Source organism: Pyrgilauda ruficollis, unplaced genomic scaffold (genome assembly GCF_017590135.1).
Source record: "Pyrgilauda ruficollis isolate IOZ18807 unplaced genomic scaffold, ASM1759013v1 scaffold1, whole genome shotgun sequence".
NCBI classification, from domain to species: domain Eukaryota; kingdom Metazoa; phylum Chordata; class Aves; order Passeriformes; family Passeridae; genus Pyrgilauda; species Pyrgilauda ruficollis.
In genome coordinates, this window is record NW_024508100.1 from 3,355,166 (window position 1) to 3,424,640 (window position 69,475).

A 69,475-nucleotide genomic window follows, 5' to 3' on the forward strand; every position below is an offset into this window, starting at 1 on the left:
CTGTACATCTGACTGTTTTTCTGTTTTTTTTCCTTGCAGCCAAAGGGCAAATAAGCACAAACATGCATTTTAGGCTTTATTAATGGCATGTGTGTTCAACTGAGACAACCCATCAATGCTAAAATTGGGAGGTAAAGATCTTCATGTTATCCCTGAGATGTCCTGCCTGGGACAGTGCTTCCTGTGGCTCAAGAAAGAGCTTTTTGTTCTCTCCTGAGGGCACATATCCCACACACTTTGTTCAGATCCCTTCTGATCCCTCTGCAGCTCTGGTGATACCCCAACCTGAGGCAGCTCACTGCTAGCTACAGCCCAAACAGAAGACAGTCATGGCAGGAGGGAATGCACAGGAGGAATTCCCACCAACAACCTAGAGATTTTCATACCAAGATTATTGAGGAAACCACTCATGAAAGACGTGTTTCTCACAGCAGAGCCTTTTGCAGAACCTCTTCAGCCAGTCACTGACCCTTGTTGCCCTCTGCATCCCCAGCAGCTGCTCCTCACCCACTACCCAGCTCTGCCACCAAAAACTTCCACATTAAACTTCCCACATCACTGTCACAACTCCTGTGCTTACAAGAACCTGGCAGTGCCAGCCCACGCTGTGCCTGGCCGGGTGCCTCAAGCAACCTCCCAAATGCTCAAGTAACCTCCCAAATGCTTTTGATCTATGTTTGCAGCTGCTTTAGAGCATTTGCCTGTAAGGGCTGCTCTGCAGAAGCAGCCCTGACTGCGCCCCTGGGGCTCTGGGGTTTGGAGCAGAGCTTTCTCCAGGTGAACCCACTGGGGATTGCTGGATGGATGAGACATTTCAGCTGGGTAGAGCCCTACTCTCTCTTCTGCAGGGAGCTGCAGCTCTGGTGAACACTTCCTGAGACTTGTGGCTATTGCTCTGGGCTTTTCTTCAGCTTCACAGCAGGAATCAGACCCTTGGGGTCACTCTTTCCCCCTAACCCTGGCGCTGGACCGTCAGATATAAGCCGTGGACTCTGCAGTCTTTGTTCTGGCTCCCTTCATGAGGTCTCAAAAATAATCAGCTGCACCAAGTTATGCAAAAATCTCACTAATTGATGAGCTACTGCAAGTGGTGACTTCCAGGTAAGACAGAGCTGAGAGGGGGCTGTAGTGAGATGGGTGTTGGTCTCTTCCCTCAGGTAACAAGTGACAGGATGAGAGAAAATGGCCTCAGGTTGTGCCAGGGGAGATTTAGATCAGAGATTAAGAAAAATTTCTTCACGGAAAGACCTGTCAAACATTGGAACAGGCTGTCCAGGGAGTACTGGAGTCACTGTCCCTAGAAGCATTCAAAAGGCATTTGATGTGGTACCTGGGAGCCTGTGTGCTCAGCCAGCTGCAGATGGACTGAAACTACAATGGGAATAAGGAGAAACCTCCCTCCATCACACAGATTTTGTCCCCTGCTGATGGTATCACCAGCAGCCTGTTTCATGGGCTATGGGTAAAATCTTTAAATCAGACAAGGAGCCAACTAAGTTTGATTTAATAGCAAGCAATTTGCTTAATGAAACAGAGTGCCAAAGCAGGAAATATTCATTCTTCTTACCAGAAACACAATACTAATTAAAACAAGGGTAGTGAAAGAGGAAAACATATTTAATGTTTCTCCATCAGTCTGAAAATAATTTATTGTTTGAATGCTTTTAGAAATATTTGCTCCCTTCAGACCATGCTGGGTTTTGAATGAAAATGGACTGAGATAATCAGTATTTAAACCTTTTCATAGAAGATTTCATTCCAAACCTACACAAATACACTTAAATATCACCTCTCCAGTTATGCACTACATAAAAATTTTGCTTTCTTAAAAATGGAATTATTTATTTCTGTACTGAGTGGCAGCTGCTTGGACAGTTGATTCTACTGAGAATTTATGCCTGGTGCAGGCAGAGGAAAGGAGCCTGGAATTAACCTCTTGCTCTCTGCTACTGGTAATTACCTTTGCCACAGAGTAGAGAGCACCAGGAGCAGAGAATCCAGGCAGGTCCCTGCCATCAGCAGCAATGGAATAAATCAAGATGTGACAGCATGAAGGGACAAATAAATCACCAGGAGAGAGGTGACATGGGGAAGAACAAGAGCTATAAGCAATACAGGCAGATGAGTTTGTGGCCAACACCAGCTGTGCAGGAGCTGCTTTGGTTGGCATCAGTAGAACATCTGGAGTTGGGCTGGGTTTGAGGTACAACCTGTGCTTTGAGGACAGGAAAAATGACACACAGAGAAATAAGTCTGAGTTCCCAGGACCTCTGAGGGAGCAAGACACCCTGTTCTTGTGCGGGGTCTTGTCAAACAAGGTTCCCACAGAGAGTTAGCATCAGAGCTAGAGACAGTTCAAAGGCGTCCCAGGTCTTCCTCTTCTGACAGAGGAATTTACTTCATCCTTTACCTTTCACATATATCAGAAACGTTTATGAAAAAACCTTATTTTTGAGCTTCTGCTGTACTTTTTGAAGAGAAAAAGAAGTCTGTATTAAGATGCATTACAGATATTAATAAGGAAATGTCCTAAGAGAAACTACTTGCTTGGAGAGTAACATAGAGAAGGGCTCCTCCACCTTAAAACAATACATTGGGTGTGGGGGAAATAAAGAGAAATCTGGTTTTTTGATGTTTTTTTTTTTGATTGGTTGGTGGGTTTGTTTGGCTTGGTTTAATTTAATTTTTTTTGTTGTTGTTTTATTATTTTATTTTGTTTTGAGGAAGAGAGAAGGAAAAGCAGAGAGGGACTTGGCTGTTGAGGATATCTCATAGCAGTAGGTGGTAAAGATGACTCAGTGCTCCCTTGTGACATTTTGGTGAGATGTGTTTGGAAGGAAAGTGAAATGAATGAAGCTGCTTCCCAGAAACAATCTCCCAAGGTTTTATCTTTAATCTCTTTCTGTCCATATTGCAATATGAACTATATGGAGAAAATCCTGAGGTCAGCACAGCAGCCTTTTGGTGATGCCACAGTGTGTAACCACATCCCAGCCCCACTCAGCAGAAGCATCTCATTCCTGCAGGATCTGGAGCAGGCTCTGCCTTTACTCATGTTCTCCTTGCTGCCAAGCCGCGATGGAAACACTCACACTGGGCTGCAGGTTTCTCCAGCAGGGAGGACACAAGCACAAGGCTGGGATATTTTAGCAGGAAGAGGCAACTGCCAGGCAGCTTGGTAGTTAGGGAAGAGAAATCTCTTCTTTGCTGGAAAAAATGAACATGCAGAAATGGGCTTGCTCAGCTCCTCTCCCCTTATCCCACCAAGGCAATAACTGGCTAGTTTTTGTACCACCAAGATGTTTGTTTCTGGTTTGGTTTCTTGTCAAGCACTTGAAGACCAGGACACACTTACATGTGGTGAATAGCAAATGCCAATGATCATTGCAAGGATGGAAGCCACATAAAACAGGGGAAGAAGAAACATGGCAATGACTGAGTGAAGAAAAACCATTCAACACCTGGAGGACAACAGGGCCAGGATCTGTTAAGAGGCCAATAGGGGGCCAACATCATGTAAAATAAAAAACAAAAACAAAAACAAACCACCAACAAAAAAACAACAAAACCAAACATTGAGTATTTTGGGCAAGATTCTCACTTTGGTTTGTGTGCCACAGCATTATTGAGATCAACAGCTTTTAAAGTCCTAAGCAGCATCCAATGATTTTGTCAGTATTAGGCCTTGAGAAGATTTTGTTAATGAGGAATGGCAGGAGAGGGTGTTTTAAATTATTATTAGTTTTTTGTTGTAACTACTTTGAAGAACCCATCTCTAAGTCACAGAAATCCCCCTGGAAGCTGGTATGAGCTAAGAGCCTCAGAGCCAAAATCACAAGATGCTTCAGAAATCTGCCTATGAGGGACACACACTTCCACACTGGAGAATACACCAACTATTAATTATGGATAAAAGAGCAGAGGTAAAGAAATCCATCTAACTGACCTGCTGCCCTACTCCAAGAGAATATTTCTTACACTTCCTCCAGCTTGCATTTTGATTTTGTGGAATCAAAATCCTTCCAGACTCCAGCTTTCTATGCCCTTCCCCCTGGTTCTTTTGGACAGAATTACAAAATGATGGGGTTAATAGAGCACAGAGCAGCTGCAGTCTGTTTGGATTTCACTGAAGGACTCAATACTGTCTCCTGAAATCTTATGCTCCAAATCAATTCAAGTTGGCTCAAGCAGGAAAACACTGTCATGCTGACCAGAAGCTGCCTGAGAGGACTGTAAATAAGGGGCAGTGACAGGCAGCAATGCTCTCACTGCAGCACCAAGGGGCTGAGAGCTGCCTGCTGCACTTCAGCCTCATCAGACATACAGCAAAAGAAAAGGGAACTCCAGGAGCACTGACAGAATCCCAGACACGGTTAAAACAAGAGGAGGTTGCATCCAATTGAGCAGAGGTCAAAGGAGTTAAGAAATGATGGGAAAATAAGTCAACTTTTCCATGGGAAGGGAAGAGGAGGGAGGAGGGTTGCATACCTATGCTAGGATAGAAGAGTTCGTAGGTGTAACACAGGGGAAGAACCCAGCAGGCAGCAGTGTCAATACCATTGCAGCCACCCTTCTGCCTGTCTTCCACAGCAAACAGTCATTTTAGGGTAGAATAATTACTGCTCTCTTCCAGAGTGAAATAATGGGTCTGGAATACACTCCCTCAGTGGGGTTTAGAGGAGCAACAGCCCCAGAGCAGCTCTCACAAAATAGAATATTCTAGGCAATTTTTCTTGGTAGACAAGACCCAAAATTCAAATAGTCCTGATCCATAGGCAGAAAAATCCATGTGGGAGCAAGGAAAAGGAGTTTTGTAGCTGATGCAATAAGTAGTCTGCTCTTCTTGTTGGTGTCAAAATCTACTGACCCATTCCACTGCTCCTAAAATCTAGGGAATTTTGCTGCTTTGATAGGAGAGGATTTGATTATGGCCAGTTCCCTTTCCTGCAAGGGAAAGGAGGGTTTTTTATGTGTTCTTATATGTTTTGTATGTGTTCATCACACACAGTTTCCAAATTCTCCAGCAGAAAATAAAACTACAAGAACTTCCCAGGCATGTCCTGCCCGCTGTTTCCCAGGCCATGAACAACAATCTCACCCTTGGACTTTGTGGTTTCAATTTTACAGTATCCCATGCAAAGTTCTTCACCCTCCTTCTCCCTGTCTTTTAGGAGAAAATCGCTGCTGCTCTGGAGGAGCTGGAAACCTTTCCTGATCCTGATTTGAAATATTCACACAATGCAGTGACAGGCACTTCCCAAAGCACCCAGGTGCTTCCACTAAGTTGTTAATTAATAAATTCTCAGCTCCATCACCTCCCTGGATTGAGCTGTGTGTCCTGGAGGAGTTTTGGTCACCTCTTACAGGAGACTGCTCCCATTGTTACTTCAGTGACTGAGCTTAAGCCTGTTTGAATTTACTGTAGGAGTAATTCTAGTTTCTCCTTGCCAATCCAGAAGCCTGCTATCCATTCCCTTTGATACCAAGGTAGGAAATTTGGATGAGGCAGAGCTGGGATGCAGGGTAGGGTGGATAGCCCCTGGTGGAAAAAAAGCTACCTTAAAAAGGGTCTGATTTTGAGTTAATTCCAGCTCATAACCAGCCAGTCACTGGGAATGTGAGACTCAGCCTTCATCTCTTCCCGCCTAATATGAAGCAGATGTCTTCTGTTAATGAACCATTTGCTAATTAGTAACCACTTCATTTTCCTTCCATCAGTTTTTTTCTCTAGCTCAGACACAGAGAGGGCAGGCTGTGTAAATAAGACAGTTCCCATAGAAATTGCATGTAGAGCAATTCAAAGGCACTGAGGTAGGAAGTGAGCAGGACAGTTGCTCTTAAAAGATGGGACACTTGACAGGGATATGGGATATGTCATTCACCCCTTTGCATATCTTTTGACTCACCAAGTTGCTTTAGCCTCTGTATTTTGAACTCAAATCCTTGATCATGCCTTGTCTGTTCACATCATAAATGCCAAACAAGGGTCATGTCTCCAGTTTCAGTGTTTAGCAGAAGAAAACAGTGATATTTTCTACCACCAGTGGGACTGTAATAGGGCAAAGCTTCACAGCAGTGACTTTACAACCTCTGTGACTGTGGATATAGGTGGTAAAATTCAGGCTCCAGAGATGAAAAATTATTCACAGTAAATGTCCTTTTTCCTGGTGAGGGTTGCAGTGCATCTGGGACAACCCTCAAAGGGACAGGCTGCAGCCCCTGATGTGTTCTGGCACAGGACCCTCATCCCTTTGCTCCCAAGATGCTCCAGTGGGAGTGAGAGCACCCAGCAGCTGGGACACACCACCCAGAACCCCTGAACTTGGGACCTCTAAATTCCAGTCCAAAATGTTGCATCCCAGCATCCCAATTCAATCAAGAGAGATTACTTTCCTCTGCTCTCTGCATTAATAACATAATGATAGTTATTAATTATTTACAGGAAAGGGATGACATTTAAATTCTGTCTGGGTCCCAGCCATCACATTGCATCTTTCTAATAGTTTCCCAATAGAAACAGATTCCTGTTCTGGCTGCCTTACTCTCCTTTCCCCTTTCCCCTTGATACTAAGGGGTCTTAAAAGCTTAGAAAGCTATAACCATGCTGATTTTGTAATACACTGGAACTCTCCTTTTGCATCATCCTAAGGGGGACTTACACTAATGTGATTCTTGGAAATAACTTCTCCCCTCATAAAACACCCCAAACTGTAAACCTTCCAACAAACTCCTTACATTAAGGCATTTTGAAGTTTTATTTCAGTAATCATCATAATAAACAACTCCAGTCTTTATAGAGCTTTTCATCCCAAGGATCCCAGAGTGCTTCCAGGCACTGCACATCAACTGCAGGCAGGGATGGATCTGCTGCCCTGTGAAAAGGTGGCTGTTCCCAGGGCTCCAGCTAGCTGTGCCGTGCTGTGAGAGAGAGCTTTGATGCATCTCTGCAGCTCAGCTGGGGCAGAAGTCCTGTTTGGATGCTCAAACCTTGCCAAAGCAGGAACGGTACATGTCCTCCAACTCTGCAGCATGAAATGGAACCAGAGTCCAGTAGCTGGTTACCAGGAAACAAGCTATTAATTGGGGGATGTAATAAGAAACAGCTGACAGTATTGACCACCCCCTGATAGGAGAGAGAAAATGGACACAAGTTGCAATGTGTGACACTAAATTAAATATTTTTATTTTTTAAATTTTTTAAAAGTCTCTATAAAGCTGGTTAACCGAGTTGTCCAGAGGCCTTGTGGCATCTTCATCCTGGAGCTGAGTCCTTGAGTTCAACTGCATGAAGCCTTGAGCAACCTGGTCTTGCTGGAACCTGCTTTGTGCAGGGCACTGGATGAGAGAGGTCCCCTGGCCTCATCCCAAATTCTTCAGTACTGTAGTCTGGCACAATAACTTAAAGCATGAGTGGTGTTGGTTTAAATTAACACATCAACTGCTGAGTTGCAGCAGCTGTCACAGCTGTGAGCTACAGGCCCAGCAACCTCCAGCCGGCACCAGAAACGGCAATGCCTCAAGTTGTGCTAGTGAGAGCCTGTGGAAGCCCTGCTGTTCTGGCAATTTCACTGAAAATTAAGATGATTGCTCTTGTCTCATCCCAGCAGTTGTTGAGGAGAACGGAGCACCGGGCTCTGTGCAGCAAACATTTCCAAATGTGGGTGTTCCCTGCCTCCAGTCCCGTATTTTCCAGATTAAAGCCATTCCATGCTGCTCACTCTTCCTCACAGCAGCCAACGGCTTGTGATCCTCTTCAATCCAGACCCGCCCCAGTTCACTGGGACTAGGGGTGAGGAGCAATGCCCAAACCTGGCTTCAACACTGTACTTCAGACCTCATCAACACCCAGTGTAGCCACCCCCCTATCTCATACCCAGCTTTCCCAGGATATGGCCCCAAAGGCTCTTTTGGGGCAGACAAACGGCGTCACGCCGTCCCACTTGGATTAGAATCTCCCACAGCTTCCAGATGTTTCCCCATCACGCTGCAGCCTCACCAGCTGCTGCTTCCTCTAGGAATTTGTGTACTGGATCATACCTTCTTGCTCACATCTTGCTGATGGCAGGTTTGTGGTTAACTCCTGAACAGAAGCTTTTCCTCCCCAGGGATATTGTACCCCATGCAAGGAATGACAACTGGACAGGTTGGAAGACAGCAAGGCAGGGAGACTCCACCACCGCCTGGGGGGTTATTTCAATAGTTAACTTCCAGCTAAGCACTTTTCAGCTCACACTGATACCCAGGAGGTTACAGCATGATGTAAAGACTTGGTAGCTCGACAGCAGCTATAGGCAAAATCATTGCATAAACTGAGTCTTCCGGGGCTGGGAGCCAGGGAGTGTGGAACTCAGTATGGAAGATATCACTGTATTTTTTGTTGATATCATTATGTTTTATATTCTGTTTCATTACAGTCTGAAAATACTTTTTAACCCACTGCTCTCACTGTGATCTGCAGCCACCCAATTGCCTTGTGATTCTTATCCCAAAGAAATCCTCACTAGCATCCAGGCTTGTACTGGACTTAGTTCAAGGGTTTAGTAATTTTTTTATAACCTTTAGGTATCACTGGGAAGCAAACAACCCAACAGTCCCTATGGCTGTGAGCCCTTTTTTAGCAAACTGCTGCTCTAAACTATTGAGGCAGCATTTAAATCTCTTCTGTAGGGCAGGTAAACCTGAGGCAAACAGTGTAAATATCTACAGATCAGACAAAAACCTTGGAACCCATTGACTTTGGACAAGGATCTGGCAAGTTCCAGCTCTTCTGCACAGCATTTTCTAAACTCAGAAGTTATCAGCTCTGTAAAATAAACTGAAAAATCTTGTTATAGTACACATCTAGAAAACAAGTAGGACAGAAAGCAAAAGCGGAGAATGAATTGAAGAACAACTCTTTTTTAAAGTTTCATTCCATGTAGCATAAATAGGGAACAGGTCATTTTTAACTTGTAAGATCAGTATGTACAAAAATCACATAAACTTTTAAACTTAAAACATTTCATGGTGATAGGAATGTCATTGCTATTATCATCATAGCAACTGAGCACACACTATTGCTTAACAGAAAGGGGGGGGGGGGGGATGGGGGGAAGAAATTTCCCACCAAAAAGTAACAAAAAGAAAGTTAATACAGAACTTCCAAAAAAAAAAAGTTTTGGACTTCAGCCAGAAAGCTTTTTGCTTGGACCTGGTTAAGTCTTCCTAAGGGAAGCATTATTTTCTGACGCAGAGGCTCAAGTCTCTATTTTTAGAGCACATCATAGTCGATGAGTTTAGCACTTTCACATTTGAACCAACAGTTTATTAATATTTTTTTCAGGCCTTCTGTAACAACACATGGTAGTTTATTCACTTAATAATAATTTTGTAAATTGTCGTGCCTGTCATTAAACGGGGTTTACCCCAAATAACCTATTGCATTTGGCAAGTAAGTCTCAGTTATTCCACACTGTGCATTAACTGTGTGACCTCCTTGTTTCCTTTCTACCCTTCCTGTGCAGTGGAGGGTTCAGCACTGTGATCAGAGGGTCCTTGAGTGGGAGGGGAGGGAGAGCTGGGTGTGGAGGAGCCCAACAGGCTGGAGAACCGGCTAATGGGAACATCATGAAGTGCCAGAAAGGTGAAGGCAAAGCCCGTCAGATGGGAGGAATAACCCCATGCACCAGCACATGGTGGTCATTGAGCAGCCAGGCAGAATCTCTGCAGAAAAGGCCCTGGTGGAGATGGCCATGAGCTGGCAGTGAGCTCTGGCAGCAAGGAAGGCCCGCAGATCCTTTCCCTCTGCTCAGCACTGGTAAGGCACACCTGGAGCGTCGGGTCCAGCCCTGGGCTCCTCAGCCGGAGAAGATGTGAACACACCAGGGTGGGCCCAGCAGAGGCCACCAGAATGGCTGGAGCACAGAGCACATGGAGAGAGGCTGAGCCACATGGGTCTGCCAGCCTGGAGAGGGGAAGGATTCAAGGGGACAGCCTGGAGAAGGGAAGGATTCGAGGGGACAGCCTGGAGAAGGGAAGGATTCGAGGGGACAGCCTGGAGAAGGGAAGGGAAGGCTTCAGTGGGATCCTGCTGCAATCTGCAATGAGAAGTTATAGAGAAGATAGAGCCAAACTCTTCCTTGGGTTGCACAGAAATAGGAAAAGAGGCAGCAGACATAAGGTGCAGCATAAAACACAGCCACCAGATTTCAGGGAAAAATTATCACCCTGAAGGTGGTCAGACACAGGGTCCAGGAATCTGTGTCATTGTCATCCCCAAAGACAAACAAAACATGACTGAACAAGGCAGGAGAAACCTGATCAAAATTTGGTCCTGCTCTGAGCAGAAATTTAGGTGGCCCCAGGGATCTCTTCCATCCTGGATTATTCTGATTCTCTGATTCACACCTCTTCACCAAGCAATGGTTTTCTATAACATACCCAAGTCACTTGAAGCATCACATCCAAGCCCTTGAATAATATCTGTGTAACCTACTCTAACTTGACTTATCATTTGATCCTAAAAGTGCCTCAAAGCAAAGAGTGTGGATGTTCAGTTTATGGTAACAAAGTGTTCATAGCACTGAGTATTTAATTTATTAAGAGAAGAGCTGAATCTGCCTTTGCACAGGAGTGCTCAGCAGCACAGCTGCTTTTACAGCAATGGGAAGGTGCTGGGCTCTGTGGGGAGATGCAAATCCAGATGAACACTTTAATCCATCACAAATGGGATGGATATCTTCCTGGGGGTTTAGATGCCACCTCTTGACATGGAGTCACATTGCTCTGCAGTCAGGGCAGACCAAACCCCACCAGGTACAACTGAACCCCTTGCTCTCAGGACTGCAGAGTTAATAAGCAAATGCTACACACCACCAGCACAGAGGGAAGGGCTCTGGGGAGGGCAGGACACAGGTCACTGATGACAGAGTCTGGAAAGTTTTGGAAGAGCTTAGCAGCTCTGGTAATGCAGCCCATAGCAGCCCCACAAAGAAAACATTGTCAGGGGCTTTTCCACCAGCCAGCTGAAGCCAATATAGAAATATTGAATAAGAAACCAGTGTTAGACAAATTCACTAGAGACAGTTTGGCTTTTTGTTGTTTGATTTTCCAAGGGTGGGGAGTTAATTTATTTTTCTATTTTTAAAGACTTTTTCCCCTCTGCAAGAAAACCTCCAAAACCACAAAGTGATAGCAATAGCAATACACAAGCACAAGAGCTCACCAAGGGTTTGTGGTGGATTCATTTTCACTGTCAGATTTTAAACTGAGATTGGAGAATTTAGACCTGATGCTGTGTTTTAAAGAGGGATTAATTCTGGGAAGTCCAGTGTCGGATTATACCAGGTCATTTGACCAGATAGCAAAGATTTATTCTGGTTCACAAGAAAAGGTTAGCTTGTTGACAGAGAGATGAAACATGGGAAGAGGGAGTATGGGGGCACCAAGCACTGAGGCAGAAACAGCCACACATCCCCTTGAGAAAACAGAATCCTCAGGGGGAGGAATGAAAAGTTTGAGAAACAAGACCCGGTATTTACAGCCCAGAGAGCAAATCATGTGCTGGGCTGCATCGAAAGCGGTGCAGCCAGCAGAGCACGGGAGCTGGTTCTGCCCCCTGCTCCTCTCTCATGAGCCCCCCGCTGCAGTGCTGTGTCCAGCTCCGGGGTCCTTGCCACAGGAAAGACAGGGACCTGTTGGAGTGGGTCCACAGAGATGCTCCAAGTGCTGGAGCACCTCTGCTCTGGAGACAGACTAGAGAGCTGGGCGTGTTCAGCCTGGAAAAGAGAAGGCTCCTGGGAGACCTTGGAGCACCTTGCAGTACCCAAATGAAGCTTATAAGAAAGATTGGGACAGAATTTTCAGCAGGGCCTGCAGTGATGAGAGAAGGTGTAATAATTTTCAATTAAAAGAGAGTAGATTTCGATTAGACATACAGTAGGTTTTTAGCACTTTGTGCTATGGTATCGTTGAGAAGGTGATGACTGGTTAAAGGTTGGACTTGATGATCCTGTAAGTCTTTTCCTACATGAATGACTCTGATTCTGTGATATCAGGAGCGTGGTGAGGCACTGGAACGGGTTATCCAGGATGCCCCATCCCTGGAAGCGTTCAGGGCCAGGCTGGACGGGGTAACCTGATGTGGTGACAGTGATCCCGCCCATGCCGGGGAGTTGGAAGGAGGTCCAGCCTCAAGGTCCCTTCCAACCAAACCATCCCGAGAGTGCGAGGCAGGGCCCGTGAGCGTCGGACAGGCTCCCGGGGACGAAGGAGATGCGGCATCCGGGCGAGATTCGGGCGGGATTCGACGGACGAGATTTGGGCGGGATCAGACGGGATGCGGGCAGGGATGCGGGTGGGATCAGACGGGATCAGGGCCGGGATCCGGGAGGGAGCCGGGCAGGATGCGGGCGGGATCCAGGCTGAATCAGACGGGCGGGATCCGGATGGGATCAGGCGTGATCTGGGCAGGGACCCGGGTGGGATCAGACGGGATCCAGACGGGATCAGACGGGATCCGTTCGGGATCGGGCGGGGACGCGCGGGGCGCTCCCGGCGGGCGGCGGGCGCCCCCCAGCGGCGCTACGGTGCCGGTGCGCAGCGGGATCCCGGCGGGACGCTGTTCCCGGGGCTGGGACCGGGATCCCAGCGGGACGCTGCTCCCGGGGCTGGGACCGGGATCCCGGCGGGACGCTGCTCCCGGGGCTGGGACCGGGATCCCGGCGGGACGCTGTTCCCGGGGCTGAGATCGGGATCCCGGCGGGATGCTCGTCCCGGGGCTGGGACACGCGAATTTATTCTCCCTCTGCTCTCCTGAAAACGCAGGAGTCGTGTCTGCTTCCCCCGCCACCGTGGCATCCCGTATTCAAAGCTGAAATGGGTTCCCAAGCCTTTCCCTCGCTTTCTCAAGCGTCCAGGTACCAGCAACAGCTTCAGGGAGAGTATCACAGCGGATAGTAAACACATAAGTACATCAATGATTTTCTATTTCTCTATATCCTTGTTTTATACTGCATTTCTCTTGATGGAGGGTGTGTTTATATACACAAAATTAAAACAAAATAATATTGTAGCCTCCCACTCACTCCAAGGAAAATTATACAGAAGAATGAGCAACGAAAATGCTGCTATCAGCTCTCCCTGCCTATTTCCATTCACTGTTACAAATCCTCCTTGAGCCTGGCTAGGTGAGCTATTTTCCATGTCAGACTTCTCTTGAGCACAAAGCTACAAATTATGTACCAAAAGGCAGGGATAAGGTATAAATAAGGGGTTTTCTGTTAATGCTTTTTCCTGTGTCATTACTTGAAAAAGGGGCTTTTGGGTTGACACCAGTCAAGTCTTGAATTTGAAAGTCCAAAACCTAGATAGCCAAAAGGGTCTCATCTTCAGAGTACAAAGGATTTTCTGGGGAGAAGATCCTAAGTGACTTAGGTAAAATTCAAATTAAATCACACTTAGGGACAGCAGTGTTATTTTAATCACAGAATTTGATGGCTGCAGAAGGTAGGTCTAAAAATAGTCATGTGCATGGCTTCCTCTCAGTGTCACTCTTCATCTTCACTCTTGAAGACTCATCCTACGAACGTATTTTCCACTGAAGTGTTGTGGGCTATACATCTCCTGATGATTAGAGCATGCAGGATTGGAAGGGAAGGATAAAAACATCCTGCTCTTAGATGCCTTAGTCTCTTAGCAGAGACTGCACAGGGCCCACAGAGGAGCTGGGGCAGTTGTGACTGAGGAAGGTGAGAGCAGAGCTTGGTGAAGGCTGCTGATTACGGGAGATTGCACAGAACAAGCACTGAACACCACCCAGTTCATTGGAAACATGAATATTTTAACTCCACTTCCACCAGGGCAAAGCCAGGTTCTGAGGAACTGATGTGCAACAGGGACTCTGTGTATCTTTTCAAACTGGTTCTGCATATTAAAGGATAGAGAAAAGGGAAAGGTTGGGGGATGGCAAGGATGGAGGAGAAATACCTGCTCCTTTTCTCACTACTTTGGGATTACATCTGTGGAAGAAAACACTTTTACAAGTCTAGAGTAGGCTGCTAAGATCCCCAGGTTTTCTGCACAAGAGGTTTTTATTTCCCATCTTTAGTAAGACTATTAAGCCTTTTTTTTTTTTGTAATTATTTTTCTGTTGCTCATCTCCCAGCTGCCCTTCAGCTCCTTGCTGAAGCTCTCCTTACAGCAGTCTGAAAATCTTGCTTAATCAAGGACCTGAAATGCAGTTAGAAAACACTATGAAAAAGCTTGGATGGCTTTGTGCTGGAGCTAAGAGAAAAGGAGGGACAGAGAATCCAACGTGCACGGGAGAGCTGACATCTCAAATTGCTGGCTGCAGCACTCCCTGAGACATAAATCAGGCTGCTCACGAAGGGGCTGCTCTGCCAATATACATAGAGAGAAATACTAGACGGGAAGCAGCAAATCTGCATTAGATCCATCTCTAGCATAGCAGAAATCCTTTACGCCAGTTAGATGAGAGAAACTGATGTTTGCAAACCACAGAAGGTTTGGCAAGGGTAAAATTGTACATGCTAATGAGCCCCCAAAGAATTTTGACCTGTGAAGGCTATTTCACTACTGAGAAAGATTTATATCCAATAATACACAAAAGTGGAAGTGAACACAGAGTATGGGGAATTAGAAACATACTGCAAACATCCTCCTGCTCACATCAGCATTGAGAAATAATTCAAGAAAATACCAAATATATAAGCAGTGAGAAAAGTGAGAACCTTTAGCCAGAGAAACTCCTTGGTATGATCTGTCACTGTCTGCATTTGGTATTTAAAAACCTTATTGCTACAAAATGCTGTTCTAGGTCCTTGCACAGACTCTGCTCTGGAGAACTTCTTGTCTGCCCAGTCACTGTCAAGGAGGTTTTATGTTACAGTGGCACAAGAGCCAAGTGATGTATTATTGATAGACTGGGCATTAACTGAACACAGATTTCTCAAGCCTCAGGTCGATGAAACAACCACAAGGCCATCAATCTCTCACCACCACTATGCAGATGTGTTCACCCTCTAAATGACGTTTCACCAAAACAGTTTGCAATAAAACTTCCCTATTAATCCTTTTCAGACCACAATGTAATGAATTGTGAGGTTTTCCCAACCAGTTTTCTGCCTGCCTGCAACACTAGCCTGATGCAAAAGAAGATTCCATCCAGTAAAGTCACAGCAATATGTTCATTATCTGCTATTAGAGCAGGCAGTTGCCATTCCCCCCGTACATATTTGCAGACAATGCACAAATCCATGTCTGTAATTGTGTTGAGTCTGGCTGAGCTGGAGGTCATTTCCCCACAGCAGCCCTCACAGTGCTGTGCTTTGCCCTGGGAGCTGCAAAGGTGTTGATAACCCACCCATGATTTGGCTGCTGCTGAGCAGGGCTGGCACAGCATCAGTGCTGCCTCAACATTCCCCCATCAATGGGCTGGGAGTGGGCAAGATCCTGGGAGGGGACACAATTTAATTTACTGAAGGTATATTCTAGACCCTATGGTGTCAGCTCAGATACAAAGCCAAGGAGAGGAGAAGGGAGGAAGGACATTTGTTATTTATAATGTTTGCCCTCCAGAGCAACTTCCTCACCTGCTGAAGCCCTGCTTCCCAGGAAGTGGCTGAACATCACTTGATGATGGGGAGTAGAGAATAAATCCTATTTTTTCCTCTTTGCTCGTGCATGCACAAACTTTTGCTGTTGCCCTAGTAAACTGCCTTATCTCAATCTACAAGCTGTCCCCATTTTTCCCTTAGATTTTAACAGTTACACACCATTGTTATAAACACGTCACAAAGATCCATTAAAGAGTGTAATAAGCATTATATCTCAGCAAAGAGAACAGTGGATCCAGAAGTCAGTCTCTTTCTTGGGGGCTCAGTAAATATGATCAAGGACACTTGCCAATGTCCACATTTAATTCACAAACTCAATCTCCAATTCCTCTGCAAGTCAGTTTGACCACTGCTGCACACCACACCTCTTCACCCTAATTAAAAGGTCATTAAAGGAAATTCTTAAAGCAAAAGCTTAAAAGGAACAAGTTCTGCCACTTTTAAAGCCTTTTATTTGGTATTTGGCTTTAAGCAGAAAAAGGAAAAATTTGCAACACAACCTTGCTTATTTATTATTATTTTAAAAGCCCGTCAAGGCAGAGGGTTGTCTTCAGCCACCTGTTGAAACACTTGACACTAGAGAGCAGATTCAGCATTTGCATGTTCCCAAATCCTGTTCTAAAGCAGACAGATTACTTTCATAGACACAGCTCATCAGCATCCAGCCCTGTGCCTGGCATCTCACCGGAAGAGCAATAAAGTAACACTAAATAATCAAAACCAACAGAAAAATAATGGAGAGATTAGGTTTCAAAATGATACTTTTATTGTAACTAAACAAAGGACACAAGCTCCAATTAACATAAAAGTTTTATACTGAGTTATGGCAAACACAGGACAGTATGCTCAGAGCACAGACAAATGATTTTCAACTTAAATTTATAACGCAGCTGAAATTCATCAACTGAAAAGCAAACTTTGGAATACATACAAAGAACAGAATATGGGATTATTCTTTCAATTAAGTGTACCCAATTATTTGATATTAACAATTTAAAAGTATTTAAATACATGCTGAAGTAGATAAAGTTAAAATTATTAGCAAGGTATGCAGATATAAAGTTACAAGAAGTATTTTGGAGTTGTATAAAAGATGCAACTTTTTCCCCCTGGACAAAGCCTAAGCGTAAGGTACTATCCTGGCAAGAGATCCTCTCTACCTGCATGCAGTCCTGCTGACAAACTCTGACTGAACAGCTTTCTGGCACTTAACCTGCAGGCAGACTGACTCTCACAGTATGTAGTCAGTGAAGAAAATATCTGTGAAAACCATCTTTTGGGCTAAGATGAAAAAGAAATAAGTTTTTCCATAAAATAGCTCCTATAACACGCTTGTTTTGAAGGGGGGAAAGAAATCACATCCTACTCTACTTCTCTTCCCGGTTCCTAAATGGATTTTTAAAAAAGTTTGTTGCATGTTTTACATTTTCCCCCTGAATAGTTTATAGTCAAAATTTATTTAAATCTGCAACAACCCCATCAATAGTCTTACCAATCACCTAAGTCTGAGCTCAGAGGCTTTGCCTGTGTAAGTCACAAAGTCATCAAAATCTCGCATATCCTTTAAATTATTTAAAGAAATATTTACATCTCCTGATTAAATATTCACTCAGGAATAAGTTCTGACCAGTTAATGTACACTTGTACACTCATCCTTCTCTGAATGTACTGCAGCTTCTGGTTTTTTGGTCAACACCAAAGGCAACCAAGCACATTAGCTGGAGCTACTCCACACTGCTGCCTGTATCACCAGGACAGAGCTGCTCGGGAGGTTCAAAGTTGGGTAAAAGTGGATCACCGAGGGCTTCCCTAATCTTTTAAAGCTTGCAAAACATGTGTTGTTCAAGTCCAGCTGTAATGGGTTTGCCTGCTTTTGACAGAAGGAAGGCATTCCCTGTGAAAGTCCTTTCTGTGGTTGGTGTGCATGTCCTGTCATCACTTTAGGGCACAGCAGAAAGCTGCCATTTCTGACTGGCATTTAAAACAATTTTACGTTATCTGTAAAGATTTCACAATATGCCAAATTTCATGCAAATCCAAATGTATTCCAATTACTTTAATCAGAATATTCTTCATCAAATTAAAAAAAAAATTAAACAACAGCTATTTTTGGCTCCCTTCTTATTTAATTCACAGAAAATTTAAGTGAACAGTAAACACAGAACAGCAGCAAAGTGTTTTAAACTCCCAAATACTGCAATCAGTCAATTTACTTTCAGGACAGTTAAAGCTCTGTAAAACTTTAATCAATAAATATTTGAAGACAGCCTTTTCTGCTACTTCCCTGGTTTAAATCTGCATGCATTCAAGTGAATACAATTCTTAGGTTTTTGATATTCCATGAAAGGTAGCAGGCAATTTTAGAGTATCTTTACCACATTTCAGGAATGTCAAGTAATATTCTTATACATTGTTTTAAAATTGAAAATATGCCACTGTAAAAATTTAGCCTACTTCAAAGTCCATAAATTCTAGCTGTAAATTATAAAATGGAAAATTAGTTTCTAGATCGTATTTTTGTGAAATCAGTTTTATTCTTGAATTTTCATCTACAAGCGTTGGCCTAAAAAAAAAAAAAAACAAAACAAAACAAAACAAAAAAAAACACATAGTGAAGTCAGATTTTCAAAAATCTACAAAGTGACTTCCTTGCTGAAATCTACAAGGTAATCTTGATTTATGAGGAAGAGAACAGCCCCCTTGTTTTGGGATACATAAACCATAAAGATTGTACTGATTTGAAATTTCAGCTTCACCACAGCAATTTCACACTTCAGATACAATTACAGTAATTCTCAGGAGAATCTTGCTGTAAGCAGCTTTCTTTGCAAACTGTACAGAATATGAACTCAACAGTTGAACTAGACACTGACTTTTTCTAGAACTGTACATCTCACTGTACATATTGCTTTGGTAACAACTAAATACAATGGTCCATATCATGCAAGCCATGAGACTGTCAAAACTTCTTTTGTTCCACTAACTTCAAATAAGTTTGTACAAATAATTTAGCCAATCTAGATAAATACTGCACATGGAATTATGCTGAAATATACTTGGGAGTTGGTATTTTCTACAAAAATATGCTACTATGACTAAAAGCATTAAGTACTAACTGCCCACCTCAATATCATCATGTACAGTGCCACTGTCAGATGTGCTCTCTATAATGTACACAAAATCAAGAATGGTTGTACATTTTATAATACTGAGTGCAAAATAAAAACAGAATAAAACCCCAAACCACAACCCTGCTGGTTCAAGCCACACTACATGTATTTCATAATAGATTTTAAGAAAAGTGTAAAATTTAGGCTACCGTTAATTATGGAACATCCCAGAGTTAGTATTTTAGTTTAAAACTTTAAAATTTACTGCTAAGAAGAAATATTAATGAGAAAACCTTGACCTACTGCCAGTATGTAGTCACACATTTAAAGACAGTGACTATAAACCAATGATGTAATCAAAGCACTGGCAATACCAGAAATGACTTGTTGACTGCACAGAAAGCAAAGCCATGAGATGAACATATTTATGTACTCTGACTATACTTGGTTAATGACTTTATACCTGAGATGAAAATTGAGAGGTAAGAGAACTAGTTATGGTGTAAATAATTATCAGATGAGAAACAAGCACACAAAGATAGCTACATTTTTAAAAATATATGCAAAAAGATCACAACTGACATTTCCCCCTTTTGATTACTTTCATCCTGCTATTCAGACAAACACTTTAACTCACTTCACCATGTGACAGATTGTGTTCTGAAACTATTTTAAAGGCTCCTGTGATTCCAATGCTTTAATAATTCATGGAGTTTTGAGTAGAAGCAACATACTCTACTCTCTAGTCCTATGAAATTTAAGGCACCCATAAGTAGCAAACTTCATGCCAAGTTTCCATTCTAGGGAAAAATAAATCTGATTTTTCCCTTCAACAGAAAATAATAATAACCATGAATTCATAAAAGTGATCAGAATGCCACATTCTCTGTCAGTGAGGCAACAGCTTAGTGATATTTAGCTTAAAAACCCCTAAATCTATAGAGCTACTACTGAAGCCACGGAATCTTCACTAGCAGATTAGAAAATGTATAATATTGTGATGGAACAGAAAGTTTGTATTAAATTTTGAAAAAGCTAAAAGGTAGAAGCAGAGCAAGGTTGGGCCCCGTGTAATGATGGAAGAAAATAAATGGGAAACATTTCTCCATGATAGATACACTGAATTTATACAGCAAACTTGCGAGTTTAATGGATCACTGTACCACAACAATGAGTGCAAATACATGTTTTTGTGGGCAGGAGCACTGCTAAGAAGCCTATTCTGTTTTCATCAGTATGGAATGACACTAAATCACTTCTTTGACGAACGGAAATTTCATTCCATATGTCAGAAAACTTATCTACGATTTATTACCAGAATCAGCTCAAAACACTTCCCATAATCACAAAGCTCAAGTAATATGTAGCCATTAGACACAGAAAGATATACAAGATTTTGGTTACAACTGCGATTAGCTTCAGATTCTGAAGCTTAATTCTTTGCTTCTGCAGCTTCCTTATCATGCTTTTCCTTTGCTTTCTCTTTTTCTTCCAGTTTTTCTTCTTTTTGAAGCAGTGACATAATCTCAGCAACCTGGCTGGTGCCAATATCAATATCTTCTTTGTCAATCAATTCTACAACCTACATGAACACAAAATGAAATTGAGAGCACATTTAGGTTTTACATGATGGAGGCGTTTTCCTACAATAAATTTTGTTAAGACAACAAAAGTATTCAGTTCTTGTGTTCGAGAAAAACAGCATTTTCTTTCTTACATGGAAGACAAATTCAAACCACAACCAGTACCTCAAACACATCCAGAGTACTGAAAAAAAGCTCAAATGTAAACTAAAAGACTTAGAACTTTTGACCTTTGTGTGTGCAGCACACAAAGACATTTTAAAGCATTAGTAAAACAGACCCATTTATTTTATCTGTTTCAATGGAAAGCTGAAATTCAGTACCTGTTGAAAAAGTACTTAAGACAGTAATTTACAGACTTAATTTTATTTTAATTTTATTTAAGAACACCTACTTTACCAGACAGGCACAAATTTAGAAAAACTTAAAAGTAAAGGGGGTGGGACTTTCAGAAAAGAAATGAAAAAAATAATCTAGTAAATTATTCCAAATTCCTTTAAATAGCTTTTCGTACAAATGTATTCTTGGCATCCCTCCTCAAGTTCCTAGACTTATTGTGCAACATATGCAGAATTTACAAGTACATTTTATCTGTGTTGCTAAATGTGCAACGGCTGTTTAGAGCAACAGGGAAGATAATCACCACTGGGGCAGCAGAGAGGAAAAATGTGTTTCAAAAGGCTGATACTGTATTTTCTAGCTGGCCATATTTTAAATGCTATTTCTGTATCCAGTAGCAGAATTACTCGAGGGAAGTAAGTTTCAGGACAAATCTAAATTTACCAAGTGGAAAAGAAACAAGAAAACAAAGGTGAAAGGGAGATAAACCCTGAGAATGTTCAGCAAAATGAGAGAACAGGACAAATCAGGCAACAAACACAACTTGCTGCCTTTCAAGCACAGGAAATACAGATCTCAATGAAACACCTGAAGTATACAAACAGGCAAGCAAAGCTACTATTTTGTATTGATATGAAATATATCTATGGATGTTATGTCAACACCTTCCCTAACAGTGGTAGTTCTACTCCCTCCCATTTGTAAGTAATAGCAAAATTACCGTATTTTACAGAACTTGACAGAGACATAAAAACCCACAGCTTTAAAGGTAATGGGGTAATGGACATGGAGTTTTCCCCCCTCTAAAAAAACCAGCCATAGATATTCTCAAGATGCTGTTATATAAGATTTGTTTACAATACACACCAAAAACCTCACTGGCATCAAGTGAAGACCCTTGCAAAAGATTGCACTATGAATTTATGCCCAACAGGTGCAATATTTGAAGGATGGTTAGCCTTATTTTCTTTAAGAATTTCCCAAACTTACCTTAACAACATTATCTATATCAACTTGGCCATCCTTGTTTTCATCTAGTGCCTCTGCAATCCTTGTTAGCTTCTCCTCTGGAATCTTCTGAATTTGTTTCATTGCATTAATTAGCTCAGCAATGCTGATGAGATTCTTCCTGAAGAGAAAGCACAAACTCTACATGACAAGCAGTTACTCCAAAGGAATAAGGTTGACAAAAGGCAGTACTGGAAGCTACTACACTGCAGGATGCTTGTAAAATCATTAATTAATATTTATAATCCTGAACATGCAAAAGAACGTAAAAAACCAAAAAGGAGTTACTGATCAGAAAGCAGATTTTCATCGTACCATCGAATCTCATGTTTTCAGTTTCCACATATTTTACTGAACAAATATAAGTACCCAGAAGCATTTGAAATAAAGTTTTCTGTGGTTCCCAGACTGTGTATCTAATGCCCATTGTCCCTTCACTCCCCATTTACCAAAGATATAGTGCCATGTTTCTGGCATCCTTTTACATATAGAGGAGGGCTGACAGAAAATCAATGAGTCACAGGAAAACAAAAGCTGAGAACTAATCACTTGAGCAATTGAGCTGTTTTGTTAAATCAGCTTCACTTGCTCCTGTCAAGGACCAGACTCTGGGGAAGGAAGGACCAGCAGGTTTCAGATGTTACTCTCTGCTCACTGATCTCATGATGTTCAAATTGTTTGCTGCAACCTAAAGCCCTTCCTTGCCTCTGTATTTTGCTAGTTTGAAGAAACATCTTCCAGCACAGATCCAGAAGAAATGCAGGAGACAGTGAAGCCAATAAATACTAAACAGAAGGGCTTTATCAGTGTTGTCCCAGCTCTTCTGGGCAGAGACACACTTTTATGCAAGGAGCATTTTTCCTGCTGCTACTAAATGTCCTGGACATAGCTTGATAATGACTGCACCATCCTGAAGGTTAGAAGACAAGCCTTTGACAACTAAGCAATATTTAAACAAGTAATTCTCAATCGTCCACAATCACCTACAAAATTATCCAGAAAACTATCTATTACAAAGTATAATTACATTCAGTACAAGCAGATTCTGCATTGTATTGTTAGTTTACAAATTCAGATGGTTTTGATCAACAACTTCTCTGTAGCACCATTCACATGGCTGCCTTATTACACAAAATCTGCAACAAATGACTGTTTGCCCTGGGGACTGGAAAACACAGAGCTCAGAAGCAACAAAAGCAGAATCCATATTTCTGTTTAGTTATGCTCTTTGGGAGCAGCCATACTCTCTTAATGAATCACACAAAATGGTGCAAGCATAAGCCAGACTAATACAGCATTTATGATCACAAACCATGAGAGTTTGTGTCACAGTTTTCAGGTATTTCAGCATGTGTAACAAGCAGTGTATGACCATTTAACATAGGATTGCCTGAAAGACTCTCCAATAATATTAAGATCTGGATAAGTGTTGATAAATTAATTTTGTAATGAAACTATCAGGAAAAATCTTTCATTGAAAATCTGTGTATTAAAAAATTGAAATGAAGTAAATCTCTTGGAAAGGGAGTATGTAAAATTATCTCCTCACTTCCACTGGACACATTTTCTCACTTGTCTCAAGACACCACAGACCCTTGCAATTTTTTTCCTCACTAACATCTTTGTTACCAAATAACAACAAATATGGACATACTCACACTGTTGTGCATCTTTTCAGTCAATGGCACAGGGCAAAAATTACTGTGTGAGGAGCATGAATACGGGGATGATTTCACCTGTAATCCTGTTAGTGCCAGAGGCATGGACAATATGGTAAGATTCTAATCAACACTTAGACTTTCAGAACACCCTCAGGATCTGGGGAATTATACATCCTTTTTTCCTTGATCAGTTCAACCATATTTAGCCTTAGCAGAGAGAAAATCTGCAGCACAGTTTTGTTAATTTTGTTTTTTTCAAAATCAATTATCTCAATATTCCAAACAAGTTATTCACCAATTATTTTTTAACCACACATCAGATAAAAGCAAGAGTAAAGGTGAACAGAGACACATCCAGTGCTCCCAGGTCACTTACCCAGCAGGAGTATCCTCACCATCCAGCTTTGCATCTGCTGTCTTTTGACTTGTTTCTAATTCCACAATAATTTTGTCTATCTGACCAATCATTCGGTTCACTCTCTTTGTCAGTCTCTTGCTTGCCTTTGACTCTTCCACTGCCTCTTCCTCACCAGTTTTAGAAAGCTCCTTTATCTCTTGCAAGTCCTAGAAGAAATGGTCAAGAGAGAGAAGAGCTTTTGCTGGTGTGAGTTCACAACAGACAATACTGACTTCAACCAGCACTTCAAGACAGGAGCCATTTGTAGATGAAATACAAGTGTAGAAACATACAAAGCCAAACAGAATTAGAACAACAAATTTTAACACTGCTGCCTTTTTCATGCACCTCTTAAATGTTATTTTCCACACCTTTCATAAGACTGGATAAGGTTCATTTTACTTATCGTGGAAATTTCTGTAATACTGACATTTACACTTGCTAAGAAAGAACTGCAGCATGCAGCAGTCAGCTCCTGTTACCCCAGCCCCCTGGGAACAAGAGCAGGAGCAGGAATCTCATCTGCTGGGAATTACTCTAGTGATAACAATTAGGCTTTGAACGTGTTACACAAACGAGGTTCTGCATTGTCACACACGAAGTTCATTCACTCAGCTTCCAACTTCAGACTAACAGAAAACCAAGAAAGAGAATCTTAAATTTGTGGATCATTTCTGGTAAAACTAAACATGAACAGAAAAAGAACTTCCACTCCCCATTCTTCACCTCATTATACTCCTGGATATCATCCTTCAATTCCTCAAGCTCCTCCTTTTCCTTTGTTAGTGATTTTTTCTGTTCCTGTAGCTTGGTGCAAGCATCACTCAGCACATCAATCTCCTCCTTGGTAATTTCCTCACCCTGCAACAGAAAACATAGACAAATTAGTGACAGGCACATTTGTGATCTTCCTGCAAGATTTTCAGTCTTCTAGCAGAAAAGAGAAAATACAGGATTTTTTTTTACATGTTTGGAATCACTACTATCACATTGTGATTTTGAGGCTAATACAAAGATTTTAAATGGTAAGGCAGTTAATTTGCTATGGTACTGTTTTTTGAAGTGCACCAGTAGTAAGTTCAGCTAATGTGATTATATGTGAGTTTCTGAAATTCTATACCTGATAAGAGTTAAGTTTGGAAAATTGAGCTGTAGAAAAGTTATCTTCAGTAACCTTTGTGAGAATGAGGATGAACATCCATAGTAAGTACACCTGTCTCTTGAAAAGCTGATAAAATATGCACAGGCCCATTCCATCTACAGATAGTGCAACTGCCCCCCCAAACAGGTATATTAATTTCAATAATGCAGACAGATAAAGGAGATGTTTTGTTCTGATTTCAGCTTCTGCACTGGTGAATTTTCAATCCACAAAGTAGTTGTTTTTAACTAACAGAATGTGGTGAGAGCATTAAAAGTGAAGGGCAGACAAGCAATTTATCATGGTCCTCACATGAATGCTCTGAATCTTTACATTCAAAAGCATGAAAACGTGTGGTTATCCAGATTACCTTAATGCCTTCCAGCACTGGTGCTGTATCTATCAGTGCCTCTGAGTGCACTGCTGCACCTGCCCGTGCCAGTTCTGGTTCAGTATCCATCACCACCTGGCTTTTTTTAGCTTGCAGAGCAGTTGCTTCAAGATCTGCTGCTGGTTCCGCCGCTTTCTAAATTTAAAACACCTCATTAGGTTGCATTTAAAAAAAACCCCAAAACATTAGCTGTATTAGGTTCAGGAAAGAATGACTTGTCAAAATAGAAATAGCTGCCAAAGTAGAAACACACATTTTATGAGAAGAGGTTAAAAAACTGCAAGATATTGAGTGGTTTCACATTAACATACCTACTTGTATTTAAAGAACTACTTCTGTGAGCTCCTGAGGCTTAATTCATTAATGAATCAGGCCAGTAGCTTTTATAGTTAAATATTATACAGCAACATTATCAGGTTAGTGACAAACAGAAAGAGCCAAAGATAAGAACATTTAAAATGTGGGGTGCAGAAAACTTAAAAAAATAAAATAAAAAAAAACAGAAAAAGAAATCTTCTCTTACTGCTTTAATTAAGAAGGAAGAGAAATCAAAGATAAGTACGACTGAGCCAACATTTTATAGTAAACTTTTGTGTTGCAGTCAGTTAAAATATTCTCTCACATCTTCCACACGTGGATTTAAAGCCCAGTTTCTTGCAGACAATACCCAGAGCAGAGGCAATAACTCATAACATGCTAGTGTTCACATCACTTGACATTTACTCCTCAGTAGCTGTGAGCAGAACTTACCATGGCTGCAACTTCAAGGATTTCTTTGGCCTTCTCTGCAGCTTCAGACATTTTCTTTTCTTCATTTTCTTTTCTGATGGCTTCTTCTTCCTGAAGTGTTGCTTCCAGTCGTACTTTGTTATCTATTTTTTCACCTTCTACTTCTGCCACTTTCACCTGAGCCTCTTTGGCCTAAAAATAACAAAAGTAGCTAGTAGAAGTGTGTCTATACAAACAGGTATGGCTGCATAATGTAGGTTTAGATATCCTGATTGAGATAGGTAGTACAGGTATGCTAATGAATAAAGTCAAAGCCCCCAATGTTACCCTATTTTTGCATTTTTCAGAAAAAGATGACTCCCTGTCTCTAGAAAGTTTTCTGTTTTGATGGAAACATTAATTTTCCACCCTGAAATCATACATGTTCTTCAGTCTCTTTCTCTCAAGACGACCAACAATCTATTCTGATAATTTCTTTCTCTGCATAGCATCATGTATTTTAAAGTATTAATATCTTTCTATGGCCTGAAGCATTGTTTTTTTGTATGTGAAAGGTGTATTCTAAATCTTCTTATGCTATTACTGTCTGCTGTCATGTAATCCAATATTGCCCTGTGTTTGCTTTATCCTCATATCTCTCCACATACAACACAACTTCTGCCTTTGAAGGTCACACAAATAAACCTAGCTATGATTTTGTTTTTCAAGGAAAAGCAAGGAACTGAGAAGAACATCTGCTTGTCTGGCTGGATTTTCAGTCATGACACTGGAAGTTAGTTACACACTATGTCCATCAGCACTGTCTGGTAGTGTCTGAAGGGTTGTTTTGAGCTGATCAGCTGGAGAAAGGGTATCTGGAAGATACATGGCTCTGGATAAAATAAGCAATGAAGTAGGAATTTCCTGGTTCAGGTGCAGATCTAACCACTGTAAGTGCAATACAAAAAAAAAAAAAAGTCTTTAATTTCAGGATGTTTTATTCTTTTTTATAAATAAAATCAAACAAAAGTAAATATAATTTTTTTTACCACTACTTATCAGTCAATATCCTAACACAGGAACTACAGACTACAACCAGCTAAGAATTACAGCCATTGCAATGAAATATAGGAAGATGCATTTTGTTTGAAGTAGTATTTCAAGAAACACTGAATGAATATTTGAACACGTGGTTTGTTTCACATGCACCTTCAAATCACAGAACCATTTGGACTGGGTTAAAGATCATCCATCTCGTTCCAACTCCCTGCCACAGGCAGGGACACCTTCCACTAAACTGTTCCTCACAGCTCCATCCGTTCAACCTGGCCTTCAACACCTCCAGGGATGGGGAGCACATCTCTGGGAACCTGTGTCAGTGTCTCAGCACCCTCACAGAAAAGAATTTCTTCTTACTATCTAATCTAAACCTGCCCTCCTTCAGCTTAAGGCCATTCCCCCTTGTCCTGTCACTGCATATCCTTGTGAAAAGTCCCTCTCCAGCATTCCTGTAAGCCCCCTTTAGGCACTGAAGGTGCTATAAAGGTGTCCCTGGAGCTTTCTCTTCTCCAGGCTGAACAACCCTAACTCCCTCAGCCCATCTTCATGATAGAGATGCTCCAGGCTCCTGTAATCAACTTAGTGGCCTCCTCTAGACATGTACCAACAGACCTTCCTCTAAACCAGGCAACACCAAGAGACAACTGATCTACTAGGTGAAAACCTCCTCTGAGCAAGATAATAACTGACAAGACAAACTTTCAAAATTGCAAACATATTTCAGATATGTTAAATTCAAAGTATCTATGTGCATCATCAAAACATCATGGTCAAAAGGCAGCAACCCACAGCTACTACATACTTACAAAGCACATGTGACAAAAGCTTATTAAGAAGACTCTTTTAACCAAGCCTTTAATGAGAACAGAATCAAAATGACTTCTCAGAATCAGAATGAAAACCAGAGCATCAGAGCTAACAACTGGAATTAGGTCAGTGTAGTGAGTCTTGCAAAACCATACCTGTTTAAGCTGCTCCTTGAGACGCTCCTCTGTCACACCAAGAGCTCTCATCCCTCGGGCACGACAAGCTGCCTGCAGTTCTTTAACAGTCAGGGTATCAACTCCCTCTTCAGCAATCATCTGCACAATGGAAAGGAAATCTGACCGTGTTAGAGCTCAAAACAGAGGCACCATCAGCAGTTGCACAGCCACAGGTTACAACAGCCACTAGAGGCTGCTGTGCTAACACAAAACAGCCACAGCTGCTCCCCCAGCTCCAGCATGAACAGCCAACCCCTAAGCTGATACTTCTACCAGCTCCCTTACAAATTATAGTTTCACAGAAATGTTTAATTTGTGATATAATTATTTTCATTTCAATTAATGGTAGATTTAAAAAAGATCAGTTTTTTTCTTAACAAATGAGGACGCTTCTGATTTTAAACTCTTCAAGCCTTTTTGTTCAAAGTTCTCAAACTTGTCTCAAACAAGACAATTACAAGAAGAAAGGAAAATGCCTAGAAAAACATACATATATCCACACACACTCATTACTGTTATGTGTCAAAATTATTACCCAGTGCCTATTCAGAATGACTCACTTTGTCATCTGCTTTTATGCTCCTCAACCTCATTGTCAGTTGGAAGCGGAGAAAGTTATTTGTCCCAATTGACTGAAGTTCCAACAATTTACAAAGTGCCACCAGCTGAGGCCTGGTCAGATTGTCCAGTGTCAACTCATCTTCAAACAGTTTAGAGAACCTTAGGATCTCCTCATTACTGGGTCTTTCACCAGTTTCCCTGATCTGTGAGAAAACAACAAACACACACAAAGCTTTTCAAAGCAAATGTTATAGTTGGGCATTATTTTGAATAAAAACATTCTCCTTGTTTGTCAAGCACTTTGCAACAGTTTTGGGATAAGAAATAGCACATAAGGAAGGAATGAAAGAAGTTTGTAAAAAACCAAACAACTTACTTACTTAAGGAAAAGAATTGATAGTGCTGACAGTTTCCAACAACACTGCATAATGTACTTAGGATAAAATTAACAAAACAAAAATTGGATGCACCTGTACACTAAAGAGCAGGTCTAGCTGAATCGCACTGCCATGAGATACCTCAAGAAATATATATATATACCTTTGAGTTAATAAATAGTTGCTACAGGAGTCACAATGGCAGATATTTGTTCTGGTACCATATTTACTAAACACAGAAACACATCAGATAAAGATGGAAAGATAAAGTAAGAAGTTCACCCAATAGCAAAAATTTTGCAACACTGGTGTCCCCGTGAAACACAGATTCAGACACTTAACTACCTAATTCTCTTAATTTGTTACAATACTCTGGCTTTCAATTCCTAGATGTTCTGCAGCACCTCAGTGCAAATGTTTTTGTACTTGAAGTTATTCAAAGTATAAAGCACTGTTTGGGAAAGGACTCTGCATCCTTTGTGATGGCAGGTCCTATGTAACTGCTTGTACAAATGCAAAATGCTCTTCAGTGATGTGCTACCAATGACTTCTCAGTCATTAAATTCAATTATTGGAAGCTGAAATAACAGTTCAAAGAAGTAGGAGAAAAATTCCTGAGTCTCATCAGGTCACAGTAAAGCACTATTGCCTGTATAGATGTTGATTTTTTGATTTTCTAAGTATGCTCAAAAGCTTATTAGTGACATCACTACATCAAAAATCTACAGAACTTACAGTTATATACTCCCAGTCTTAACATCTTCAGTCTAATCATAGATATAAAAAAAAACTTTCCCAATACCCCTTTTTTATAACTCCTGTAAAGAAAATATAAAACTAGGTTACATCAAGTACAGTTTGAAAACCTAACATTACCTGTACTGCCTGATTTATCATGCCTACCTATTTTACCTGCAAATTCAAATATTTTAGTGAACAGCTACTGAGCACAGAAAAAGGTAAAAATCAGGAGAAGAGATGGCCTTGAGCCCATTAACCTCCAGGATACTTTTGTAGCAGAGAAACCATCTTGAAGAAAGAAAAGTCAAAGGCCTTGTTGTTCCACTTCACCAGTGCCTTCACCACAGGAGCCAAAATTGGCACTTCAAAAACACAGGAAGTATTTTCTCCCTTGTTTAAAGATGAATTTTGACAGAGCCAGGCATGTGTTTCTTGAAAGTACAAACTGAAGCTTTCTAGTACATCACTAGCTACAAAGCAACAGAGACAAATTCTGGAATTATGCAGCAGATATATTAAGCCTGCAATCAATGGTTCCTGCAGCATCAAATACCTCACCACAGAAGCCACTGTTAAAGAATAGCAAAAAGGTGAAAAACATTGAAGCTGCTTCTTGCTCTGACATTTATTATCCGGTACAGTGAAATGAGATCAATGAAATTTGCCTCTGTGGCACAAATGAGAAATATAAAGCTGTAAAAAGTACACCCACACAGATGAAATGCAGGGCTTGAAACTTCTTTTTTAGTCATCAGAGGAACTTGGGACTTCCTCCAGCAAATGTGGAGTGAAACATCATTTATTTCCATGAAAATTAACGGCCAAATGTAAATTCTCAGTAGCAGTTCTTCCAGAAGAAAATGAAATGTTCTGAACATGAAGCATAAGTGGGCAAGTTCCCAGAGCCTGCAGGGGCAGTGCCTCAGCCACTAACTGCTATAACTAACCACTTACAATGTTCTGCAGATTCAAAAGAACAGAAACAGATGACTGCAGAGAGGCTTCGAAGTAGTAGGGACTTTGCAAGAAGTTAATGACTGGCAAAATTTGCCACTATGATTATGTGAGGTGATCTATGTGACACTATCAACATCATTTACCACTCCCACACTTTATTCTTAGCCCTGACATGCAGGAAAATCTGAAGCTATTTGGCAGGGGTTGTAAAGTTCATGTCTGAAACCCCTGGGCTTATGTGCCTTTTTCTGTGCAAATGCACACTCTCTCCAAAGGAGGGGCCCACTGCCTTTCTTTCAAAAAAGCACTTGGAGATGCTGTTGGCTCCACCTCTTATTCAACAGCCCCACAATTAAGAGAAATCAGAGATATAGACTGTCCTGATAAGACTTAAGAATGCATTTTTCATCTCTCCAGGGAGTACCTTGTTCTCACCTACAGTTTGGTGAAAGGAAATGCTGTGAAACCTAAAGGCCATTAATGTAGGAGGCAGGTGTCTGACACTTAAATCTCTCTGTCAGCAACTAAATAGAAAAAATTTTGCACAGCAACCACATTCTAGCTAAAACTCAGATTATACCACATTCTAGTCAGTATAGCAACCGTGCACTTAAAAATTGTTTTTACAAGCAGAATTAAATTTGACAAAAAAATTTCCTTTTCCCGCCCATTAAGTTTCAATCAGTTAATTAGGAAAGAAGTCCTCTCCCAGTTTTCATACCCTATGTTAAAAAAAGAGGTCAAAGCCTACACGAGTACCCACTGAGCACACCATGTTTTATGTTAGAGTTAACTTATTAACAAATAAGTGAACAAAAAACAAATGAGCAGAAATATTGTGCCTCTAGAATTAGAGAGCAAAAGCACCAGCTAGAACACCAAAGTTAATAATTGGAAAACTTAATCACACTGACAAAAAAGAAATTTATCTTAAAAAGCTACTAGAAATAGAAAAATTGTTTCTTCAGGTCCAAAAAACCAAAGTGATGTGATGATTACCATAGACCAAACAAACCAAAGTGGATTTTTTTTGTAGGAAGAGAAAACATTTTCCAAATTTTTTACCTTTTGAAAGAATGTTGAAAAATCTTTTGTAACATTTCCCTTGGCTGCTTTATTTTTTAAGGCCATCTCCTCAATGGTGTCTTGAAGGAATTTAGCCAATTCAAGCTTTACTCTCAATTCTTTCTTCAATCTTTCCTCCTGTTAAAAAAATATTTGTTTTTAACAGTTCCTGCCAGAAACACATGGACTAAACATCACTTCTGTCCCCTGACAAGCTATGTGGAGTAATTCTGGACTTCTGCTATAATACACATTCCAAAGGGGCATTCACTCTTCCCAAAGATCCACAAATCACACTGAACAAGCTGAAGAGCTCACAATGTGCTCTGAAAGTGAAAACTCGTGGGGCTCTTTGGTGGTTTTTAAAAAGTTCTAACAAGTCTGAGAAACCATAACTAGTAGAAATAAAGTTTAAACAAAAAAAGCATAAGAAGCTGTTTTAAATATTAAGTATACAAATGAAAAACCTTGTATCAAGGTTTAAGACTACAAATGTTACAATGTCTACTTTAATACAACCAGAAAAATAAAATAGCTTTATTTCTCCTTTGTAGGAGTCATAGAAAATGGAAATGAGGAAAACAGAGAAGACAAGAGAGGCTTTCAACCCTGATAGCTTGGCACCTGCACGTATAAAAACCAGGATAGCACTGGTTCATTATTATATGTTCAAAAGCAAGATCTTCAAAATAAGGAAGATAAAAGCATTACCCCAATACGGAAAAAAAAATCTAACATTTTTAGACTTTTTCTAATTTTTTTACCAAGAAATTTCTAATTTTTAAAAAAAATATCATTGGATTATAAATTCAGACCTGCTTACCTTTTTAGACTTTGTCTCAAATGTAGAGGGAAGCATATTAGGGAATAACTTAAGAGCTACTGGAAGTAAAAATTCCATAAATGGGACAACAAGAAAAACCAAGAAAGGGACCAGGCGAAAAAGATCAGCACATATTCGAAGAAACTGGAAGGGAAAAAAAATATATATCAATAAGCTAATATTTAAGTAGTTATTTTAAAAATACTTGATTTGATCATCTAATTCTCGCTTAGGCTCACATATATATATATGTGCTATGAAGAAATTTTAAAATAACACAATAAAAGAATGTGACAAAGTCCGTTTTCAGTGTTTTTTTTCAAGTTGCTACATACTAGAGAGTGCTGAAGTTTCACCAGTTTTCAACACTATAGAAAGTATTTCAATAGCCTCACTGTGTCTCAATAGGATTATTGAACAAGTATCTCATTTAAACCTCTTAAAAGCACCTGAAAACAGGAGGTGGTCATTTGTTGTCATTAAAGCTGCTTAACTTCTTTTATGCATCTTTATTTGTGCTCCACCACTTCTTACATGCATGAGCTACTATGGAATAAGTAATCAAGAATAAAATGAAAGATCCCTCCCCCTCTCCCTTATAACAATTGTAATGTACATTTAAATCCAGGGTAATGAGCCCAGCTTGGTAGATTTTTTTTTAAACCACTGCATTTCCAGAGCAGTAATCCTCTGAAGCAGGCAGCATTCATTACTGAATCTTGAACTGCATGAAATAAATACTGTCCTTGTGATTTCTGCACACTCATAAATATATATATTAGGCTGTACAGTCTATTATTAAATCTTTCAGTAATTGTTGAAAGCTTCATAACTCGGTTTATATTGGGGAGTGAAGATCTTGCTTGACTCTACCTCCTTTTACAAAGGAAAAAATCTGGTTGTTAGGAATCCCACCAGCTCCTAAATCAGAGGTACACTCTGGTACTCCACTGTTGTTCCACATCAAGATTTGATAAACTCAGCTCTAAGTGGCAAAAACTGGCTGCATAAATGCAATTACAAAAGCAAACCCATGCTGCCCACTCCAGCCTCTCCCCACAGTTCATGGCAATCAAGGGGAACAGCAGCAACAACCAGCACAGATCCCATGTCCTCAGGACTGATTTGCTAGAATACAAAACCTGCAAAACTTCATTCAGAATTTTCTTACCATAAAACCAGCACTAAAATCATAAGCACTTAAGAGTATGTGGAAGGCACATGCTCTACAGATTCAAAGTCTGGCATTTTTCTTTGTACATAAAAAAATTCAGTTTCCCAGAAGGGATGCTTTGGTCCATTGTTTTGAGGCTCAAGGACTTTTCCATTCATTCCAACAATAGAAGGCAAATGACTACCATGGAGTTAAAATAACAAAAAAAGTAAGAAAGTTTGGAGGAAAATTTTAAAACTCATAAGAAAAGTACTTTTTCCCTAAAAAAAAACCTCAAAAATTTCTAGAGTACAGAGTTCCTATTTTTCCCCAGTCTCTATTCTCAGACAATGCGTGCAAGCATTTCTACAAAATCCATATCCAAGGAAGCAATTTTACCACCAGATTAAGCCAACTTAATGCTAACCTGAGATGAGGTAAAAGGAGCCATGAAGGTGCACTGGCAGTCAAACCAGTGATCCAGCTAAAACTGACCCATAAATTCATACACAGATAAGGGAAAAAGTACAAACCAAGCAAGGGTGGGGTGGGAAATCTTGATTTAAGCACCAAGCTTTTCTCAGCAGCACTGTCCTGGATCAGCTTTCACAAATCATGGAACTGCACCCTCGGCTAACACAAGGAAAACAGCTTGATGCAGGCACCTAATACAATGGTGTACGGTTACACACACAGTATTTGGCAGCACAGCACCAGAACCTTGTGACTACTCTGTATCTGCTGCTACAGCTGGGTACTCCACTCTTCCCTCCTCTGCAGGGAAGAGTTTGTAAAGCTGCTAGACTTGCCACAAACTCCATTGTGTTTGCCACCTCACTGCCACATCCTGAACCACCCTGCTGCAGGAGCCAGTATTACAGCAGTTAGTTTTTTTTTTTAAGTCAGTACCATGTTTTACTTCTTCCTGTCTTCTCTCCTAAGTGTAGATATGTGACCCTGCTGAATCCAAACCCTGCCAGCAGCTGTAGGAGCAGAATTTTGGAATTAAGTTTTAGTTCACATAAGCAAGAGGTCCTTTTGCATTAGCCATGCTGCAATTGCTTGTTCATGTGGTTAGATTACTTGGATATCTTTCCATTATTGCCTTCAAAGAGGAAGGAAAGGGCAGGCAGAAATAACTCATTTGTCAGTCTGCATGAAGATAAGATTTCTCTAGGACTGTCAGCTTAATACTTTTAAAGCAGTATATACATCAATTTTTATTTTATATTTTTTTAAAGTTCAGGAGGTAATCCAGCACCAAAATGTTAAGACTTCTTTAAATCAGTCAGTATACTACAATTTATGGTTGAACTGATAAAAAAAAAAAAAAAAATGAGCTGTGTTGAAACAAACTTGAACTAAGACTTAAAAAAACCCCAAAAGGGTTTTTTCAGCTGCAGCCTGGTTTGCTTTTCAGTGACCCCAGATTCTAAGCCTACCAAGCCCTCAACTCCAGAGACACAATGTCCTCTTCCTCCAAATACAGAAAACACAAAACCTAGATTAAGAAACTAATATTACTGTAGTTATTAAAACTATTTTCTCTACATCTCCTACACTGGATTTGCATGCATATAAACACATACATATATCATTAGATAAGAGACAGGCTACACCAATGTAAACATCAATTTATATCTGCCAACAAATAAATGGCCATTTCATTTAAAAAGAGAATTAATACTGAAAATGAACATTTGCACAAAAAAACCCCAAATCTAGGAAGGCCAAGTGCCAGATCACTACTTAAACATGAGCAAGACAGGTCTATCATCACTAGATAACAAATCAAAAGGTAATCAAATGAATAAATCCAGCAATTGATGGAATATTACTGCCGTTCATATAATTTCTCAGAAGTATGGCTCAGCAAACATGAAAGAGGCAGGAAAATCAATGGCTCCAATCTCCCCCCTGGAGAATTTCCCATTCTGTTTTAAACCATGAATTAATTTGTCTCGCTTGGCTTTTCAAGTTCCCCAAAGCTCTCAATAAACCAGCACAAGCCAGAACTGCTACTTCAAGAAGTCCTGCAGTCCTCATCTTCCCCTATCCTCAGTTACTCTTTCTGGTACTCCATAATCCCCTCTCACGTCAGCAGACTGCTTTATTTATTGCTGAGGCCCGTCTCAGCTGCATCAGCTGCCAAGCATTCTCTTGTAGCAGCCAAGGAACACGGCAGAACTAAAGGAGCCTGAAGATGCTGAGACCATGGAGCAGAGGAGTCTGACAGGAAACCACACCCACCCAGAGACAGAAACTGCTACACGTGCCTGTAACAATTTTTGCTACTTGTCTAACCTTGTAAATTTAGGAAGAATTTTCATACTGCATTTAAGACGTGATAGGTGATGAGTCCTAATTACACACCAAATTGTTCAAATGTGACCAACTTTTATCAGGAAATCATAAAAAAAATGAGCAGATACTTGTATTTTTGATCATTTGCTGGAAGTTTTGAGGGCAGAGATGTGAAGTCAGCACTTTGTGTGTGCAGGTGTCCAAACTGCAGAGAGCCACACTGCCCACAGGCAGCACTGTGCACTCCTGCCCCAGAGCACACACACCTTCTGCTCTCCAGCTTTTCTTCTAGAACATCTTTCCAGCAACAACTGAAATGCTTTTTTTTTAAATAAAGGCAGGAAGACAGACTTGAATTTTTAATCTCTATAAACTGCTTAAACAGCTTGTCCTTAAAAACAGTAAAATGAGAACTGTCAAATCAGCATGTTTGATATTTTGCCAGTGAACTGACATTGAATATCAATGTATTCTTTACAAAAAAAAAAAAATTAACGATACCAGCTTAATATTTTGCAGTCTTTTCATACATGAACTCACATCCAATGTTTTTAAATGCCCATATAACTTTCCATTCTATTTAAATACGCCTATTTAATCCAAAACCTGAAATTACTATTGAAATACATATATATTATCCAAATTTGAAAGCACTCACATTTTTCACTCCAGATTCCATTTCCCTTTTCTTTAAAATTATAAATTGCATTTTTAGTTTCATAAATGTAAGCAGCATTCCATAAATAAAGAGAATATATCTGGGCTAAAATGATTTCATATATATTTATAACTGAGATAATACATCATCAATCATGCATTTCAGCCTGCAGCTTTTATGCCATTCAAAAGAACCCCATTAAGCAACAAACAGGAACTGAACTGGCACAGATACAACCTTTACTAGCAGTGTTTACTAGCAGTGTTTCCCACTGTTTTTCCAGTTGGAGTGAAAAAGCAGAGAAAATTACTGTTCATTGTACATGGCTGGGAACTTGAGAACAAACCCCAATTGCTGCCCATATGACAAAACAGAAGAATCCTCGGCTCTTCCAACAAGAAAATAACAAATTTATCTTCAATAACGGGGAACATAGGAAAAAAGTTTTGGGGTGATACCCAACAATTTTTGTGTCCACATAGTGAAGAGGAGTGAAACACACTGAGGAATTTTAATTCTAGGAACAGAAGACAACAAAAAGAAGTAACTCAGTTCTAACAAACAGAGCAATCCCCGAGGACACCCAGAGGAATCTGGTCTTTGCTCAGTACCTGTCTCCGCTCCCGACGAGACAAAGTGGTCCCGTGCAGGATTCTCCAGAGCATCCTCGCGGCTATTTTTGTGTCAATCCACAGCAAACGAAACCCGTGGTAATAGTGCTTCAGTTCATCCACAATCCTCTGCCCGATAGATTTCTTTACAACTTCCACTTCTGTTGGACTATATACAGGACCTCCTTCTTCCAGCTTCTTGTTTTTGTCCTTTAAGGACTTGAGTGACTTTTCGACTATGGAGTCATCTTGAAGGGGACGTGAAGAATGCCACCACCTAACTGGAAGATACTGGGGACCTAAAACACCCACGCTTGCTAGTGGCGTCCATGAGCCAGAAGAGCTCGTGAGAGTGAAGTGTATTTGCTCAGATCCTTTAGTCCAACAACAATAGTGAGCTTTTTTGGAGTAGGCGTAAACAGGAGGGACACTAGTGCAATATTTAAAGTGTACAGTCCTTCAAAAGAAAAAAGCATTCAAGGATTAGCAACAGATCATCAGCTATTTCTAGATATATATTTGCACAGATATATATATATATTTATGTATTTATAAAACACAAAATTTGAGAAATATCTACTGCATGTTTAAGGGAAAAAATAATTTTTGATTATTAAAACCAATATCTATACATTAAAAGAACATTTGGCTTTACTTCTTGACACAAAAAAAAAAAAAATTAACCTGCAGGGAATTTTCCATTATACGACTTTGAAAAGGTAGTTTATTTTACTCCAATTAAATAAAGAGCAGCCCCCACATGTGCTTTCCATTTAGAAAGCTAGACTTGAAAAGTAATATATAAATTTATAAGTAACGTGAAGTCCTGTCTATTACTTCTCCTGTTTGTGCAAAACACTCAAGACAAAAAAAAAAATCTAAGTTGTATACTTGGGATAGGTGCTGAGTCACAGAATTAGTACCAGAGGAATCCGATTACATTAGAGTTCCTCTCTTACTATCTCCATGCATCCAGTCTTCCTTACTCAGCAGAACCTTTTGCAAAAACTTCTATCACGGTACTGAGCTGGGACAGAGAGAACCAACACTCTTCCACCTAGTTCAGAATTTGTTCTTTTCTTTAATTAAATGTAAACTGAAGTTAGCAGTGGAGCACTGCTCAAACACCACTGACACACCTTATACACACAGAAGAATCACTCATTATATGCAAGTAGGACTGTACATACTTTTAATAAAAGGTGGGACAAAAATGAAACAGCAGATAAAATATTTCATATAAATGAGTTCCATTAGCGTCCCTCAAACTGAAATACCAGCAGCAAGACATCTACAGAGAGAACTGACTGAGGTGTTTTCGTCATGGAGCTAGCTAGCTACCAAAACAAAATCAGAATGTGTTTTTGTCTTCAGTCAACGAACAGAAAATAGGTGCAAGTGGCTTTATAGGTCTTAGTAACATTTTAAGAAAAAAAATGTTTATCATATACTTAAAAGTGCTAGCCTTACTCACTCAATTTTCAGAGAGAAACACTTTTTAAATTTAATTATTACATGCTCAAGACAGTTTTAATTTACTTTAATGGTTCTGTCTACCCAATGTTGTTCAAATAGATCCTTGCACAAAAAAAATACAAAATTATTACTTTTTAAAGACACACTATTTTCTAGTTTAAACTGAAGTTTTAGCATGTGACCATTCAGTGGTCAGACAACTGCTGGAACATATACATTTACACAAAACAGTCTCTTGGCTAGACAGAAAATTACACACTTGTACAGATATTAACTGATTAGAATTACAGTTTAATTACTTTAGGAAAATAAACTACATATTCAAAACCACATTAAAACACCTGCATAAATCAATCCACCCTGACTATAAGGCATTTCCCAAAAGCAGAGCTCCAGGCCTACAAGCCAAGTTCCACCTACATACATTGACACTCCTCTGCATGCAGAGAGGAAGAAGGCTCTGAGAGCAGAACTGGTTCTGAGTCTGCAGGGAAATGTGCCTCTCTGAACACACTTTCACAAGAAGGATGTCAGACACACAATTCCTATCCCACCTGTCCTCAGTACTTATCACTAGAGTCCTCTGCATTCGTATCTGGGTCACGTGGGGTGTGGGCATTAGTTTGTTATATTTTAAGCAACAACAGTATATTAATAGCAGCTTTGGTTAGGAAAAAAAAAAACCAAACAAAAACAAAACAAAAACAAAACAAACAAAAAAAAAACAAACAAAAAAAACACACACACAAAAAAAAAAAAAACCAAACACCAAAAAAAAAAAAAAAAAAAAAACCACAACAAAAAACCACAAACCAAAACAAACAAAAAACCCCACCCAAACCTCCTCGATAGAAAAAGATTTTCTGTCCCAATATTCTGCTGCTCATTTCACCACAGAATCATAGAATGGTTTGGGTTGGAAGGGACCAAAAGACCACACCTTCCACTAGACCAGGCTGCTCAGAGTCCCATCCAGCCTGGCCTTGAACACTTCCAGAACACCCACAAATTCTCTGGGCAACCTGTTTCAGTGCCTCACCAGCACAGAGCAAAGAATTTCTTCCTTATATGTAACATAAACCTACTTTCTCTCATTTTAAAGCTATTCCCCCTCGCCTTGTCACTCCATTCCATTGACAACATTGTCATTCCATTCCATTGACAAAAGTCCTCTCCAGCTCCCTTGTAACCTTCAGGTACTGGAAGGGGCTGTAAGGCTTCTCTGGAACCTTCTCTTCTCCACGCTGAAGAACCCAAACTTTCTCCATCTGTCTTCATAGGAGAGGTGCTCTAGCCTAACAGGTTTAAAACCATAATTTTCCAGATTCCCAAGAGAGGTCTTATACTCTAACATACTAAAAATAGATATTTGAAAAGGTTTTATGTATTAAAAAAAAAAAAAAATCATCATTAATTCTACAGCAAGTGATATGGAACTAACATGTCTAAAAAAAAATTGGTTTGTTTTGTATTAGAGGGTTGTGTCTAGAGACACATCCTTAGGTTAAAATGAAAATTCAAGAAATCAGAATAGTCCCTGTATCCTGAGCAGTTAGTTTATAAATGAAGTACAGAACCCATATTTTAACATTCCAAAGAAAGGCATTAGGAAATTCTTATCTACAAGTATGCCTTGTGAGCCAAGTCAGGAACAGAGAATGGATTCTGCCAACATTCAACTCCTTCAGTTCCATAAGGGCACACAACAGTTGGATTTGTTTTCAGAAGAGGACACCATCACCCAAGGCTGCAACATACAATAAACTCCTTTCTTTGGTTTAACAGAGATCCCACTCAGATGCTCTACACTCTTATTTGTCAACTGTGATTTTCAACTGGCTGCAACCGAATGCTTACTCTATGCAACTCCATGGAGAAAGTATGAGAGAAGCTCATCAGATCCCATTATGACACCTGGAATCACCCAACAGACATTAATATTCTTCTGCTTTCACATCAGAAGTGAAACAAAAAGGAAGGAAGTGGGGATAAAGGGGAAGATTTCACTTTCTTTCTCCCACACACAACCAACCAGGTAAAGCAAGTAATACTCAGACTTCCTTTAATCTGTCACTGACACAAGCTGGAGCTAACATTTCAGCACTTTGTCTAGATTTAAACCTACATTCTGTGACAGTATACTAAGTGATAGTTCAGAAAAACATTCATATTTACTCACATTTTGTTTGCCATCCTCAGGGATGTGCAGCTAAGACATGCCCGATCTCCCAAGTTACCTAGAAAAATACCAATAATTAGCACCAATTCTGAAATTCAGGAAGACATTTATCCATGTAGTGAACTGCACACAAATACATGAGTGAAAAGATTGATCTTTACATAGAAATTACTACTTTTGAAAGCACAAAAAAGATTTGTTTAGCATGTAGAGCTGAACTCTCAGGATGTGTGAGGTTGGTTTCCTCTTGCTCAACCGTCTGAAGACAGGTTTCCAAGTCCCCCAGGCAAGAAATTACATTGCAGAGGAAATTCACTGAAAGCAAATGTAATTTTTTAACAGCTCTATGACAACATAGTATCAGATGATCCAAATGGAGCCCCTGCCAAGTGTTTAGGACTAAAATGGCTTTTTGTTTTGTTTTAAGCAAAACAAATAAAACACAAGCAAGAACCTAAAGAGACTTCACTAGAGAGGTGGAACCACAACACCATTTCAATTCATTGCTGCCCATTTTGATTAGCACCTGGTAAAAATAACTCTACCCCATGATCTCTCTGCAAAGGATACAAATTGTCCTGAAGAGAGGGGTCAGAGCCTGACCCAAAGCATGTGAAGTTAACTTTCCAGAAAACACTGTATCCCTCAACATTCATTTTATTTGACAGACTACCTCAGAATCAGTCCTAATAAGGTCCAAAAGAAGGGCTATGAGCACCCTCTATCCAGGTACACAAACAGCATCCATTCTGGAAATAAACTGGGAAGATCATCAAATCATAAATCATCCAAGTCACGTGCTTCAGTAAAGGGCCATGTCTGAAAGTCTTCCAACCACAGAAGAAGCATCAACAACATAAAATGCTACCAATCTACAATCACTGAAAGTCATCCCTGATCCCACTAGAAAGAAATTCAGCTTCCTAAAGCAACTTAAAAAAAATAAATCTTGTATTAGCACCTTGCTACAGTAACTCAATAGGTAGCTACTGGCAAGAGCAAAAAGACTCCCGGAGAGATCATTAAAAAAATCACACAAGAAAGACTTCAAACATGTTGACTCTCTTTGGCCAATCTTTTCAGAATTCACTGTAACCAAAATAAAATTGAAAGGCTGGAGAGAGTAGGCATACTGTGGTTTGCTTCTCCCATGTGTAACCTACCATTTCTGGTCAATCCTAAGAGACACCAGGATACAAAGGTCATTTGAGAGGTCCATGGTACCCTTTCCTACCACCAAAACCAAGATATGGCCTATGACAGAATCTAAAGTAGACAACTGTATCTGAGAAAACAAAGCTCCCAATGCTGATGGCCAAAAGCCCTCCCCAACAAAATACCCTGATTATTAGGGAAAAGAGATGCTGCCAAAATCAGATGGGACAATCGGAAGGTATAGAAGGTAAGTGAACTTATCTGAGGAAAATCTTGATAATCAAGGCATGTCCCATGCTAAGTGGGCTCTGAAGAAATTACAACAAAAGCTGTGGCATTATTAAATCAAAGGATTTACCCACGCCAAGTTGTATCAAACTCTAACACTCACTGTCATGGCACGCAGGGCCAGGGAAAAACTGTCTATTTCTGGCTCAAAAAGCAAGCCCTGAGAATCTGTGAAGGCATTGTGATACTTGCCATCATTTACAGAAAGAACAGTAGCTAAATTACTTAACCCAAGAGACCAGCCCAGAAGGAATCCCCGACCTCAAGGAGCAGCTGAGCAAAGCAGAGAAGTACTCAGTGTCTGGAGGGATAAGTCACAGCACAGTAATCTGTCTCACCCAAGTGCCAGGAGGCCCACAAAGCCTGATGCGCCTAAAGCAAGGGTCCTACCAGGAGAGGACATTGCCTGCTATGGACAGTGCCCCTAGAACTAGGAGGGATGATCTGGAACTCAAAACTGGCTTGGAGATTCTCACTTCCACTTTACTTACCTTCTTTCCAACTAGGCTCATTAAATGTTAAGGAAGGGGTCAAAGAACAAAATTCCAAGGTTACCATAAGAAAACATGCTAAGCTTCTTGTTGTACAGCACGAACAGGCTAACAGAAAATGTTAATTCCAACTCTGCCAGTTCTGAAAAGAGCTCTTTAGGTTTTGCAGTTTCTGTTATAACCATGTACCTAGGAGTAAACCAGCCCGGAAATAAAAGACGTACTTCCTTCAAAAAGGGGCGAAGTCCATAATCGTTGCTTCTGGGATAATACAGACATCCAAAAGCATCTGAATGAGGTGAATGTTGCTTAACCATACTCAACACTGCTCATTTAAGAATTGGCTTAGTAAGAAAGAAGGGCAGTAATGCCAGAAAAGCTGTATGTTAACATGTTCCTCATGGAAAAGTAGTCACGGGAAACCTCATACTTTAGTTTAATGAAGCATCAAACCCAAAGTTTTTAATGTAGAATAGCCATACTGTTACTATGTTTAGAAATTTCAAAAATAAAATGCTATCATGAAATAAGTCCCTAGAGAAGTGTAAGCCTGCAGTACTTAACAGTCTGATCGCCACAGGAATAACATTTAGGATTCTTAGAAGCACTTAGCTTTAACTTAATCTTAGACTACTTACATGTAAAGCAAAGAAGATGAGCTGAGTAAAGCAAAACAATACAGAAAAAAAATACAGCATAGAATAATGTGTTAATAATAGATTAACAATAGATTAACACCCCAAATAAAAGTATTGTATCATAACCACAATGCACCACAGCACACCAATTACCTGATTCTATCACAGCATTTCAGCTTAGATTGTCTAAGATTTATAACAACCAAAATTGCAGCAATCATTAGCAGTACTTTTTATGCTATGTCACAAGAACAATCAAAGCTCCCACCTAATTTGAAGGTACATGGATGCGCCTTCTCCCCATTTTAAATAAACTATGTAGTTAGGATACCCCAGGTTTTTGTTCAGGACACTGTCCAGGCTTAACCTAAATAAAAGACTCTACAACAGGAGCTCACAAAACCCATCAGTCAGAGGAAGATACCACACTTGAGTGACTATTGGTAACCAAGAGGACAGCTGTTCTTTGCAATGAACAAGCATCCCTACAGCTCATCAGGTCTGCCTGGATGTGAGCGTGCAGCTGCCCTGCTCTCAGTGACAGCACTCCCATGACAAGTTGGGCTCTGTGTCAGAGACAGGCAATTCCTCACTCATCCCATTCCAGCTCAGGGCCCTGTGTCAGAGACAGGCAATTCCTCGCTCACCCCATTCCAGCTCAGGGCCCTGTGTCAGAGACAGACAATTTCTCGCTCACCCCATTCCAGCTCAGGGCTCTGTGTCAGAGACAGGCAATTCCTCGCTCACCCCCTGCCATTCCAGCTCAGGATGAAAAGAGCAGCCACAGGCCTCGCAGTTATCCTCACAAGTTGTCAGTTGTTTCATGCCATAAAGCTTCACCAACCAGAGATATTTAAACTGCCAAATTATCTCCATTATTAATCAGTATCACACGATGCACTTCCTTTTTGTTTTCCTAAGCGTTCAAAGCCACTTGGAAAAAGGCAAATTCATGTTTCGTCCCTAACACAGACTAAGAAAACATCCCTTGTGCTTTCATAAAGAGAAGAAGTACATGACTAGTGACAACCCCACTTCACACCCAAGCCCCGCCGAGAGCAAGGCAGGCAGGACCGAGACGTAGTAACGCGTTCCTAGACTTTAACAAAAAAACACGTGTTTCTCCATTCCCCAACCAGCCGGCATTTAGGAGACACGCGTGTCCCACTGCCCTTAGGGTAAATCATCCCCTCCAACCACGCTGCCGCGGAAGCACATGCGAAGAGGCCGCAGCAGCCGCCGAGCGTGGGCCGTGCCGGGAGCAGCGCCAGCCCCGGCGGACAGAGCGGCGGGGACTCGGCCGCGGCCCTTTCCTCCCGCAGCGGCCTCTCCGCCCACGCCCGGAGCCCCCAGATGCCTCCGGCCGCTCTCCCTCCCCGTCACCCTCCCGGCCAGGCCCGGCGGGCGGCCCGCGGGGAGCCTCACCGGGCCGTGGCGGGCGGCGCAGCGCTCGGGGCAGGCGGCAGGCGCGCCGCCCGCAGCTCTGCAGCAGCATGGACGCCATAGCGGCGCTCGGCGGGAGGGCGGGCGGCTCCGGCCCCGCTCCTGTCCCACCGCCCGGGCCGCGGCGATCCCCACACGCCCAGCAGCGCCCGGGAGCCGCGTTTCCCCGGCACCGCCCCGCGGCGCCGGGCACGTCGGGAGCCGTAGTCCGGAGCGCACGGTGAGGGCGGCGGGGATGGCGTCACCGAGGGGCGGGCGCGGCTGTGGTTCTTCCCCACAGCCGCCTGAGGGGACCGGCAAGAGCTGCGATGGGTATCGGGGGCTGTCCTAATGCCGGGGTTTCTTTCCCCGTGGCTCGCTCGCAGCCCACGGTCCCCGTCACGCCGGGAAAGCCACAGGCCGTGCCCGCTGCGAAGGGCGGGCGCCGGTGCCTCACGGAGCGGCCCGGAGCGCCGTGGCCACACATAACCCCGGCGCAAAGTACAGCGCTCCAGCAGCGCACGGTGCTTTCCTCTTTGGCTGAGGTTGGATCGGGTGATGCCCAGAGGTCTCTTCCAGCCCTGACGGCCCCGTGATCCTGCGGTGGGTGCGGCCGTGTTCCCGCACGCCAGGGTTGGCGGCAGGCGTTCTGCTGCACACACGTGTGTTGCTTGTGGATCTCGGGGTGTGACAGAAAAAACGGCTTTCTGGGGGAGCTGTGGTGGTTTTGATAGGAAATGGCACATAAATCGGTCATTTGTCAAATGTTCCACACTAGTTCTGGTTAATAGTTGGACTACAAGCAGTATGATATTCTCCACGTGCTAGTCGAGTCCTGGCCAGCAGTAGGATTTCATACCAAATATTTCAGTACTCAGTTAATGCAGTATTATGTACTTAATTTATTTTTTACTGTATTGGCATTTGCAGTGAATAACAGGAATCAAACTGCAAAAATTATAATTTAATCCGAGAACAGTGACATTTTACAAACTGTGTACGTGAGGTTTGGGTGTTAATGCCTTCCTTGTTCCAGAAAAAATGGAAAAACTGCTGGGACTCTCTGTGGACAAGATGGCTGCCAGCCCTGCCAACAAGATGGCTGCCCCAAGGACAGGGCTCCAGGGGGACAAGGGAGCTGTGGGATCAGACCTCTCCTACCTCACAGGTAACTCACAACACCAGGCACTTGGTCACCTCCACACCTGCCTCAACCCCAAGGAAAATACATGTTACCTAACCTTATACATAAGGGGTAGCAGAAGCGTTCAGGTTTGACCCAAAACGTGACTGAAAACAGTGTCTCGTAGCAATAAAAAGCAAGTGAGTTTGCAGTTAATGTGTTCATGCTTAGGACTAGGCAAATGCAGGAAATTAGTTGGTAATTTTATGGAGCTCTTTTATGTATTTAAAGATGCTCAGGGTTTCTTCAAAGTACAAAAAATGTAGATTAAATTTATACTACTTATATTTTAAATTCAAAAGTATTCGTCAAGATGGACTATGCAATTATCTGAATATTAAAAAAAAGTCACAACACTTTTCTCACTATGGCTATAGAAATGCTACTGTTGTTTATGTTCAGTGATAATTAACAAATTGTTATTACTATTTATATACTTATTAGAGCTGCTTTTAAAATGTTAGACTCCCAAATGCACTGCAAGATTTTTAGCCAGCTGTGTTTGTTTTGCAAGTATTTAAATATGTACTGCATTTAAATGGTTAAAATTGTTTAAAATGTGCAACTTCACAATAGTGCTTTATGTTAATGGCATAAAAAAAACCAACCAAACAACATCTTCCCAATCTACACATCTCTCACTAGACTGCGTTTGTATCTTTCTCTTGTTATTCTTTTATTCTTTCTGGTTGGCTGATAACAAAACCAAATGAAATGGGGCAACTAATGGCAGTTCCTCTAACAAAGCTGCTTAATTATGTAGAAACATTATATGAAGCCTATACAAGAAGAATAATATGCTCTGAAGTCATTAAACTATTGACAAGAGGTTTCAGACAGCAAACAGATGATTACAGAGGTCTCAATACATTTATGCAGACAAGTAACCAGCCTTTCAATAGTTTCATTAAATTCATTAGTATTCAGGGTGGCAGACAATGTAGATGCATGGGCCTTTTCAGAGCTGAATTCGTTATGTTTTTGTACAGTCTTTTGTTCCAGATTTGTTTATACCTGGAAGTTACAGGGTTTGCTACTGTATATGAAAAGGATTGATTATACACTCTGTGAAAATTTCCTAAATAGATACATACAGTTTAAAAATAGTAATTGATTGTGTTAATTTACCAAGCATTGTGAAGTAATGCTTAAGGAAAGACTAAGAATTAAAAATCTTCAAGTATTTGTACAAATTGCTCCCACAGGAAAACGCTGAGTTGACGGTAGGTGGCACATGGGCCTTCCACAGGAGTTAGTTTTTGTTTTAAAGAAAAACATTTTCTACTCCAGCCAGAGCAACAGCCATGATCTCACAGAGAAAACACTTATCCCCAGGATAAAACATGATACCACATAGTTACTAGGTTTTTGGGGTTTTGTTAAAAAAAAAAAATCAACTGCTACACAGCCATTTTAGACCTGGTTCTTAAGGCAACATGTTGTCTGGAAAAGTCGTCAGCCATCTTGCTGAAAAATCAGTTTTCCAGCAGGAACAGGATGAGAGAGACTAAAAGGAAGAAATAAAAAGCCTTCTTTCTAGATGGATGTAATAGGGATTCTGAGAATCATTCAAATAAATGTAATATTTGAACAAAACTAAGATTACTATTTTACATTAAATATAATTTTTCCCCCTGGATATAAAATAGAAGCAAAAGCAAGGTAGGAGTTGTCTAAGCCAATTCAAAACAACCTTCAAATAAAAGGAAATTTTGATGGTTTTTATAGGCTGTGTGAGTACTGAAATATGTATTTTATTGCTGTGTGAGCAGAGCCCAGTGATATCACAAAGGCAGGACTGTTTCACTTGTCTGAAAGAGGTATGATGCATAAGACCTATAAAAGCACAGAACAACCCTAGGGCTCTGCATTGCCTGCATAGACATGACAAAGGAGCAGATGAATCTATAATTCTTACTGAGGAAGTTTAGAAATCTATCTAGAAATTGAGGGGCAAATGTTTATACGACCAAGGAGGAGAACTGTAAGTTTGTCACCCCTTCCCTGAAGACACGGCCCAGGAAGCTCTCCTAGATCCTGTAGATGTTTTTGAGGATGGATAGCAGCTCCCCCCACTCCCAGCTTGAGGTGCCCCGTAGCTTGTGACAGTGCCAAATCTGTGACACTCCTGCTGGAGCCACAGACACGGGCTGTTCCCCAGTACACCCTGAGGACAAGCGGAGCTGGCAGGAAGGGCCGGAGATGGGATTCAGGAGGGGGAGGGGGTGCAGTGCTTGATGCTCTGGGCTGTAAGTGGGAGGAGGTGGGGGGGGTAATTAACATCTGATGAGCTGGGAGGCACCTTTGCCATTTCACTGCTGCAACATCGTGTTTGTGTACACAGTGTGACTCAATAAGCTACGTATCACTACAGGCCCAGAGACAGTCCTTCAGAGCAGAATTATGCTTTTAGGCTGTAGAATCTGTTTCCATGGCAACCCCAGGTTGTCTCCTTGAATAGGTTTAACAATAAGGGATTAACCTCATCTTTATTCACCAATGTTCAGCGTAAATGTGAAGAAAGGGGGGGGGAACATTACTGTGTAGCAAGTTGCATTAAGTTTCTACTCCAGGGAGAAAGCCAACAGATTATTAGTAGTTTTTTAAAGAAAATACTTCCATTCATTATCAGGGATTTTTAGGAGGGATTCATGGGATACTGAAGCCTGTTGCTCTGTCAATGTTACACCCAAAGGTAAAAGTTCAAGTGGTGGCTGGATTACAGATTTGCTGTATGTACGTCCAGGTCACAAGTTCATTCCTGTCAGTAAATGTGCCAAAAACAAGCAGCACTGGCTACACATTAGCACAGAAACAGGCTGCCCTGGGTGCCTCTTCAAACACTGCCCTGAAAAGCCATGTAGAGAGTGCCTGGATGGCAATAACGTGCTGCAAACAGTCTTTCCCCATCCAAGGATAATTAACTACCTGCTCAAATTCAAGTCAAAAAGTGGTATTTTAAAAGATTGCTTAGGCTTGGCCCAAATTAGCAACACAAAATGCCATACAAATAACATATTAGGTTGTCATTAGTTAAATTTGCCATGCAGGTTGGCAAGAGCACAGCTGGGGGAGCAGAAACAGGTAATTTTGAAAATCTTTCCAAATTGAGGGAAAAGCATTTGCAGTTCAGAATGAAAACCACCGAGGTTCTCCCTTTTCCCAGCAGATGGAGCTTATGTGAAACGGGACAAGCTGCACAAAGCGAGACTGGGGCAGTGGAGGAGCACATGGGGAGAAAGCCACAAGGTTCTGGCCAAGGCAGGATCAAGCAGAGGGAGGGCAGGGAGTGTTCAGGCTATGTGCCCAACCAAAAAAAAAAAAGGTGAATGTAGCTAAAAAAAGCAAATTGATTTGGTCTTTGAGAAATACAGAGGGAGGGAAAAAAAGGAGTCTCTAGTGTTACAAACACACCTGTTAGCTCCAGCTGATATGAGAAAGACTGAGATTTTACTGCAGAATCATCAGTGCTGTATTTAAGTAACCTGTTGTGCCTCCAAATGAATCAGTTTGATTTTATGAATGACAGGCTTTAAAACTATGCATTTAGAGTTATTCTTGGTCTCCAGGATTTTTTAGGCTGTAGGGTTTGCAAGTTCCTGTCTGTAATCAGAAATGCAGAAAGCCAACAATCTTATGTCATTATCTGCCTCTCAGAGTTAGGTCTTTAAGAAAACACCAAATGTTGTGTTACTGTCAATAAAAGCCCTAAATCTGCCACCACTGCTTTTATGCACCTATCAAGAAGCAAGACAAGAAATGCAAGTGACTGGGGAGGCTCTCCTCCACCCCATCCCAGATTTTGTAGACCTGTTCCCGCACTTCTTGTATATCACAAAATTCTTGGTGAAGTCAAGCAGTGTTACAGGAGTACTGGAAAGACAGGAGGTCCCTGAAAAGCAGATACCTTTCAGTTTGTGTCCATTAAAGAAACATTTTAGAAGAATTTTTACCTTTGTATTCTAAAAAGGAGAAAAATGTGCTACTTCCAAGGGCCATTTTAATGGCAGCAATGTAACTTTCCTTAGCAATTTTGTGAGGCTGAGGCTCCTTACGGTAAGTACTGGTTTGGAGAGGAGCAGGTTACAGCCAGCATATGCACAGCTGTATATGACTTGGTGCCGGCAAAATGCAACATTGTCCCATCATCCCCAGGCATATTCGTGCTTTCTCTGCCTCAGAGGAGGTGAGCAGAGCTAAGCATTTCTGTTAAAAGAGCAAATGAAAAATACTGAAGATGGATATGTTCATTTGCCTGATGCTTAAAATTCCCGTGTAGAATTTAGCCCCCTCGGGCCTCTGCTGTCGTTACCTCTTTCTTGCTGGTTTTGCTGATGATCTTATCAGTCCTGGCTCATATTTTCCCTTACAGTCAGCCTGAATAACCCTACCGGAATGTGTCTTTCCCACCTTTGAATTCACTCTCTCTTATTTACCTTTCAGCTTTAAACCTTCTACCTTTCATAATCCAGACCAAGCCTGTAACACAGATCTCACACTTTTTCATCCTGTTCTCCTTGACCTGACTGACACTCCTATCTTCCGAGCTGCCGTACAATGACCTCCCCATTCCAGCATGCAAGCCCACAGCCCCTCCTTCATTCAAGTCAAAGAGCTGCTTTTCTCAAGAGGCCTCCCCACAGAGATAATGAAAAGCAGATTAAGAGATTTAAAAAAGGAGTTGGTTCCTTTGGATTGGTCAGTGCACTTTCCCTTTCTACAACCATCCTCTATACTGTAAATTTTCCAAATCAGTGTTTGTCTGGATCTCAGTGCCTTGACCTCAGCAGGACCTAAGTTGTTGGGCCCCAATTCCACACATGCAAATGCATGCCATGTCCCTTTGCTATCAGAGACATTCACACAGAGTGGTAAAGGATCAGTGCAGTTGTGTACTTGTAACATCAAATCCTGTTTCTTGCCAGATAGCATCATAAAAGTCCTAGAGATAAAAATTAACATTTTAATCTTTGTTTTTGTGAGACAGAATGCATGGTAATCTCCAAGTCAAGTGAAGTGGCAGCTCTGTTGACAACACTTATTTGTAGCTGTATGATAATCTTGAGGGGAAATACCTGTTAAAATGTGATGTGAAGCTATAGAAAAACAACAAAGAGCCATCAGCACAAGTACATCCCAGTGGTGCTTTGCCAGTATCCTGCCTTTTTCTTGTGTGGCTGAATTTCAGGCACCAGAAACAGAAGACGCTTTGTCTGGGCTTTCCCATGTAATCAGCAACCTCTCTCCTGCCTGTCTTAGGCCTCTATTCACTTTATTATTATTATAGTATACCCTAGAGACAGTCTTGGGAGGCATTCACCCCCAAACATCCTGTTACCTTCAAGCAATTAGGTATTTTCTCCGTAACACATTATATGCTTTAATCCTGTTGCATGTGTGTACAAAGCGTGTCTAGCAAGTCGTGTATGTGAGAAAATACCAAGCTGACGTAAAAGACTTTGCCATTGGATTTGATCAGTATCCAGGGGAAGTAAAGTCCCCCAAAGCAGGAGCTCTCCTCTCAAAGCAATTACAAGAGGGAATTTTGTGTACAAACTGAAGGTTTAGCTGGGGTCTGCAAATATCTAGAAATTCATCAGCTGGATAGAGCAAGAGGAGCTCCTTGGGACTAATCTGTGCAGCAGGTAAAAGTGAGCCATGCAGCCTGCTCATCAGTCAGGGTGGCAAGCCTCACACTCATTCCTATATGACACATATCAATCATTTTCTTTTCTAATCACTAATCCAACAGCTGAAAAAGGAAATATGCCCAACAGATATCAACAAAAATCTGGCTTAGCCAGCAGAGCTTCTCTGTTGTGCCAAGGGAACAACCTTCTCCCCTCTGCGAGGCCTCTCCTCCCAAGGAACAGACATCTAACTCTCCCTGAGCCTCTTTCAGCGTGCCAGCTGGGAATCAGGGCCCTGGGCACAATCCCAGCACCTGTGCCTAGTTTTCTTACAGAGCACAGCCAGCTGCTCTGCTAGGTCTGCAAATGTCCTGTATACCCAATTTCTTTTCTGTGGATTGCTTTGGATAAGCAATACGAATGTGTTGCTTATATTTGGATTTTGCAAATTCATTGCTTTACATTTACTTAACCTGATTTGTTTAAGGATCATATCAGGCCACTGATAAATGAAGTCATGCCATGTTTTTAATAATTAAACCAGGGTTATTGAACCAGTAGTACCCAGAACCCCCTGTAGTATTTTTAAGGGAATTTGAAGGTAAGCAGGATGTTACCACAGGCCACTTCGGAAACTATGACATGGAGTTTGTGAGGAAGAAGTGTTTTTGATGGCTGGTGTTTGTCAGCAAGCTTTTCTGGCATTGCACATGGTAGCAGAGACTATATTTGACCCTGAGGGTTCACAGGCATTAGATAATTGTTTTGCTCTTACTTAGTTCATGGCATGTTAGACAAGTCATTTCTGTCTGTGACACCAAACTATCAACTGCAAACTTCCTGTGTGGAAATAATTATGCATGTTTTCCAAATTCACATTATGTTCTTCTGTATCCAACAGTTCTTATGCAGAAAGGCAAGGTTAGAGTTAAGACCACTTTCACTGCTAATAGCTTAACTCTGAAAAGCCTTCATATTACTCAAAAATCCTAGTATCAGTGGAGCCAGAGTGGGGTAGAATTCTGTACTGCAACAGGAAGGAGACATATAGAGGTCTGGAAAATAATGAAGGTGGGAAGAAAGTGAATAAAAATGGTTATTATTGCTGCTCATAATGCCATATTAATTAAACCAGTTTATCTGGCAGCAGGGTTTAAAAAAGAACAGAAGGCAATATATTTTCATATAAACTCATTGCCACAGGATGGTCTCAAAATATAAATAAATAGGCTCAACAAGAAAATAGATACACTCAGGGGAGCTAGGCTTAATGAAGTCCCTGACACATGCTTGTCTAGCTGCAGTGTCCTCTTTGGAAATTAGTAAATCCCTAAACTACTGATTCTCAGAAGCATGAATGACACAAATGGGTAGGAGCTACTTTTCCTATAATCTGTTTCCAATTCTAAGCATCCATTACTACTTCCTTTCTTGGTTTCCCTTGAGGAAAGGACATGCCTAAGCCTGCTTTGAACGTTAAAAGCTTCCTCTGCAGAAATCGAGGTGAGAGTAAGAGACCATAAATGATTACCCATGGGCAGTTAATAAAAGCTGTGAGATACAAGTCCTAACCTGGATCCACGGAGGTGTTTGATGTGGACCAAAGGGTCACTGTCAGGGGGTCTCAAGCACTTGACTGAGTCGTGAATGGCTCACCCCATGCTGGGGGCCTATGGCAGTGTAGTCCTAACAAGGACTGCACTGTTTCTGCCACCCTTAAACTCCACGTGTTCCTCTCACCAACAGAACAAACAGGTTAATAAAGGTGGGGATTTTTGTGTAGAAATATAATGAAAGCCAGGTCAGAAAGGGAAGAGATCTCAGTCCGCTTGGTAACTTACACAGAATGAAATTCTACCAAGGAAAGGAACTTCTAGCTTCTCTTGCTTTCTTACCACAGGGTTTCCCCTTTGCACTTTACCAAGTCCTACTTCTGCCATAATCCACCTGGCAACAAGTTACAGTCGATCTCCCTCTAGTGGGTAATTAATTACCCATAAAAGCCACAGCAAGACTGAGATGTGTTAAAAATCTGCCCTGCACTTGCCTTCCTTCATCTCCTTTCTTCAGCTGGCTTTCTTCTTCTTTCATCTGTGATCTTTCTCACACGTGCATTACGTGTTTTCTTCATACCCTCCCTGAACTTTGTATCTGCTCCTTCTTCATTCTTGTGCTCTGTGAGGAGTTGGGCTTTTGAGGGGTTTCTGTTTGACTTTGATGTAAATGGAAATGAAAGTAAAGAACTGCCAAAGAATGAATTTAAAATGAAATATTCTAGAGATTAGTGGTGTTTGCACAGAGGCATGTATGCAACCCCCAATATGCCAAAGGCTTAGAAATCTGGGAAAAACCATAAGACCTACCTTAAGTTTGGAATTTTTTTTTTTTTTAATCAGGAGAAAGTCAAAAGAAATTTACATTTGGGTTTTCTTATCCTTAAAGTTGATTTATTTGGGTTGAAAATCTTCTGCATTCTGCTTAGTAGTTTGTTCCCCTTGAATTTGTTGTTCCATTACCACAACTATTAACAGCAAAATACATAAGCCAGCTGTGTTCAATCTGAAGTTAGCTCTCTAACAGCAACAGTTAACTACCAAAGAGTATTCCCAGAGCAGGGCTGACGTTAATTGAGAAGGATAGTGCTCTGAAATATGTGGAGACAAGATGCTATACAAATTGATTTAACCAGACCATGCCTTTTGTGTATGGAACTCTGTTTCTCTCCTTGCAGAGCATATAGCCTGGATACTATGGCTGTTACTGCATTTAGATTAATGGAAATATATTAGGGATGATTCTCAAAGGTATCTCCTTTCTCTGACTACTTTGGGGTTTCTTGTGTGTGTGTGGTAAAGCATATTTCAAACAAAAAAGATGAACAAGTCAATGTTGTCCAAATGAAAAATGACAGATCTGGTTGAAAGAAATTTTTAGGACAGGCTTTGATAATATATTCCTCCAGTGATAGAAGGCATCATATTAATCATTATATGTTACCTTTCTGTTTAAAACTTTGAATTATCTAGATAAACCAACATGAAAGACAATGTGCTCAATCCAAGTATTTTCCAGGTTACTGGAAAATTGACCTTTTCTCAATTCACTGTGGTAAACGGTGTTCCACAAAAATCACTAATTAGAACCCCAAGAGCCTTTATTATGGCAAACTTAGGTATCACAAAGCGAATGAATAAAATGAAGATAAACTGGAATTTTACTGAAGCAAAGTAAGATCACATATTATTTCTTGTGAGCAAATTCTGTGCCTAGAAACACCTATGCAGTCCACATATTTACATTATTTTGTGAAACAGCATCATACAAAAATAATTGTTCTATACAGCATATCAGGATTATCAAGTTATTTTACTAACATGGGTATAAAAAATATTGTAGCTTTTGCTCCCTTCATAACTGAATTGTCAATATAACTAATTTCATTTCACTGTAATAAAGATGAAATGAATTCCAATCCTGCTCCTATATCAGTTACAATATAATTTTATTCAGCTGAGACATTTCATAAACCTGCTGAAGGTAAGAATTGCAGACAGTGCTGAGGCAGGATGTGGAGGCAGGGAAGAGGTACTGCAGAAGAAATTTACAGGTTTTGTCTCCACAGCTTTCCTTGCATTGATGCACAGGACAAAAAGAATTCAGTGACTATCAGCTTTCAAGACCAGCTTGTAGAGCTGACAGTAAGAGAATGTTCTTTTGCATCCAAATTGAGTACATTTGTTCTAGAATTTATTAAGACAGTGTAAACAAAGAAACTAACAGTGCCACATCCTGTTCTTTATTTAGGTTGGATGAAGGCTTCATTTGGCATCATGGAAACTAGAATGACTACACAGGGCTAAACCAAAGGCCTGTGAGTCCCTTTATCCAATCTCTGGTCATAGTCAGAAATGAGTGTTTAAAGAAGGAGTATGAGGAATAGGGTGAGCATAGAGTGTTGCTGCCTGCAGCAGTGACTTGTATTTCATTGCTGCTGATAAACACACACAGAACAGAGTCTGGGGGTCTGAGCACAGAGCTGGGAGCTGTGAATTCGCTGTTTCAGTCCTGCCTCTGTCACCAAGGTTACCTGTGCATCGTTGTGTCCCAGCTCGTGTGCTGGTGGAAAACCTGCCTTCAAGCCTCTGCACTGCAGAGGCACATACAAGCCATGCTCACCTAGCCACACTCACATTCAGGCTGGTTTTGATCAAGTCTGGTATTATGGAAAGATTTGTTCCTCCTTGCTTAACACCTGTGATTGTTTCCTGAAGAGCTGCATAATATCCCAGTGCACTTCTTATTGTGCCCCTTTATCTCTTCCCTATTCCTTCTGGCTCCTCTGTTTTTCACATGGTTATCACTGGCCTTTGTGGTCCTTGTGCTTTGTCCTAGGCTTGTCATCCCTCAACTCCTACAATCAGGAACAGCAGGCTCGGTGCAAGCTAAAAACTGTGCAAATATTTTCCCTGTGTAGCCCAAGTCCAGGTCAATCCATCAGGTAGCACAGAGAAGCCAGCTCTTCCAAATGTCCCTGCTGAAGCTGCCAATAAAAAGGTCATCACCTGTTAGATTACCAGTAAAACCAGAAAGATAACGTTGAAGGCACGTCCTTAACATTTCCTGTTAAAATTTTTGTTTAAAAGCTATGTTTCACATTGCTTCAGGGCTACCTGCAATTCCCAGCATGATGGATGATCCTGAATGGATCCTCAGAAATTGAATCCATCAGCTGCAGGCCCCCTTCTGGTGAGTTCAGTTTCATCATTGCTCCTGGAAGTCTGTCACCTCCTCCACAGCCATCGTTCCCCCCTCCATTGGTCTACCATCCCTTCAGAAACACCAAGTGGAGGAGGACTGCAATCTCCACACTCAGGGCACTACTCAATATCACAATGCAGGCAGGTAAATAAGGAGTTGTCAAAATTCCTTTTCGATTTTTAACCTTACAAGGTAGAACCTTTACCAATGTGATACTATTGGGGGTTTCTACAAGCTTACTCAAGCTGCTGGATTGAAGGCCAGGTTTGAGGAACTTCTCCCCAGATCCTTTCACCTCAGGTTGAGCAGAACCCTGGAGAGCTCCTCCTCTTCATCCTCCCTGTGGCCTCCAGCTGCACTTCTGCACAGGGCAGGGGTGCACAGGAACTGGAGGAAGCCACATGGAAATCAGGGCTGAGTGGTAACCAAATATGTCTAACCCAGGGGGAAGCTGGTGGGAGTGCAGAGCTAGTCAAAGGGAAGGGAGTAGACTGGAACATACAGGCCCTGGAATACTGGCATGTCAGTGGAGGGCTGTGTATAGTCAATAAATAGAGATATGCATGTTTTAGCAATTTCCCCAGGGTAAAGTGAGTGGGAGTGTGTTCAAAGGGTAGCATTTGCTTTATACTGTCCTGTTCAATATATACATTAGGAAGTACATATAGGGTGTATGTTTGATCAAGGAATTTAGACAATAACCTGAATAATTGGCAGCATACACCAAATCCCATCAGTCTGATCCCAATGCCAAGTTTCTTCTCAGTATTACAATTTTGCAAGCAGTTAAAATGGCTACTTAGCTACATTATGTTACTACAAGCAACATCACTTGTCAAGTATTTTTAGTAGGAAAAGTGATGTTAGTTGTTGTGCATTACTACCCAGGTAAAAATCACACCCCTGTGTTAAGCATGCACAACAATATGCCATTAACCTGTTTAACATGATAGCTTGAAAGAGTGATGTGGTTTGCTTTTACATTTCTACTACAAGTCCTCTGTTATTACTCTGCACATTAAATTTTTTTCTGCTATAAAGAGGATTCAATGATTTTGCAAACCAGTCTCATCCCTAGAATGCTATAATTTTACAATTTCAAGGCTTTTCAGCTCAGACCCTTGCATATATGTCATATATCGCATTGCAGATTTCATCCAATAGTTGAAAATGTACTCTCAATGCAGTATCATCTTATCAGTATTCTAGCACCATAAGCCTTCTCACTGCAAGCAGGGGACTGTTCATTACAATGAAACTGAAAATGGAATAACTGAAGGATTGATTTATATGACCTTCACTCAGGAATGTTCTAATTCTGACATAATCTCTCTGACTGAAATCCTAAGCACTGTATAATTTTGATTTATTACCCTTAAAAGAAGGAGCCCGGATCTACAGATAACAGAATACCTGGCATGAAAAAGAATGGTGCAAAAGCCCAGGAAGACTGCAAGAAAATGCAGATTGATCATGTGACTTTACCCCAAACATTGTCTCAGCCAGCAAATCCATGAACGGAGCTGAAAGCAATGGAAAAACATTATGCGGATGTTTTCACAAATCCACTCTGTCACTTGGAAATCTCTCCTGATTATATACATTTTATAGCAAAGATAAGAGCATGTTAGTAAGTTCAAGCATGAAACAGTCTGTTTACTAAAGGCTGCAGGGAATGTTTATTAAACCAGCTAATTTATGGCAAAACAGGGCCAGAACTTGATATACTCCACAAAAAGCTGCTTTACCAGGCAGCTGTTTCCCTCCCACACTGACAGTGTAACCCACTCTGTGCTGTTCTGTCCTCACATCTGCTGCCATGGGAGCCAGGAGAAGGCTTGTAAGGGTGTGAGGGCATGTTGGACCTGACTGCTCACAGGTGAAAGCTAGAGCAGCCCTTCAGTGTGCTGCTTAAAATTAACAGCTGATATATTTAAAGCAAAGCAGCTGGATCTAAATCAAGTAGAATCTTCTTAAATTGAAAGGTGACTCAGGCTGGTTGTCACTTGGATTTTTTTAGTGAGGTAGAGTAGTTAGAAAAAAGAGCAGATAGAAACTATTCACAACAAGCTGGTTGATAAATGTACATTAAAAGCCCACTGAACACTGTCTTAATGCCCTGCAGGAACTGAAATCAACAGGTCAATTAAAAGTAGACTAACAAAAAGAAATCTGCCCTCCACCCGTGCCTTTTTTCTGTTCTTAATGTTTGGTGAAATGAATGCTTGCCTCCTTTCCTCCCACACACTCAGCTCACAGTTCCCACTTAGCCATTTCCCAGTCCTATTTTACACAAATCTTTATCTTATCCTACTTCTCCTGCAAATCCTTCTCCTCTAGAGCACTTATATCCTCTTCTTTCATAAAATTCACCTTTTACAAGTGGTACCTAATCAGTCTTACTTTGTCCTATCCAGGAAAGGAGGGGTTTATTTTAGAAAAAAAAATTATTGTTATTCAGTGAATTTTGTGGCTGGTATGAATGGTTTTATTCTACCAGATGGTAGTCTCCTCTATGCAGGAACATTTGTCTGCTTCACTGTACTGCACGATGCATATTATTCTCACCTATGAATGGGCCTTTTCCTTATTACTACCAAAGATCAAACATTACACAATTCCTCCAGTATGGAGCTACAATCTGAGTGACAGCTACTGCAGCCGCTGTAAAAGCACTACAGCCTCAGAAAGATTATTCCTTCCTTCCTGAATATGTTAGAGTTGCTATACCAGGAACTAAATTTGTGCTTAGGGATAGCAGGAAGTGCCTGATTCTTTTTATGTACTTGCAGAAAGGGAGAGAAAAAAAAGGGAAAAGAAGGAGATAAAAAAGAGAAGAGAAAATAATAAAAAGAAAAAAAAGAGGCTTGGGTAGAATAATATTTAGGACCTTCATTCCCTAAACTATTTTTGGACAATTTTCAAAGTAAGACAATAAAGTATTTATATCAAAAACTCTGTTTTACTAGAACGACATAAATCCTTGTAAGTGGCAGACAAAAGAGAAAAAAACCCATGAATATTATTTCTGTAATCAATTAGCACGTCGACATGTAGGAATACAACACAGAGAATATTTGATTCTTTGGACTAGAAAACTTAACATAAAGCCCAGTTCTGCAAACCAATCCTGGCATACTTGATTTTCAGCATGAGCTGTTTATTGAATTCTCAAATGAATGTATTTATCATTAGGAAAATCAAAATAGCAGAGGAAGTAATACAGTCTTAGATTTCCCAATGGTGAATTAATTAGCGGAGTCAATTCTGCCCTCAGCCTGGTATCTCATCCACCAGACAACACTCACTTCCCACTGTAATAACAGATGATTGTAAAAGCTTAACAGTGTTTTGCCAGTGCTGGTAAAGCTGATAGGGATGGGAGTGAAGGACAGCTTGGTATCTTCTTCAAGCAATGGCAAACTATTCAGTATGAGAGGTTAAGAACTACTTTATTAGGATGATTATCATTACCCTCAACAACAACTATAAAAAGCTCCAAGTCAAATGGTTCTGACTCACTTGTTGAAGGGTAATGCCATCTGTGGAGGAAATTCTGGGTATGGGCTGTCACCAGTGCCTAATCCCCCTGGAACAGGTGCACAGCAGTTTGCCAGTCCCACATCACAGCAGGGCTGGGGGCCAGGGCATCCAGCTCACAAAGTAGATGCCCACTGGAAAGGAGGAGGAAGAAAAGAACAAAGGGCCTGTCTTCATGTTTCTCCCAAGTGGCTTCCACTTGTAAAGTTTTGGTGACTAGAAAAATTTGGAATTTCTCCACTCAGTGTGCATCAGCAGTAATACCCTACTTGTCCTTCCTCACTAGCGAGCTCTCCTGGGCCACTGCAGCAGCTCTAGAGTGAAATACTTTTGCAGACAGTATGTTTGCAATTGTAAATTCAACAGATTCTCTATAAACTGGTGGCTGTTAATATAAAATATTTTAAAACAAAATGCCTAAGTACCAGATCAGTCCAACCTGACTGAGGTCAAAAAACATTTGTCAAGTCCATTCAGGACAGAAATATTCCAAAATTACCTTTTGAATGAATGAACAAGGAATACAGACTCAAAAGCTCAGCTCTGGCAGACGCTGAACTCGCTGTCATTTGATCTGCAGTAGCACTTGGGTGTCTGAGTAGGTCTGCTGAGGCAGAAGGAAACCTTTCCCAAAAAGATTGTTCAGCTAGTCCAAACTGGTAGCTTTTGAGTAAAAGAAAAACATTTTCTTACATTATAAGGAATATAAATAAAATAGCATAGTCCTTTCACTGAATAAGATACACCTATTAAAAATCACATATTGCAGAGTTAGAAAGGACCCTATAATCAGACCTGCACTAGACAGACAAGAAGACTTATTAAAGGGATTTTTTTTCAGTCTGTAATACAACACACCTTTCAATATAATATTTCTGTCCAATTAAAAATATTCTATTAATGGAGAGTCTATCATAGTTTTATTATGATTACAATTTATTGTAAACTTATTGTATTCATTACTAACCTGAGCTGTAAACAATGTAAATACTAGTAATTATTAAACTTGGAAACAATGCAAAAAAAGAAAAAAAAAAAAGACAGGAAAAAATGAAATGAAGCTGATTAAATGTCTGGTTCCCATTGATTGCCAATAGCTGCTAGTGTTAAATTAAGAGGTTATTTTATTGTCCCCTACAGCCAAGCTCAGCCATGCTCCATTCAATAACTAATAATTTATGTCTTTGAGTTAATAATAATTACAATTAAAATATTCCCATTTTCTGGCATGCTGTGTTTATTTTAGGATATTAACACAGCAATCCAAATACAACACGTAAAACTCCCTCAGGGTTTTCTGTCTCACATCCCAGACCTTCTGTTTCTTTATAAGCCTTAACAGCCACAGTTAGCAGAGATATAAATAGTCTGAAGCACAAGAGAATCTCTCTTCCCTGACAGAATCTTTATTTACAAGCTCCACAAACCTGAGCAGGTCAGGCAGTCCCTTGCTGGCAGGTTAATAAGGCCCACCTGCCAAATAAACCCACCAGTGAACTCCACAGGGCCTACATAAATCCAAAGCGCTTGCAACAAGATTTTCTCCCCAGGAATCATACTGAGGTGGGATGCTTATACTTCAAAAGGGGGTCATCTTTCAAACTCCAGAGTGCTTGTCTGCCTGGCATTCACACATGAGTGTGCAAAAGGTTTTTAAAAACCACAGTTCTTACCTGCAGAAGATACCATTATTTAACATTTATATTTCAATATTGCTTACAGGACACCCACATGCTGAGGCCTTCTCTGCTGGTTCCATATGAACATGTAAGGCTTGTAAGCCTCTGCCCTTTGGACTTTTTAAAGGGCAAGTATAATTGGGTCATAAATTAAATCTTTAAAATTATTCAAGACTTAACGTACAATTAATTTGCCTGCAATGCCACAGAAAGAAAATTAACAAATATGATAACTGGTTATTCAAACCAACCTAGAAAGTAATTCTCAGATGCCAAAGTAAGTTTTTTAATGAATATTGAAAATTATCAATGTGGAATTCCGTTCTGAGACCTAAGCTGTTTGAACACAACTCTTGGGCATATGTTTCCCATTGAATCAATGACTCCTTTATGTTCTTCCCTCAATCAGCTAGGCCCAGCAACTCTCCAAGTGTGGGCATATCCACAGGCTTCTGAAGAGGCCCACTCACTATGTTTATATTGCATTGCAAAAAGCATCTCCAAAGCATCCTTCAGATTTCTGTTTGCTGTTCATACAGTCAGCAAAGTGGCAAATTCTGAGCACATGCCTCATCATTTGTTAGGATGGCACCAGGCAGATTAAGGCAGATAATGGATCATAGCTGGGCACCAGAAGCTCTCTGGCTCAAAACACTAAAGCAGAACTCGTGATCCACTCATAAAGGGAGCTGGTTTACTGTGGTGTGTTTGAGGGTCCCAGGACAAGGGAAGAGATGAGAATCTTGACTCCATGTTTCAGAAGGCTGATTTATTATATTATGATCTTATATTATATTAAAATGCTATACTAAAACTATACTAAAAAGAATAGAGAAAAACGATCCATCAGAAAGCTAGAAAAGAACAGAAAGGAATGATAATAAAATCTTGTGACTGCTCACAGCCTCAACACAGGTGGCTGTCATTGGTCATCAAGTAAAAACAATTTCACATACTGGGTAAACAATTCTCCAAATCACATTCCAAAGCAGCAAAACATGGAGAAGCTGAAGCTTCCCAGCTTCTCAGGAGAAAAGATCCTGACAAAAGGATTTTTCATAAAATATGTCTGCGACAGTTTACCTTTGCACACCTGGCTGAGAACTGCAGGAGTGCCTGAGCTGATTCACAGACAGATACATGGCCCAGCCTTGGAGGTGGCAGAGGTAATCAGGAAGGGCAATATGCAGCTGGAGAGGCAGCCTGTGTGTAGTGGGCAGGGATCACAGGTCCCACTCTAATGACCAGTGAACATCTGATGAAGTTCTTTAATTTACTGTGAGGGACATATCCATATCAGGCCTACGGGCTGCCTGCCTGTAAAAATCCTTCAGGACAGGTTACAGGCACATCAGGGAGCGCATAAAAAAAGCTTGCAGCTCTTTGTTCCTGCAGGTCTACAGTGCACTGAACCAGAGTCCCCACAGGCACTGGGCATTACAGCTGTACTAGAGCATACATGATTGGGGCTGCAGACTACTTATTGATAAGTACAGCTATTTGCCAGAGTCATTCCAATACAAGTCAAATGTAGCAGTTTTACAAGTGTAGGTGAAGTAAGGAGCACATGTAGAACGTACATTTAAGATGGTATGTTGTGGCAAAGCACTTGGTTGCACTTTGAAGGCCTTGAATGTGTTCCTTTGAAGGCTTTGAATGTCAGATTACCAGAGAGAATGCTCAGTTTCAGGGTTCTGGTACTGCAGCTCTTGGCAATGTTATCAGTGGTGTACTTTTACTAACAGGCAAAATACCTCTTCTGGGGGTACTTTTGGGGTGAGACAGAAGTTGGGGCTTTGAATCACAGACTCCTTGATTCTGAATGCCATTGAAGTGCCTATCACATCCTGTGGAACCAGTGCTAACAGCTTTGAAGAACCAGCTAAGACCAAAAGATGCATGTAACACCAGCCCTTCAGCAAGCACTACATGCCCAGTTGCTGCAGCAATTACAAAAGGGGGAGTGTTCAAGTCCCAGCGGTTTGTGTCCATGGGAATGATGCTATTCTTAGCACAGTGGTACTACAACCATGCCCAGCTTCAGCGTGAGACAACAGAGAGTGGGTGAATCTTCATGCAGGCTGAACCTACATCCTGGCCAAGCCCAGCACCTTTCTTCTCTGCTGGGTACATTCTTCACTTGAATCACAGTTTAATTCAGCTGCTGTAAATGCAGCTGAGACAGCCTGATGTTTTTCTGCTATTTGTAACCTGGATGCAGATTTGGCACTGGGGCCAGAAGTGCCTTGGTGGGGTCAGTGCTGTACACTGTGACTCCTGCAGGCAGGGGTGAGCTGCTGTCACTGGACACACTGTGACTCCTGCGGGCAGGGCTGAGCTGCTGTCACTGGACACACTGTGACTCCTGCAGGCAGGGGTGAGCTGCTGTCACTGGACACAGTGTGACTCCTGCAGGCAGCCCAGCCCAGCCCAGCCCAGCAGCCCCTGCTCCCTGCCAGGGGCTCAGCGAGCAGGAGCCTCAGTGCTGCACTGCCTGGCACTGCAGGCTCTGGCTCATTAACAGTAACTGAAGCACAAACAGAGCTTACAGCATGAGCACATCCAGCTCGAGTGTAAGAACATTGTAGAATGTGCAAAAAACACATCCCACTCCCTTCAGTCTTCGCAGCAGTGACAGCACAGGTGATAATCTAGCAGATAGGCCTGCATTTGCAAACCTGCTCATCCTGGCCTCACATCCAGTTGTTTCGGCCCTCATTTGTCAAGTACTTTTGCACATGCTCAACACCAATGTAAAACAAGTGCTAAGCATCTTATATAAAGTCTCCAAACAGTTATTGAAATTAGTGGGAATTTCTGAAAATGCCTGTCAGTGAGCATTTTTCTCAAGGCATTTACACAGCGTAAATAGGATATGATCACAACTACAATTTCTCAGTACAGGAAATTGCCAGTCACCAATGTAATTAGAAACAGTTCATGTGATCAAATTAATCATTCAAAAAAGAAAAATTACTGTTAACAGAATAATGGCATGCCTTAAAAAAGAATGAAATTACCCTTTAGGACCGACATAGTTCCCTCACCACTCTGTAGTGAGGCAGCAAAGATTAATACATATGCAAAATAAAACACTGCATTAGCATCTGCTGAAAACAGTAGTAGCATTATCTATCTGGCCTATTCAACCTTTAACAAACTTTATTTTTTGGCCCCAGGAGAGAGTGGAAATATCAATAGTCACTTCTCTGCCAAAATGAAAAAAACCCTACTCTTCAGGGTTTCCATTGCTATATAACTTACCACATTGTGATTATTGCTGACCAATAATTACATGAAGAGTAAAGATAAATCAGAAATTTGAAATGCAGAAGAATTTAACATTCAAACCTATGTTACAGCTCCTCGAAAGCTAAGACTTGGCTTGTTAAGGCTAAAGCTTAACTCTGTAAGATCTAGAAACACATGCCAAACATATTGCAAAAAACTGTATTTTTGCTCTGTTGTGTTAAACATTAATTCTGATTGTAAATGTATTTTGAAATTTATACTTTAAGTGAGATTAAGTTTATGTTTAAAAACACAGTAATACTATGCTATCAATAGATAACAGAGTTAATATGTTTTGAATCCTCAAGCTGTGTGTTTCTACATAGATTAGATTTATTTTATTCTGAATGTCAGCAATGTTAAATTAAGTCATGCTGATGGGGAAGATAATTAGAGACATATAACTTCTATAGATAAATTTATTGATTCACTGAAGTTACTTATACTAAGCTGAAGCATGTTAGCTGCTGAGAACTGGTATACAGCTGGTTTTTATCATCCCAACACTGGAAAACAGCAGGGACATGCTCCTCAATTTTCCTTTCTCGTGGCCTCTGTCTTGCCCTGAAGATGTATCTCACTCCCTCATGTGTTCAACTTTCCTCTTTCTTTTGCTCCCTCAATTACACTTCCCTTCTTCTGCTCAGCATAAATGATGCAAACACAAATAAGTATTTGCAACAAAAGTGACATTTACTCCATTCTTTTCCTATCTGAAAACGTACCTGGTAAACAGGCTGGTGTAACTCGTAGTATGAAGAAGATTCACATTTAACTGTGTTTTTTCATCAGGTAATCATATTTTATCTGATCACTATTTAAGTCATAAACTGTAGCTGCACTTAAGATGTCCCTCATTTGGACAGAGACTAATTCTATTTCAAATTCTCAAAGCAGATTAATTTATTTTTTTCAAGGAATCAATTTTCTATTAAAAAATACCATTACTCCATTTTTATATGGGGTTACACGAAGTCTGAAAAGCCTTTACCTTCTCATTTTCAAGACAATTTAAAAGTGATTCTAATACACATCAAATTTTTCAAGTAACCATTTTCACTGAATTTTCATTCAAAATAATTAGCAAATATATGTCCAAGTTCTCTAGAATACATTTACTACTATCATTACACAATGAATGTGCTACAATTGATATAAAATATTATGAAACACTGATTTTAAATTTCATATTTCATTGTTTCTTAATTGTAGATCAGCAGCTTGTCCATATTAAACAGCAGGCAATATGCTGCATGGTCAAAGACATAAACACATACATGCTGATAAAGATTTTTCTTCACAGTTGTGGTGATACGGACTGACATGCTGAAGATCAGTGTCCATGTCTAGCTATACTTAACATAGCTAAGGACAGGTTCAGACAGGTTGAAAACAACGATTAACTCTCTGTTAATGCAAAGAAAAACATGAACTGCTGGTCAAAGGTGATGGGCTGCCAGTTGCCAGCATGAAAGTGTCGTGGTGATAGTAGGGATAACACTGAGCAGTATCACTGCATCAGTGCTACATCAAAACAGGACAATGGGCAGCATTAATTTTACCACTGTATTCAAGGTCTGAACTGTTAATGTCTTCAGTGTTCACCCCTAATACATGGAAAAGTCTGTGAAACAAGAAAAAAACTACATCTGTAGATTCCATATGACCTGTTACAGTACTCATTCAACATCTTAGTACAATAAACACTGCAAACGTGCTGCACTGCTCTGCTAATTTGGGAATATCTGATTAACACACGGACTACACTTCTGTAACTTCACTTTTGCACTACTTTGAGTTAACATTGCCATCAAGATAATCTGCATGCAGGAAAATACATACTAGTAAGATTGTTATATAAAATCCTAAAACAAAAATAAAAATGGGTATAAGAAAGGAATTTGGAAAGCAATCAATCCTTAGCATCCATATAGGAGAGAAACATAGACAGCAGGCTCCTGCCACGGAGATCTATGAGATTAAAGGTGCTCATGAGCTGCATTGTCTTTGCTATTTGCCTTTGTCTGGGCAATGGCAAAGCTTCAGCACAGGGACTGCTGGTCCCCATCGCTTCTAATGGAAACAAGTACCCCAAAATGTGTCCCATCCCCTTGTCAACAGCACTGACCCAGCTCTCCAAGAAGGGAGATCTGCACTGCTGCACTGAGTAATGCCACACACTGCCTGTTCTGACATCTGTCTCACACAGTGGAACTCCAGCAACTGCAGCAAGGCCTTGGCTTGTCCAGCACTCACTGTCCCTGCTGCGGGAACAAAACAAAACTTCCTTCACCTTCAGAATTCCAGCACATGCCTAAAGCCAGGGGCACTCAATTCAGTTACTGCTGAATAAGTGATCTGGAAAAAGTACTTGAATTGCAAATGATCTTTGGGCCTAGTAACTAATTGATAATCTTCAAAATACTTAAATATTTCTAGGACAGCATGCTACCAGTATGTTTATTTAAATGCCTTCGAGTTGAAAGAGGATATTAATTGTGATATGAATTGTGATACTGTTTAACACAATATATCAATAAAAGCTGAAAGTAAGAAGCAATAAAATTTTAGACCAAGTGAAATAGGAGTCACTAATATATTAATACTTTCATTTGTTCTGGTTGTGCATCTTTGGTATTTCTTGAATAGGCCATTGAAGCCAAAACTGCTAGAAGATATTGGCTAATTTAAAATCACAAGGAAATATGAAATAACAAAATCTCCAAAAGGTTCAGCCTGGAAAATTTTGCCTACTAGAAACTGATTAGAGGATGTTTCCTACAATTCCTTCAAAGCTATTGCTCAAGTGTAATGCAGCGTGCCTGTGATTTGTCAGCACAACCTTATTCTACACTGCATATGCATTTACACCTTGAGAAGTTAAAGCTTTTTTGAACTCAGTTTTCAGAAGTGTCACATAACTATACTGCCTTGCAAAGGACCAGCCTCTTTGTGTACTGCAGTGGAAAAATGAGGTATCTTTATTACCACAATAAGAGCTCAAGGAAATGGCCAGTTGTTTTGAAAATTAAAAAACCTGCGAGCAAATTTTTATTTAAAGGGTCAAGACATTGGACAAGATTGCACCAGTGTCTATCTACAATATAAACTGGTAGTATTCCAGTTAAAGGTGTTAACTCCCAGCATGAGCTTTCCTGGAAATCTGCATGGTGAGTTTATCAGGAGGTAATTACATGGTTGCAAATCTTGATCTCACAGACAAGGCCAGAGATCTACAGGAATTGTAAGGACTAAGGAAGATTTGTCACCCTGACCATGATAACAAATCCTTCCACTTACACCTTAAAGAACTGACAGAAGGCAAACATAGGAACTCTGTTATCTGTAGGATATTATGCATGAGTGATAGGTACAAAATGAAAATTTGTTTCTCTTTTGTAAGTCATACATAAAGATGAATTCATATTGTCAGGCCTGCACAAAAATTTATTCCCAAGAGAACGCAGATAAAGTATTTGTATCACGCAAATTATTGATAATAATGTTTTTTATTGAAGTTGGGTGGGGTTTGGGGAGGAACAGAAAACACCCCTGAATACATGGCATGCTTTGTACTTTCAGCACATTAGATTTATTGTTTAACTATGAAGAAAAGCAAGCCTCTATATTCCCTTACGTAAACAACAGGATTCACATACTCTTATTTATTTGTATTGATACTGGTCTCTCTTTTTAATTAGAAAAGATCTTAAGTTTTTCTGTGACTGCATTTAACTGAACTTTAGAAAGGAAGCTGGATAAAACTGTCACGACTCTTAATCCAAATTAGCTACTTTAAAATGTAATGGCACTTTATCTTTCTCTTTAGTGCTGTTAACACTGACATTCGGAAACTAAATCTTGTTTGTCTAACACCTTAAAGATAGTGTATTTTCTTTTTCACAGAAAGGCTGTAAAACAAGCTAAGGTACCTTTATCACTGCAGACAGATCTCCTCCAGCCACATTCAGCTTAAAGTTTTAATCAGCTAATGATTAAGATTTTCATTACTAAGTACTTAGCACTAAATTTGCACTGTTCAACTGTTAACTGCTATGCAGCCACCATTAAACACTCACCTAAAAACATCAACAAACTTCAACATATGAAAGTAAATTAAGGATCACGTAAAAAAATAAACAGTCTGAGCCTTTCTGCAACAGATGGCCTAATTTCACCATTATCCATGACGTATGATGCTGGTGTGTTCCCCTCCCTCAATTATCATCTGTTTACCTTTGGCAGGAGTTGCAATAGGTCGTTAGCTACCAGGTTAATACAGTATCCATAGCAGCCAGGAACTCCATTCTCTGCCTTGTACACAAACACAGCTTCTCAGGGCTCCATAAATCCTTTATTAAACCATTGAAAGCTTGAAAAACCTGCCCATTACCTGCTGTACATTATCTGGTGCAACAGTTCATGAGAATATTTGTTCCTATTGTAATATGACGGCTATTTAACGATTTAACCAAAAAAAAAAAAAAAAAAAAAAAAAAAA

General features: G+C 40.7%; 1 protein-coding gene and 1 long non-coding RNA gene across 2 annotated transcripts; one reads left to right on the forward strand and one right to left on the reverse strand.

Moving 5' to 3' along the window:
* Window positions 1-16,362: 16,362 nt before the first annotated feature.
* Window positions 16,363-45,124, reverse strand: LETM1 (leucine zipper and EF-hand containing transmembrane protein 1). The gene is made up of 14 exons (XM_041470923.1): window positions 44,897-45,124; window positions 40,900-40,957; window positions 37,245-37,701; window positions 32,519-32,662; window positions 31,696-31,833; window positions 28,555-28,758; window positions 27,974-28,093; window positions 26,769-26,900; window positions 25,995-26,165; window positions 25,224-25,379; window positions 24,439-24,573; window positions 23,692-23,879; window positions 21,637-21,775; window positions 16,363-20,306 (listed from the first exon to the last, which is right to left on the reverse strand). The coding sequence occupies exons 1-14, from the start codon at window positions 44,973-44,975 to the stop codon at window positions 20,157-20,159; spliced, it is 2,271 nt and encodes a 756-aa protein (XP_041326857.1). The 5' UTR covers window positions 44,976-45,124; the 3' UTR covers window positions 16,363-20,156.
* An 804-nt stretch (window positions 45,125-45,928) lies between these two features.
* Window positions 45,929-59,194, forward strand: LOC121355522. The gene is made up of 3 exons (XR_005955427.1): window positions 45,929-46,061; window positions 56,371-56,452; window positions 57,847-59,194. It is a non-coding gene; the product is annotated as an uncharacterized LOC121355522 (long non-coding RNA).
* The last annotated feature ends 10,281 nt before the right edge of the window (window positions 59,195-69,475 follow it).

Bases quoted from the DNA above. Each gene is read 5' to 3' on its own strand.
- LETM1 (XM_041470923.1), bottom strand. From the start codon at position 44,975: ATGGCGTCCATGCTGCTGCAGAGCTGCGGGCGGCGCGCCTGCCGCCTG. The intron at 24,574-25,223 runs GTAATCTGGATA...TTTCTGTTGCAG, and splicing joins CAGTGCTGGAAGGCATTAAG to GGTGAGGAAATTACCAAGGA. The intron at 21,776-23,691 runs GTAAGTGACCTG...CTTTCTCTTCAG, and splicing joins GGTGAGGATACTCCTGCTGG to GAAGAATCTCATCAGCATTG.